Source organism: Agelaius phoeniceus, chromosome 1 (genome assembly GCF_051311805.1).
Source record: "Agelaius phoeniceus isolate bAgePho1 chromosome 1, bAgePho1.hap1, whole genome shotgun sequence".
NCBI lineage: Eukaryota > Metazoa > Chordata > Aves > Passeriformes > Icteridae > Agelaius > Agelaius phoeniceus.
The window spans coordinates 140,933,694-141,005,782 of NC_135265.1; positions in this window are offsets into that span (position 1 = coordinate 140,933,694).

Sequence of the window (72,089 nt, forward strand, 5' to 3'; positions counted from 1 at the left end):
CAGAAGCAATCAAAATTGTCTGCATTTACCTTCCAAATATAAAGCCATCTTCACTAGACTGATGTAAAATGATCAGTGTGAATCAGTATGGAGTAATTGTTGACAAAACCTCTATTTTAAAGACTGTGTTTTAAAATGTCAAGATCTATGAGTCTTATTCACTTGGCACAACATTTCACTCCTAAAGTAGACCATGAACAGGATTTTCAGCACTGTTGAAAAATCTGGTCAATTGTAAGCTCCTGGCTTAGGAATTTCTAATTGGAAATGTAGTTCATATGTCATCAGCTGGAATTTGGCATCCTTCAGGTGAGACTACAAATATGTGCTAATCATGTTTGACAATGTCTTTGGGAATTGCAATGCAACTTCTAGAGCCTGGATTAAGGCCCAGTTTTACAAGTTTTGGCCATTATATTTTCCCCTTTTCTTTAAAGAGTTATGATGAACACTCACTTCTGTGTAAACACCTCTAAATTTTTTACAGTAAAAACGAACCCAGTATTTATTGGAATTATTACAATTCAAAGCATGAGAGCTCATTGGACTGAAAGTGAATCAACAAAGGGAAAAAGAATCTTCAAAACAACCTTACAGAAAGCAAATTGGATTGCTCAGTTAACATTTTGTATTGTATGTAGGAATAAAGGAGACATGACAAGGTAAAAATGTTCAACTGGAGTAAAGGAAAAGCTGATATGACCTTGACTCATTTTTCAAAAAATCTAATTTTAAGAAAAGTTGAATATTGATTTAAAGATTTTGGGGAGTTATCTTAACATCTCTAGTATTCCTTTAAGTCGTGTTACCTGCAGGAAGGATTTTTATGTTTTTCACTGAAACAATCACAATAAAATTAATTCAATTATGAAAATATGATTTTGATATCAATCATTAGAATAACCAGAGTTCATTGAGACATTTTAAAATTTATTACTGTATTTTGTACTTTTCTTAAATGGTCCTTTTTGGAAATTTGGTTGTATTTTAATTGAAAATCTTTAAACATGCTTGTAGAGAAATTCCCCTAAAAAAGTAACAGAAAAGTCACTTGAAATGTATTTTCATTCACACTTGTTTTCTGGTGATGAAGTTGCTCAACATTCATTGAAGGAAATACAGAGGACATATAAAATTATTTTTCTTCCACACTGCACATATTAATGGTTAAGATTTTGAGTCTGAAACATCAAGAAAGACTGGCCCAACTTGTTCACAAGTGCTTCTCTATACAAAAGCCAACTACAGTAAAACACAGAACTATATTATACTCCATGCCTCTAAGAAAAAAGAGTAAATTTTTTCCAGCTGTCTTTGAAAGTGATTTTTCACTGGCTTGATGTTCAAACTAGTAGGGATATGATAATTTCTGTTTTTATTTTTTAAAATACAGCTGAAGAAGTAAAACAGAAAAAAATTATTTTTTTAAACAGCACCTCTCATGGTCTTGGTTTTTCTTTTCCAGTTATTTCCCATTGAACTTGGACATGGGCAGAAGTTATCAGAGGCTGGAGACCATTCATCCCACTGAATTTAGATGTGGTTATGCTGTTTCAGAATGTTTCAGAATCTGAAACAGAGGGTGAGGGCTATATTGTGCAAGTTGGCCATCAGATATTCCATGAACATTTATCTTACAGATTAACAGATGCAACTTCAAGTTCTTTGTATTTCAAGAATGGTAGCTCTTAATCCTCCTCTATTTGTCAACTTCTATCAAAAGGAATCCATGCTATCTGTTCCAAGTCAGAGGTAAAACCACCCCAACCTGCAGCTCCTGCCATCACTGATGTGGTCTGATGCTGGTATGGAACCAGTTTGGTATGTCTGCTGCTAATCCAGCAGGGCCTGCCCACCAGGTCTGCACACTACAATGAAACTTCATAATGCTAAATTTAAAGCTTTTGCAAATGGCTGCAAAGGAATTTGTTATATCCTCTGGCTTTGTCTTTTTTTTCAGCCTACATTAAGGAAGATGAATTTTATTCATCTAACTGTTCCAGAACTACATTTGGTGATTTGTGTTTTTACAGTTGCTTAATCCCTCTTTCAGCAGCAAAATCTTCTGGTCCTTCCTTTCTGTTTAGAGCTTGTCCATTGTCTGCTCCCACTGCAAACAAAGGGAGTTTTTTCCTTGACTAAAACAGTAGTTGTTTTGTGTCCAAAAATAGATTATTTCTTGCAGAAGATTTTTAAGCAGTTTAGCCCATCAGTCTCTCAGTCAACTTCATGTTTTTGCATTAGGTGTAAATTAACTTTTACATAATAATAAATATATGATTTTTAGCTGTTTATTTTTATTTCAAGATATAATGCTTTTTTTTTTCAAATTTATATATAAAATATTTCCCAAAAATGCAAACTGTTCTGAGGAGGTAAATTCTTCAGTCAGTCAAATTTCATTATTCTATTTTTTTCCACTAATGGAAATGGTTCATACTAGGGGATGGTGATATCTCAGCAAGTATGTAAATCTCACAGTACCTTGACCTATTTGCAAAATTGAAAAGTCTGAACAAAATTTGACTAAACATTTGTGGGAACTGACCTTCTCAAGTGCTTCATGTTTATTTTTGTGATGGCAGCTGTAATTATTCCTGAGATACAGCCACCAAAATATTGCCATTTGCTCTGTGTACAAGAATCAGCCTTCCTGCACTGCAGCTCCTATCACAGTGTGCTAAGCATAATGCCAAAGTTTTACCTGAACCTATATTTGCTTTCAGCTAGGGTTAAGAATACCCATTAACTGTGTCCTCATAAATGATTCCTACCTATTATTGCCGAAATATAGTGTGGCACAGTAAAAGGAAAAGTCATCAGCATGAATATACAGATGGAGTAGCTAAAATGCAGAGAGAACATGTTCAGGATTCTAAATACATATTTAAAATAAATTCTTCACTGACTTGCTGCAATTTCAGCATGACTGCTCTGAATATAAAACAAAGCAGAATTTAGGTGTTGAGTTTAGCCATCAGTCTCTTGGTAACAGTAGTCAAAAGGCCTAATTAGGGCTTCACAGAGAGGGTGATGGGGGTGTAACATGGTGAAATTTCTGAATTTCACAATAAAGCTTGTCTTTTACAGTCCCTAACTTTAATACACAGCTTGAAACTTGGTTCTGTAGTCTTCTTCATACACTATATTTCAATTTTCTGTAGTCTTTTACTGTAGGTCTCTACCAAAGATCATATTTTTAAGCATTTTTAAGGTTTATGCTTGCAGTTTTGATTTTCTTGGCTGGTTTGAATATGTTGCAGTACAGAAGGTTATGAAAAAAATGTATGGATAATGTACATACACACACATAGTTATTGCATAACATTGATAACATTTGTGAAAGAAACAACAGTAAAAGCCAATCTTTTTCTCACTCCTAAAGAAAAAAAAATCAAGAAGAAAAACCTTCATTAGCAAAACTGATATTAAAGTTCTATGTCTATTTTCTTCTATCTAGTACATGATTCATTCCATCTGTCCCCTTTCTTACCTCTCCCTGTTTACAATTTTAGCATCCATTTCAGAAATTTTCCATCCAACTATTGTATTTACTAAGCTAAATAAATGCTAGAAGAATGGCAGCAATACAATACTTATGTGGACTTTCTAGGACAGGATGAGTGCAGTATCAATCACATTGTCAATGCTCTATGATGCATTGGAAGTGTCCAAGAAGGACCTGCACAGCTATAACACAGCCCTCTCTTGCACAGCTTTACCCACTAGCTGCTCACACTGTTACCTTTGAAAAGCAGGTGACTCACTCTGGGTGGATTTTTTCTTCTAGTCTGCAATAGATCTCATTGCAATCAATAATTTTAGAGCTTAGATGAGGCTGACAAAGCACAAAGCATCTTGTGGATCACTGCTAGATTTGTATTTACATACCAGTTATTTGAAACTTGCTCAAAGCTTATCCTTAAAATACTTGCTACTTTGGTTCTCAAAAACTTTAAAATTCTATTTTAAAATATTTGAATTACTTTTCTGTATTTGTCACAGGAAGAAATCAATCTGAAAGCACTGCTCAAACAAAGAAGACCTGGACTACATCTGTTCTGTATTTATATATATCAACCCTAATTGATTAGATTACTGCTATAATTAGATTACTACACAGAGAAGCATGAATGGGTTTTGCTGTGCAATTGTCGTCAGATTTACATTCTTCTCAATCAATTGGGACAGAAGCTAAAGGAAAATAGTCACAAATGTAACAATAACGATTTGGCATTATATAATGGGAAAGTAAGAGAAATCAGCTTGAAAATACCAAATTTATAAGTAAATTGGCAGCTAATGCCCACAATCTGCTTTAAAGCAAAACAAAACAAAACAAAAACAAAACCAGAACAAAACAAAACAAAGAACAACCAACCAAACATACCACCCCAAACTCAGACTGTGGCCCTGTGTGGGGAGACATATTCATCTGATATATGATACTGTACTGAAGTCTAAACTTGAGATGAAACCTTCACACATAAAAGCCTAAACAATCAAGGATGGGGACACAGCAAGTAATTAAAGCAATTCTTCTGCTTGGTCCATGGGACTTGTCACAAATGAGCAGGAGAGGCTTGGCACTTACTTTACATGAACGTCAAGTGTGTGAGTAAAATATCATGATGAGACTCACAAAGATTAAGAGAGACAAGCACAAAGTTCTGCACCCACCGAGGAGTTACTCAATGCACAAGCACATGCTGGAGCCAGGCAGCTGGAAAGTTCAGAAAGGCCCTGGTGCTCTTGATGGGCAGCAAGTTGAACTTGTGATAAAGAAGGCCAACAGCACCCTGTGGTCACTCAGCAGCAAAGTGCAAGGGAGGATGATTCTTCCTCTCACTGCTGGTGAGACCCCATCAGAGTTCTGTGTCCAGTTCTGGCCTCTCCAGTAGAAAAGATGTGGACAACCTGGAACAAGGCCTACAAGAAATCATAAAGATGATTGAGGAACTGGAACACCTTTCATAACAAAAGCAACAGAAGGATCAACATGCTTAGTCCAAAGAGGAGAAGGTTCAGGGAGAATCTCATCAATGTATGAAAATCTCTGATAAGGGGAAGCCAAAATCAGAAGCCAGACTTCTCTCAGTTAGAGAAGAAGGGGCAACTGGGAGAAATAAAAATACAGAAATTTCTTTTTTTTTTTTTTTTTTAATTGTGAGACATTTACACCCTAGAACATGCTCTCTAGGCAAGTTGTAGAAGGTTTATCCTTGAGATATTCAGAACCTAACTCAACACAACCCCAAGCAATACATCACAACTGAGCCGGCTCTGAGCAGTGGGGCTGGTCTCTGTGATCTCCAGAGAATCCTTCCAGCTTCAAAGATTTTGTGATTCCATGACAAGAAATAAAAAAATATATTTGTCTCCAATAAGAACTGGTATTCACTCATTTTGCCCATCCTGCTTATAGGTTGTACATTACAGTGTGGTGTGGTCTGGCCCTTGCACAAAATTCTCAATGACAGTATTCAAAAAATAATATTTGAAGAATTTTTATTTTAGAAAATGTTTCTTTTTTTATATAACCGTTTGGTTTTCTTAAGCTATTTCCTTAAGAATTCTCTGAGTTAAGACATGCCTGGAGGAATCTGACATTTAATAATTCTTACAAAATTGCATGGCAGATTGTATTGCTTATGAAATTCAATTACTCATAAATAAAATAAGCTTCTAATTCCTATCCAATTTACACCACTGTCTAGTACAGGACTTCAAAATTATGTTTTCTTTACAGAAATACTAACAGAGTGCCTCTAAACAACAAACCTATGAAGGCTGAGTTTATTTGTAGAGGCAGCTCTTGTGCATTGTACCAATTTTGCAAAAGCATTGACAATAGCATAAGAAATGCTAGCCTATTAATCACAAGGCTTCTATGTGGATTGAGTCAATTTATACAAACTCACTGCTTTGTTTTCCAATAATGATAAAGTTAATCATATAATGTTTTGTTTCAACATAGGAATTGAAGCAAAAGCTACAAAAATGTTTAGCAAATACTCTCTCTTCCAAATGTTGGTACACATTTTTATCTGTACCCTACTAAGTGACCATTGGCTGTAAGTCTTGTATACAAATCCTCAAGCGAGGAATAACCCATGTTATTATTGACAGGTTAACCATGCAACACCAATGACATTCCCCAAAGAAGAAAAAATTAATTTGAATATGCTCAAAATTGGAGATCCAGAAACAAAATGATAGAGACAAAAAGAAAGACTAAAAGCAAGGTTTCAAACCCTTCTCAAACTTAGTCTTAATTTCTGTGATTACCTTATTGTTCTTATCCCACTTATCACAGTCTTTTCATCTACTCCCACTGACAAGCCAAACAGTTCCTGTTAATATCAGGAACAGGTTTGTCTGCTTTCTCAATTGTCTGAGTACATCATAGCAAGTGTTGTGCTCTTTATTCTCACTTTATTTCTATTCATATTGATCTTCTTAGCAAATCTTATATGTGGGTATATGGTCCTAGGAATTTCTATAATTATTTCTCAGTAGATTCTGAGAAACTCAGCATGAAAAATCTTCTAAACCCTATTACAGATACATACTATGGTCATTTGTTCTGTTTGGGATGTTTTATTACTATTTTACTTGAATTATTCACACATATTTTGACATTTTAGAAATCCATCTTTACTATAAGTCACAGAAATCAGTCATGTTTTCAGCAGCTATGTCTCAGTTCATGGTGATATCTTTGTTAGTCATTAAATCTATACCTATTTCTTTTATCTTAGATAGAATTAGATTGCTATAGTTATTATAATTCAAATTTGTTTATGTATAATTTCCATCATTTTTGTAATGAATGAAAGAAAAGCTTACAAGAAAACTAAGAGCTCAACTCATTGCTATTACACATACAAAAGAAAATTGATGTTGGAAAACTTAAAAAAAAAACCCAAATGAATAAAATAGAAACTTATATTTATCAATAAACCTGTGAATATAGTTACAAGACTTTATCTACCTGCTGTGATTTGCAGTAGGGTTTTCCTTTGAAAGATATATTTTGCTTCTGAGCTGTGTAAAAGAAAGGAAAAAAAAGAAAATATGTTCACCTTTGAAACTGTCATGGAAAATATTATTTTACAAGTCATGGGATGTAAAGGAGTCATGCAAAATATTTTGTATATAAATGCATGCTATTAAAATTTTCTTTCAAATATTAAGAAAGCTGGAATTTACTGTATTTGTCCACTGACTTTTACAATTTTCTACTTCTATTATGGGTAGTATTTTCATAATAGCCATTTTACTTCTCCCTGCACATGAAATTGGGTGATATTCCCCTCATTATTGAACTCAACTGGATACTTTCTATCTTCCCCAATTCTTACTTTCAACAGAATGTGTCAGAACATCATTTCCTTCCCTGGTTAAAAACTGGGCTGACAAAACAGTATTCACAGTATCTTACACAAAAAAAAAGACCCCAAATCTCTTCAAAGAATAAGGTTGGAAAAAACTGAGTATTCAGAATGACTTTGAAGCTAAATGTGAGTTCACATGCTCAGCCTATATAGAGGACCAAATATTGTGGGAGATTCATTTAAGAATTTGAAGCTAAGAAAGAAATCTCTAATATTTTGGGTTTAATTAGGAGCAGGTTTTGCCTCTAATTTTTTATTAAGTGCAAATTAGAAATATTTCTATTCTGAAATGTTGTTGTTTCAGAATGCAAAATATTCTTATGCTGCAGTACTGAGCAGAGAAAATATTGTTAACATCAATAACAGAAGAAAACCTTTTTCAGTGATTAAAAATCAGATGTTCCTAAGGCACTAAACCTGTATGAAAAATAGTAATTAATATTTGCTTTGAGGTTCTCCCAACTGTATTGTTTTTTTCATTACTTTTTCCACATTCTCTATCATTTTTTTTTATTTAAAAGAAAAATAAATAGAATAAGCATATGCTTATTAATTTTATCCTTTATTTCCTTGGCTTATATACATTATGTGATAAGATATATCAATATGTTAATAGAAAAAAAGAAGCATTCAGAAAAATAATTTTTTAGTGAAAACTTTCCATGTATTAAGAAAATTTTATTTTTGCCATTAAAAAAATTAGCCTGTTTTGTTTTAATTATTTTTACCATTAAAAAATAGTCTTTTTTTAATTTTAATTCTGTTAGAATAGCAGTTGGAATACAAGTGATAATACAAAAATAACCTTCTAAGAGAAAGACATGCCAGCTTGTTGAAAAACAGAGAAATTGGGGAATTCTTCATTTTTTAAATGGGGCTAATTTCTATAACTGGAAAGCATTTCCTCAGAAGCATCTTTAAGTAACTTTCCTGTATTCTGGACAGCAGTCATGTGAATGAGCACTGAACATACATGACCAGCATCACATCACAGTATGTAAACAGAAGTATGATCAGCATCTGATAAAACTAAAATCTGTTGGAAAAATATATTGAAAAAATGCAAATGTATTGATTCTCATAAAGCACAAGATGAAAGTAGTTATATTTTGAGAAATTTCATTACAGTTATCAATAAATTTTATTTATAGTAAATCAAATGTACAAAATTTCCCTTAAGAAAATATATGCAGAAACCAAGGCAGAATGATATTTTTACCAAAAAAATGGTAAAATAAAACTCCTTAACAGCAATGTAGCATTAGGAAGGAGGCATTCTTTATCCATCCAGATCCACAATTAAATGCTTTTTATTTGAGCTTGGCAAGCTTTGATATTGGTACACACTAAGGCTTTTTATACCTCTGTGTTGTTTCTGTATATGTGATATTGAATATTAAGACCGTGTGTTTTATAGCAACTCTGATAAATATCTTCCTTTCTACTCTCCTAGTGAGACCTTCAAACCACCTCACAGCTTTCTAAGGGACTGAAACAGAAAAAAAAAATGTTTTCAGAAACATAGAAAGATCACACGTTTGCCCTCCAAAACTGGGGAACTTTGTACACAGCCTCCTCAGGGAAACAGTCTCATTAAGTTAATGTCACTTTTAGTGAATTAGAAACAATTCAGAAAACAAACACAAACTGTTTAAAACATCACTCTTAACTTGAGACAAAGCAGTTATTAGAGCTTTAATAAGCATGGATTTGAAACAAATTTCCCCTTTGTTTTTTAGCTGAAATTTATTTCAATTTACATATTCTTAATCAAGATAAACTGCTAACTCATATGTTTGAGATATGACAGGTGTCTGGAAGATACTGCATTTCGGACCATCATTTCAACAAACTACTTGTAGTATCCACACCCAGATTGATGGACTTGACATTTCCTCCCTCTTGAAACATAAAAATCCCCAAGTAAATCTTTTTAAATTAGTTGGATATAAGACAACTTGAAAGAAGTGATTAGGGACAGAGGAACAATAATTTGAAAATGCAGAAGATACAGAAACTTGGTAAGAATCCAGGATTCCTTAGGGTTTATCTGACTATATTTCTGAAGTTAGTTTATCATTAATTTTCCTGGGAAAACACTTGTCTGGCTTTTTTTTTTTAACCAAAGAGAAATGTCAATCCAAACTGGCTGTGCACAAGTGTCACTCAAGCACTGAAGCAGATAAAAGAGGTTATGTGAAACCTCATTCCTTCCCCAAACACAAGGGTTCCTTTCTTTCATCTGAATAGTCTTGAAATATTTTCATTCCCACCTTATTTGATGATACTTTTGTTTGACTTCAGCTGTGCAAGCCCCAGAAATACAGACTTAAGTTTTAGATTTCAAAGTTTTGCTGTAAATTTATTTTGCATCTTTCTTCTTTCCTATCCAAAACCAGACATTTTTTCTGTGTGGGTGATGGTGTTGTGGAAATAGGAGAATTAGGAGGATACTTTGAAAGTTTGTGCCTTGCAAACTTGCATATTTTATGTAAGCAACGATAGGTTTCTGAGGATTGGCACAAGTACTGTGGATGCCTAGGGCACATTGTCATCTGACAATGGGAAGCTGACACAGGGACCACAAGAAAAACAGCTCAAATATTATCATTGAAGTCATTATGATTTTTAAAAGCAGGTGAAGAGAAAAAATGTGGGTGCCCTGAATGTGTAAGAAATGTCAGACAACTAGAGATTTTGAGAAGACGATGCATAAACAGAGCCCTGGGACAAACAGTAATCTAGTTCAAAGCTGAGCCTGTAGTGTTTTCCTGCCTTAAAAGCTAAGCCTGTATATTGACAAATATGTTAAAACCATTATGAATTTCTTTCATATGGATAAAAAAAACATATCAATGTCACAACTGTCAGTGGCAATTTCAAAAAGTTTACCTTCAAGTCTCATACTCTTGACTTTTTGATAGATTAGGAATTTACCTACCAGTAATTTAAGCTTGACTGCACTCTCTCTGTCACTGTCTATTATTCTCTACTGTCCAAGGAATATTTTGACAGAGGTCAGAGTACCACTCTCAGTTTGTGTATGTGTTTTTGTCCCTTCCTAAATATCTTTTTACAATTCCTTCTTAAAAGTATTTTCTTCTCATTTGCTTTGCTTTATTTTTCATCTAGGCCATGTTTATGATTATATTATTTCACAGTAAAATTTGAATTTATGCATTTCCAAGGGGGAAAAAAAAATGTTTACTGCCATCAAAGTGAGAAAGTAGAAAAGTAGAATGAGACACTAAGCAATCGTCTCCTTAAATGTTTTGCCTAAGAAGAATTTGCTGTTCTATTTTTTTTGTAGGGCACAGACATTGAATAATCCTGAGCACAAACTACTGAGAAGAGATTTTCAAAAATGGGATGCTCAGTGTTGAATTCAAAATTATTCTCCAAAAAAGTTGAAAGTGTCCCTATTTTAAAAATTTAGAATTACTTTTTTTTCCAAAGGATTCCATTAAAAAAAACCTTTTTATTCAACATCAGAAACAGCACCAAGACAGACAGAGTTCAGAAAAGTTTAAACAATTCTCTCAGGCACATCACGTGACTCTTGGGGATGATGCTGTGAAGAGCCAGGAGTTGGACTTGATGATCCTTGAGGGTCCCTTTCAACTCAGACTATTCCGTGGTGCTGTAACTCTGTGTAAACAGAAATTAAAAAAAATATTCTTATGAAATATTCTCTCTGTCCATAAAATAAAATTTTCCTTAGATACCTTTTCTTAAAAATATTCAGTGTTTGTTTCTCACTGTACTCTTGAATGATTTGCATTTAATAAATCCATTTTTTATTAACAACATGAAGTATAATTTAAAAAGCCAAAGGAGGGAGTCCTGAAATGTGGTTTAATAGAATGAAACTGAAAACACTGCCATTAAAAGTTTAAATTATATACTACTTGTATTAAGAGTTTAGAAGAATTCATACTCAAAAATCATAGAAAAAGAGGCCTCTGATAACCTTTATGATGAAAGTGTAGACATCAAGCTCAGTGGTGCAGTTTACGTGCCTGGAGAACAGGATGCCATCCAGAGGGCCCTGGACAAACTCAAGAAGTGGGCCCTTGTAAACTTTGTGAGGTTCAACAAAGACAAGTACTGCCCTGAAAATCATTGAGCCAGTTTTCAGTCCACCTTACTGTGTGCTCATGGAGCTTAGAAGTAACTCCCAAGAAGGGAGATAAAGCACTATTGATATTAGAAGCATATGCTTTTGTCGGCAACAATATTAACTCCCTTTATCTAGAAAAAAATATTTGTACCCATTTATCTGGCAGTATTGTGAGCATCAACAGTGTATTTTCTCACTGACAAAAGTTTACTGGCTTCCAGGAATTCTCATCTAGAATGGTCTTGTCAGTATTCAGGTAAATGTGTTTATAAATTACACAATTATCTTGAAAATGAATTATGAATTCAATAATCATGAAAATATGGCTCACAAACCACTTTATAATCACTCTAGTTTGAGGGGGTTTTATAATCTACAAAAATTCAAACAGGTCACAAACAAGAAAATTGTCAAGACTTATTCCTACATACACCAAAGGTAGCTTATTCTGATCCTTCTCAAATCTGATAATATCAAAGGTGGTGAAATAAGATCTTCATTGATAACTTTTTCTTAATGCTCAACAAAAGCAATTTCTTTCCTTCTCCAGCTTGCAATCTCTCTTTCCACTTAAGAAAGCAAAAAACATGAAAATGCTAATGTAGAGCACTTTGCTAATTCAGAAATTTTCATTGCTACTTACAATGAATTTAATTCTAACACTTTTCATTAAAGTATAAACATATGGTGGATTCTATGCAACACTGAGGGCAGTGGGAATTTAGCTGAGCTTTATTCATTCGAAAGGACACAAAAAAGTCTTCATGGCCTCCCCAACTCTAAGTGCAATCTATATCTTCATGCAGCTTTAATTTGTAATGGAACCTGTATTTTCACCATTTCTCTGGCACTCCATTCAAGAGAAATGGAGGCTAGTAGCATAAAGGAGGTAAGTGCATCAAGACTGTGGCCAATAGCAATGAGTCATTGAATTATTTGAAACCAGACTTTTGCCTGTTAATTACTGATTTTTAATTTTGCTAGAGGCTTCTCTGAGAACTCATGGAACATAATGACTTAAAATACAGCATCAATCAATGGCTACATTTAGGAATAATGAGAAAATAGAGAAAGAACATAATAACATAGTACTTTTTATAATTAATTTGACTTAGTGGAAATTTATTTTAGAAAATAAACACCAAAGAAACACAGTAAGTGAGACCCACTAACCCTATCAGCTTCTGAAGCAAGCTCCACTCTGGAAACCTAAATAACACCCTGGAAAGCATGCCCCAGTTTGCATAACACATTTAAGTATGTGTGGTGCTTTAGTATATTTTAGGAATTCTTTAGTCATCTTTTAGTATCAAAGTTCTTTTTATGCTATTCAGCCAATGACAATCACTGTATAACTTTTTAGAAAATGTACTGTTCACTGACAAAAATATGATAACAGGACACAGGCTTTTTTTTATGGCTTTATAAACTGAATTATGCCATAGACAAAAGGATGCGAGTAATTTTTTTTGCTACTCTTCATAACTAGTACTTTCAGATTTTCATATAGCAAATAGCTAGACTCTCGTTTATATCTATTAGTTCAATTTTATATTGGTTACTTTCTGAATCCAAACCAGGTATTCTCAAAGTAAATTTGGGTTCTCTCTAGGAGCGTAGTGCAACACATATGGTGATTGCATTCTATAATGTTATTTTCTGATAATAGTTTAAAATTAATATTAATTAAAATAATTATGCTCAGAGTAAGTCTCAGAGTAAGTAAGCTATCTGATTAATATGTATTCACATTTTTTAAAAATCATCATCTCACTATATTGTAACAAAATTTCTTAATGCATTTGTGTCAATATATATCTCACTGAAGAAGTAATTTGAATTCATATGGGTCTTGAAATATACCAAAGAAGAAAATTAGTGTTATGCTTGCTCTTAGTTCTGAAAACCTGTACCTCCTAATCATTCAATGGATGTCTGAATAAATTTTTTAGGTGTTTTGTTTCACCATTTATTCTAGCAGATATTCTGAGTGAAATGTTCTTTGCACGTTTGGTTTCAACTAATGCTGCATTATATATTTATCAAGAACCATGATGGAGGTTTGAGGAATACAGTGCTATATTCAAGATCATACAGACATTTTCCACATCTTAATAGTTACATAAGAATTTAAGAACTAAACTAAAACCAAATTAAGTTTCTGATACAGGTGTATTCAAGTTGACTGTACTCTAGCCAATTAGAAATAACGATTCTTGAATAATAAGAGCATCATACCAGACCGCTGTTATCTTCTGCCCTGACAATAAGGGGTCTCTTCTAGACACACCACATTCTCCTCCTCCAGTTCCTGACTGGAATTGGTGACCTTATTTCCCCATGGGACAAAAACCATTATGAAATTATCTAAAATGGAGGATTATCCTCAAGGATATCTCTAGGCATTGTCAAAGTAAAATGGCAATTGTACATCTACAATTGTCTACACAGGAGAGACAGAAATTTTAGAAGACATGGGAAAGTTACTTTTGTTGCTGTTGAAGGAAGATTGTAAGATGTATAGTTATAATTCTGCTCTCCATTAAATTATTTCATCCTATTTTAAGGTGTTATATTTTTTATCTTCTATATTTCCCTTAATATAAAATTTTCTCTCTGAATCTGTGCTGAAATATGGGATCTGAGATGTAATTAAGTGTTGTAACTGTATATATTTCTCCTTTTATGGAAGAAAATTTATATGAGAATTGGCTGTCCATGGCAAGGTTTTGGTAGCAGGGATGGCTGCTTTGAGAAGGGGTCAGGGGTTACACAGTGCCAGATAAAGGCCCAGGACACAGCTGATCTTACCTGCCAAGCTATCAGCACCTCTGTGTCAACAGAGTTTTTCTAGAAAGATCAAATACATCAGTGAAGAGAGGGAAAAGTGTAAGAAATGGCAGAGGAAACACCAAGGTCCAAGGAGCAAAAAGATGCTGCAGGCACCAAAGTTGAGAGCTCCCCCTGTGGCCCGTGGAAGAGCCCATGCCAGAGTACAGGAGAAGTGTGAAAAGGAGGTGAGAGAGAGTAACCACTGAGTACTGACTATAACCTCTCCATACCATCTGTATCCCTTAGGAGAAAGTAGGGAGAGTAATGGAGTGAAGTTGAGCTTGGGGGGAGGGTGGAGAAAAGATTTTTTTGATTTCATATCTTTTTTGTCAGTACATTGATAGAATAGAATAGAATAGAATAGAATAGAATCTTTTCAGTTGGAAATGATGTAAAACTATTATCTGACCACATCATCCTTGACTATTTCAGAGCTGTCCAAAAATTAAAGCATGCTATTAGGGGCATTGTCCAAATGCAACTTAAACACTGACATGTTTGGGGCCTGTTCCAGTGTTTGCCCATCTGAATCTTCCCTGAATAACCAATAAATAAATTAATTTAGCTAAAGTCAATTCTGCAAGCAACTTCACTGTATTTATCTCAATTGGCTTTCATGTTCTTATTCTCTTCATTTGTGCCATCTGCCTCACTAAAGAGTGTGAGTAACTGAGCAGCTGAGTGGGAGTTACGGTAAAATAGATGAGAAGTTCTCAAAATACAATATTGTAAATTACTGTAATTTCATTGCTATGGCAGTGACAGCTTCAACTGTCAAATAGAATTCCAGACTGTTAGAGTTTTTCTATCAAAAATATTCTTTGTGCATTCTCAAGCAGTAAAAATATTCACTATATCTTCTAGTATTTAGACTTCATAATGATTTTTAAAGGTTTAGGAGACAATTTTGAACCAAAATTAACTATAGATTAGCTGAATGCCACCACTCAACTTTTCCTCGCTTCAGAAGCATAAGACAAAAATGTTTAAAATGGTATCTCCTATTTTTTCTTTTCAACACAATTTTCTGTTCAAAACAACTTTCATAGGTATTTGTCCCCAAATTACAGTGTTGTTTTCATTATTCTGCACCACCATTTGGTTCTGTGAACAGTTAAAAGACTGGTTCTGTGAACTGATGAATGGTTAAAAGACTGGTAAGAGACAAGTCACCAATGGTGTGTACCCACAAGTCAATACTGATCTACTGTTTAACACATTTATTAGTGAGGGGCAGAGTGTACCCTTAGCAGTTTGCTGGGAGGAGTGGCTGGTACTCCAGAGGGTCATGCTGCCATGTAGAGGGACTCTGAGAGGATGGAAAATGAGCCAACAAGAACTTCATGAAATTTAAAAGGTGAAGTGCAAAATAATACCTGGGAGATAACAAACCTACATGACAATATACACGGGGGCCACACAAGTGGAAAGGAGCTTCTCAGAAAAGGGCCTGGGAGACCAAATTCATTGTGATCTGAAGGAAGTGTGCAAAGTGCAGCCAGACCCTTTTCAGTGGTGTTCAGTGACAGGACTAGAATCAGTGGGCAAAAACAGAAACACAGGATATTTCTTCTGAACCACATGAAACGTGTAACTGTAAGCATGATGGGGCACTGGAACTGGTTGTCCAGAGACACTGTGCCATATTCAAAAGCCATCTGAACCTTGTCCCTGGCAGTCATCTCCAGATGGCCCTGCTTGAGCAGGGAGAATTGTTGGACCAAATGAGTGGCAGTGATCTATTCCAGCCTCAACTGTTCTATGATTCTGTGTTTCTAAATTTCTATTTATGCAGGCAAGACAAGACTACATAAATGTTTGCATTAATTTATTGCTGTAACAGGTACATCTAAAAAATCCCTTAAAATAGTGTGATGCTATTTGTCCTTATGGGTGAAATTTTTCCTCAAATTCCTTAAGAATATTCCTTTAGGAAACAAAGATTTAAATTGGAAGATGAAAAATTCTGAGGTACATTGATGTTTTTTTAGTCATGTTTTGTGTTTCAGAGAAGGATTTTTCTTCTTTCTTTAAGTTATTACTATAACTTTGGTCTCTCACCTGTCTGAGCCACATGCTCTTGTCATTCACTGGAAAGTCCTTGATTTTACTTTTTTTTTACACATGCATTTACTGGTACTTTACTCTCACAGTATGGTACATTTTCTTCTGTTTTCTTCTCTATTATATGGGGTAATATAAATTGAAAGCAGAATTTCAGTCTGCAAATTAATGCATTATCTGTGCTTCACGACAGAACATCAATGATTAAACCTTGATAGAATGCTCTTGGCTATAAATGTCCTTAACCGAAACTTTAAATTATCAGTCATAATGCAAATTAGATGCTAGATAACATGGATGCAGTGTTCACTCATTCATTATACTCAAAAGATAATTCAGACTCAATAAAAAATAAAATTTTGCTAATAGTTAGATATATCTGCAAATGAATGAATTACTGCTTCGTCACTTGACAGAGTCTTGAGCTATACAGGAAAATGTAAAATGAAGGTAAAACAAAGCTCAAACAGAAGAAATCCATCTTAGTTTCTAAGTGACCCTGATGTAATAAGGATTAACCTTTCTCATGCAAATGAACTTGTTATTGACTAGTGGAGTAGCATGTATAGTGGTTAAAATGGAAAATACTCATGTTAGTGCATATATATATGTACCAAGATTCTTGCTATTTTTTGGCTATTTTGCTTTACTGAAATATAGACAGGGCATTTACAGCTCTTTCCTACATTTTATTTCCTAAGCTGGCACATTGTCCATCACTTTTACTGTCTGTATTAATTCTTGGATCATTGAAAAAGCAATATCCAAATATAAATGCTAGAGGTTCCAGTGAAGAGAGAAATGGTTCTATTTATCTTTTCTTTTTTTTTTTTTGTTTCCTTTTTCTTTCCTTCTATCTTCTTCTTTTTTTCCTTATTGTCTTTATTTTTCGTTTTCCTTTTTTTTTTGCTATATTTTCTTTTCTCAAGCGCATGGGCTCTTAATCTGAGTTACACCTTGTATTTTATAAATAAAAAATTTCATTCACTGACTGCTTTGAAAATCAGTATTTTTTATCTTTTAGCACTATTAGATGAGAGGAGTCTTTCAGTTCACTCTGTGTTTCTCCATCGCACAATGGTGTGTCTTGAATGACAGGTTGTCTGGTTCCTTTCTTCATCTATTCTCCAAGGTTTTGTTTTCTTTTTTGAACAATTGTGGAGGTAAGGAGTTGATGAATCACAAATCTGATAATTTAGCCACAATCACACATTTATTCTTACCTATTTCTTACCTAAAAAGTTTTCAGGAGTCTTTTCTGTGGGGGACATATAATGCAATCTGATTTTTCTCATGCAATCCATTCTACCCTGTCAAATAACTGATGGATGTTTTCATGATGCTGAATAAAGGTTGTGCTTCATAAGTACATAATTTACTCATTCAAACTATTGGTCCAAATTCTTACTAGCTGTGAATTACCTTGAATAAAATCTCCCTGTTTGCACTATCTTTAAGTTCATTGACTAGTTCACTGACTTCATAAAAAAGACAAAATAATTTTAACTGAAACCTAGTTTAAGTCTTCTTAGAAAACCTTAGAAAATTCCATAGTTTTGCAATTTCAGTACTTTCACTGAAAGGTTAGAGAAAGGTCTCTGAAACTTTCAGTGACATGTTTCTTGCCATAAAGTGGAGTAAAATATGTGCATTTTTTATTGCAGTGCTTGAAACTTCACAGCCTGACAAAAAAATCTGGTTAATTTATTACTGAGGAGATTCAGCTTAGAAACAGAGTGTGGTAGTGCAGTGTACCTACTCTGTGTTTGCTTTTGCAATAAAATGCAAAATTACTCCTGTGGTATTTTATCCTTTGCTATTCTTCATTGCTACTTTTTCCTAGGTCATTTCTTCAGCTTTCATTTATAACCACAGCAAAAATAATAAAACCAGTATCTTGTATTAGGTAACATTCAGGGTGTTCTGGTAATATAAAGAATTCTTGCAGCATGTCAGATATTACCCTGAATGTCTGATGCATGTGTTTATGTGTGATTGCACAAAACACATCAATGATTGAAAGACAGCTATCATGTCTAGGTTTCTGTTTCTGCCTTCATAAATCCTTTTATGCTTCAAAATTTTTTGTTCCCTTTAATTTTTTTTTTTTTGTTTCCATTTCCTCACAGCATGAGTAAGACAGCTTAACTTTTTTCCTCTTGGATTATCTATTTTGCTATAATCACTTTGCCAGAAAAGTCAATATAGGTAAGACCAATATGACCCTTCCGCAATCGAAATCCTGAGTATAGGTCTTAAAATGACTCAGACATTTCAAATTGCATCAGGCTGAAGCTTGATAAATGAGCAATTAGTATAAAGTACTTAAGGAAAAAAAAATACAACAAAAGAAAACAAAAAAACCCACAACAACAAAATCAAAACATCTAAAATTTATAAGCTAAATAAAAATATGAAAGAAAAAATATCTAATTAGCAATCTTCAATTTACCCATACTTTTGACAAGCTATAGAAGTATTTCAAACAGTGATTTTTAAGCATCCTATTTTTTAAGTACACGTTGCTATACTTTACAAAGATATATGTGAAATTCATAAATCTTTAAAATTCTGAAAAGCTTTCAGTCATGTTTGCTTGCATGACAATTGTGTTTTCTTTCTTCTAGTTTTACGTCCATTTGATTGTTCTAACAGCACAATTTATGACTTGAAAGGCAATGATAGATTTAAAAAATCACTCTTCTACTTAACAGAGTTCAGAAAGCGCTATTGAATTCCTTAGGAGCCTCATAAATTCAAATTCTTTTTCATGAATTCTATGAATAATGGTTTGAATTCTTTTAAACTCACTGTGTATAAAACAAACATGGATTGCAACAACTTAGAATTATTTCACTGTTATTGTTATTATGATTACCTTGTTAGGTATATAGTATTTATGAAATGCTTCTTTTCTGGATCATCAGAGGCGGCCAAAGTCTTAAGTCTTAGATAACACTGAGAGATCCAAGATCTGTATATTCTTCCAATAAATTCATTGCATATGCCCAAAACAGTTTCCAACAATTTATGCAAGTTTACTCTTTTTTTTCTGTTTCAGTGTAGAGCAGTAGATGTCTGTTGCCGCCTGTAGTTTTATAACATCCCCTTAAGCAGCTGCTAGTATTTCCTAGAGGTCTATTGAATTCTGCTGTGCCTTTGGCAGCTGGGAAATACTTTTCAGAAGGAAGATCATAGACTTCTTGAAATCCTGAATATGGCCATGAAAATAGAAACTACAACCAGAATAATAGAAAGGTACTAATTGCTAATATATAGATGGTAATAATTTCTTAAACAATACAAAAGATTACATTGAAATTTCAAATTAAAAAAAAAACCTCAACTGACTACAAAATATTTATTTATGTGTTTGTTTATTCATTTGTGTTTTTAATACATAGTGGAAGTGATTTCCTATATAGAACATTAAATGGTAAATTTTACCTATGCCAAGACTCTTCATAGGATCCTCCATATATTCAGCTTTCTCGACCTCCCCTAAGACCTTTTCTTTTTGCCTCCCTAAGAAATTTCCTCTTTTCCTTAAGTTTTCAACTTTGTTGTTAGTTGTATTCAGCCAACCTCAAATAGCCAATATATCTCTATAATATAAGATTACATAATTTTTTTACTGTGAGTGGATTTCAAAGAAAATAATGCACAAAAGAAAAGTAGAACTCATAATTATCTATTGTGCTGGATGTATGAGTGTGTATTAAATCAGGTTAAGCTGCAAGAAGTCTCTTCTTTCTGGGAAGAATGGAAACAAATTGATGACTAAGCTCAAGTATCTCTGTGAAATTTAATTTGCTCACATTGCTCTTAATCTTATTTTTTCTTACAAAAATTATTTGGAACATTCATAAGCTAACCTTCTCAAGGTAAATTACATACAAAGAATTACCTTCAAAACATTAAAAGCCGTGGCTGTTAATTTTCTGTCTAAGAGACACTTCAAAATCAAAAAGTCACAGCATTTATAAAAAGATTTTATTAAATGGCTGTATTTTCTTTTTAATGCCCAAATTTCAACCATTTTGTGTGTTCCATGACAATACTAAACTTTGACCTCAATGAATTAATGTAATTAATGTAAATATAAGACATTTCAAGTGATCATTGAAGGTAATAGGGATTTGGGACATCCTTAAACATACTAAAAGCATTAATTATATCCCTTTATTCTTCATGGCTATTTCCATGTATGTTTAGTGGGAAAATACTCCTTAAATACTAAGAGACATTGCAATAAAAACCAGGGTCCCAAACTCCAGAGTTTTTGGTATGAGTTACCAGTGTGATAGATTTATTGCCATATCCAGATCTCTGGGCTCATAGATGTGCTCTAACTGGTTTTCCAGTATGGATTGATTTGCAGGATCAGAGCTGTATCCATTATTCATAAATGAAGTATGGTGGAAAGCATGTGACGATAATTGAGTAATATAGATTCACAATCCTAGGTTTGGTTGTTAATTTTCCTTTATACTGACTTTCAAGAATATTTTGTTATCATCTCAGAGGAAGAATTTATATGTTCATGGTAAGAAAAAGTTTGCTTATAGTTCTCTGAGCAACTTGATGGCACACATTCTTTTGTTACCAGCCATATGTTCTGTCCAGGGAAAAAAATATGTGCTGTCCAGATTCGAAGAACTGCACTGAACAACTTATGAAATCAAACTTCCATATGTAGAACTTGAAGGAAGACAAGTAGCAGACATTGCAGAATGGGAAAAAAACCATTCTGTCCTTTGAGGTGTTCAGATTAACTGAAAGCCATGAGACAAGTGTTGTTATTAAAAACCAACAGCAATATATTGTATTTATTTTAATTGTTGAATTTAAAATTCATGTTTCAGGTTTGTCTAAGATTTTTTTGCAAAAGTTTCATGGTTTACTCAAAAGTTTATTCATGATATTGAATAAACAAACAAAATAAATTTTATCTTCAGCTATACCTAAATCAAATGTGGTTAAAACTAACCCCTTTTTCATAAAAAAAAAAACAATCTTAGAAAATAAATAGAGTCAGTGATATCCAAAAGTGATATTCAGGAAGGCTAATGATAAAGCCCAATAGATTAATGATCCTTATGTTAACAATACCACATCAATTATTGACACTAAATTAAAAAAATGAAGTTAGAACAATATAAAATCCACGAACGTTACAGGAATCTTGGTATAGTTTCCATAGATGCAAATATTTGTTACCATCTACATTATGTAGATGGTAATATTTTAATTATGTAGACCTGTGTACTGCATTAGAAATATTTGTCCATCTATCTAGTACAATTATCTCTTCCATTGCTCAAGAATTTTTATTTTGTATTGTTCCCTTGGTACTATTCTATAAGAGCTAAAACTTTGCTATTATTTAATTTATTTAATTTATTAAAATTATTAATTTTACTTTATTATTTCTTCCCTTGAATTACATGTTTATTTTTTCACATTTTGTGTGTGTTTGTGTATGCATACATTGATGACATATGACATACACATTGATGTGCATATGACACCAGGATTTGTCATACATGGTCTCTGACATCTCTGTTCAATTGTTTATAATAATCTCTTTTTAGAGGTTCGGGGCTGGTCCTCAGGGAAATATGATTTGATGTTTTAGTGCAAAATGCCCATCAAGAGATGCCGCCAAGATTCATCTTTTTCCCCCAACATTTTATTTATGAATCTGCATGTAGGAAGTCTGAGAGCAATGCCTTCCATCAGATAGAACCCCAATTTGTCCTTTTGATTTTCTAATTAAGTTCTCTATTCATTTTACTGTGATATGAAGATACTGTACCTGATTTCTGACAGTACCCTGATTAAACATGGTCCATCAGCAATGTCTTTTTAAGTAACTACTGCAGTCATTCATATATGCTTCATTAACTTCAGTATGTAAGTATTTGAAATTTCAGGATGAAAAGAAACCAGGCTAATCATTTAGGTATAGTGCATTTTGCCTTAGCTCTTCTCTGTGCATGGTTTAATAACTAAATCAAAGGAAATGGAAGCAGAAGTAGTAGTCTTCTGGGTCACTTCCTATTATTTATTCTGTGATCTTGAGAAAACCATTTCTTATCATATGTGAGTACATTTTTAAGGTCAAGTAATGAGAAAGATGTGGCCTCAGAAATAGGACCATGAGTTTTAAAACTAAATAAGAGGGAAAATGAAGACAATAATTAAGAAGAATAATCAACAAGACTTCGGAATAAACACAAGTAAATTGAGTATGATCAAATCAAAACCAAAGAAAAAATACATGGAAGCTACTGAAGTGAAATAAAGTAAAAATCGAAGATAAAATCTACAAGAAACCATAGCTGTAATGTTAAATTTATTTTAAAATAGAGAAGAAATAAGAAAAACTTTAGGTCTGATAATACAGGGTGTCCAGGCTGGATGACATATGGCAACTGATAAGAAAGAGATAATAGCAATAAATAGGAAGCAAAGAAATTGTCATTATTTACTATTGTTCCACGTACAAATGAGGTAGACCAATATATTCATATGACATGTGAATGTATTCACATATATTCACATATATTCTATATATATTTAATTGGTAAATATATAATAAAAAAGTACAATAAAGCAACAATTCAATACTGCTTGAAAGAAACACAATATTCAGTTATGAATTTTCAGGGGAAATAATGTGCTTATTTTTCAAAGTCAAAAAAGATTGTCAGTGATTTCTCTGTCTTTTACATAAGTAGACAGAGTAGACACAAATTGCAGGTGTTTAGTCTTGGCCTTAGTAGTTGATTTTTGTTGTAGGAAAGTGTGTGCTTTTAAGAAATGTTACTGAGTTGGTGTTTTTTGGGTTTTTTTTGGCTTTTAACCAAAAATATTCCAAAGTATATTCTCTTTATACCAGACCAGATAATAGGAAAATATATAACTCCTCACTGCCTTTTAAAACTTGGACTCTTTGTTTATTTGGCCACTCACTGCGATATCATGTAATTTCTGAATCATTCAGGCTGAAAAGGATCTCAGGAGGTCTGTAATCCATCCTCCTGCCCAAACAGGCTCAGCTGTAAGAGCAGAGCAGGGTGCTCAGGGAACTCTTGAAAACATTCAGCAAAAGGTACAGTTGCACTAGGCAGCCTCTTTCAATACTTCTACTTTGTGGAGTAGAAGTTTTTCTTGTAATTCAGACCGCTTCCATTTCAATTTATGACCACTGTCCTTCATTCTCCTATTCCTGCTTCTTGGGAAATAACCTGGCTCTGTTTTCTCACTAACTTCTTCATAGGAACTGGCAGGGCTATAGTAGATACCCCAAACACATCCCTTCAGCCTGAACAAGCCCAGCTTCCCCAGCTGTTACTCTGAGGGTAAGTTCTGTAGCCCCATCCAGACTTGTGTCCTTTTACTAAGCCCATTAGATTTTATCTAATTATTTCTTTGTACTGGAAGTGAAAACTGGATGCAGTTTCCCTTTTGTGGTCTGTATCTGAGATTAATCATCTGAGTATGTTTTCTGGCCTGAAAACAACAATTCCCACGAAAATCTCTGCATTGCATAGCGGCTAGTACAGAAGCAGATGTAATAAATATCTGCTATGAACTTAATCTTATTCAAATCCGTGTAAAATACTGCATTCTGCAATTGATACATTTCTCTAAGAACAAAAACCTTAGAGACAACTTTTGCTTCAAGAAAGCCATGTGCCCAAAAAAACCAACATTGTATAGGAAAGGACATGTTTTATCTCTAATCAGTAACCTCTAATCAGTAAGCACATTGCATCCAGTGTGCTTACCTGAAAGATAGAAGCTCAGAGTTACAGAATAGAAAGTATTTCATGCTTTTTTATGCACTGAATTTTAAACCTGTTATGAGGGTCATTTATTTATAATAAGGAACCCCATGGAAAATAAAAAGGGTAACATGACTATTTTGAACTGGTATTGACATTTAAATTCTCCCTATTGTTAAGAATAATATTTGAAAGAAAGATATAAATGTCAAAAAAAATTGCCCGGTGTCTACCTGCAATATTATAAATTGTCTTAGTATGCCTAGTTAGACCTTTCTACTGTATTGCTATTCCAAGATGTTAAAGTTTTTATTTATGGCATTTTTATTTTAGCTTAATTTGTTATTTTGCAAAAAAAGAAATTAACAGAAAGTTTATAATGTGGAAGAATCTGAAAACTAAGAAAGTAGAAAGAACTCTTACTTGGAGACTGGCCAATTTTCCACCTTGAAATTTCCCAATAGAAATGTGTCATAAGATTATGTGAACAAAGCATTAAGAAACACAGTCACACTAGATTTGTGATTTGTGGACTTTTATGTTTGTTTCTTTTTTTTTTTTAAGCTGGATCAATTCCTTGTTATGATTTAGTGTATAACAATGGTTGCTGGCACAAATGAGATACTGAACATCAAAGAGAAGGGAGGTCAGCATTGCCACCAGCACTTTTTCCTTCTACCAGGTGGGATTCAAAGTTCCCTGATGGTGGTTGTGACAGTCAGAGATCATCTGCCTTGGAGCAAATAGGCTGAATTGTCATAGATCAGTGTTTAAATGAGTCCACAGGGTGGAACTGGGAACCCTGGCTGACTGGGTGGGCCAAAAGGGACATTGAAAAGAGTCTTAAAAATTTGCTGTAGGTCAGTGATCACACCAATTTGCTGTTTCTCCTGAGTTGGGATAATGGATTTTTTAAAATTTCATTGTTTCCATGGAAGCTGAAAGAAAATCTCTGTTCATGCTTTCTTTCTTTTCTCTTTCCCTTGCATTCCTCCTTCAGTTCACACACCTTCAGAAGTCTTTCCCCACACTAACTCATTTTATCTTTCTTCTTTAAAGTAAAATTTTTGGACTTTTTAGGAAAATGTCTATATTTTCCACCCATCTTTAGCATTTGAGTATACCTATATGTTAATACATATTCCTTACAAGAAATCAATGGGCTTAGATCATGCAGATCATTTCATATGTCACAATGACCAGCACTCAGGTTGAGGACTTTCAGTACATACTAAAATACTTTTCATCTGAAACTCCCAGCACGGTGGTCCATAACATAGAGTTAATCTAAATTGTTACTTCAGTATATAGCTGTTGATACAAAGCTTCTGGATATAACTCTAATTTTGACAATTTTCAAACTATTTGCTGTTACAGTTATGTTTTCCTTAGCCTATTGTTTACAATGTATTAAAAAAAACAGCCTTTCAGGATATTTTACCCAGTAAAATTCATCAATTTATTCTAAAAAGACCCAAATGGAACATAAATTACATCCCCATTAACAAAACATGGTTTTATGTCATAAAGCTGGAGGATGTACTTGAAGTGTGGGTTATCTGAAGCAGGTATTTGTATTGTATTAGTAAATTAAAGTTCATTTTGTCTGAGTAGAAGCTGAGGAGAACTGAAAGAGCCAAACACATAAAGCAAGGATTTACTGCCTTACATCTGCTTTATACTGTGAGATATACCTTCCTTGGCTACTTTTCTATCACAAAAGTTAAGAGACTGAGGTGATGGGCTATGAATCAGAATCACCTTGATGATTTCACTCCTGATGAATAAGCTCTCCTGAGAGCTCTGAAGAGTACAACAGAATAGAGTCTAATGGCCAAGGCTAAGGTCACTGTGGGCAAATTTGTCTGTGAGCATCACAGACTGCTCAGGATGTTGTGGCATGCTCAGGTTCTGGCCAGCATAATTGAGAACTGCTGTAGACCCTGCCTGGATGGTTTTTGTCTAGACAAGGCTGCATGACTCTAATGGGAAGCAGCAGTTCAGGAATAGATGTGAGCACAAGTATTGCTGCAGTTGAGGGTCTCAGGACAAGCCTCCAATAGAGAAGTCCAAATTTAAAAATAATAAATAAAAATCACATAATTCAAATAATTTTCCCATTTAGATCCAGCCTAAATATCAGCAGGTTGTCTCAGTCAAGACAGAAGGGCTTCAGACGTGTCTGGGTGAGTGACGCCTCCATATAATTGTGCAAGATAGTGACTTTAGATCACCAAATTTCATCAAAATTGGTTGGAAGAGTAGTACTTTTGAAGAATGGGATCTAAATTACCTCCTGGATCTAGATCTCAGACAGCTCTAAGGGGACATTAATCATTAAAACCCTCCAAGACAACTTCCAAATGGTCAGACAATACAAATTCTTTTGATGCAAATGTAGGCAAAAAATATGCATATGTGCCATTGAATGTCCTATCATTTACTGATAATGAAAAGTTTTTAGTGGCTTAAATTTGTTTTATTTACTTCAAGTTTACTATTTTTTTATTTATGAAATATGGTAGCTGAAAAATGTTAAAACAATTTCAGTACAAAAAGAAAAAGGTGCAAAGACCATGACATACAAATCAGGTTTTATTAGCTACATATTTAGAAAGAGAAAAAAAAAATAGAAGACATTCCAGGTTTTATTACCATGGGTTCTCACACTCCAGTCTTTCATATGATGTGTTTTATAGACATGAGATATGCAAGCGAATACATAAATACCACACATCCATATTTCAAAGATGTATTTTAAGATCACAGATGTTTCTGAAGGCTAATACAAGTTATATTCATTTGACTATCAGTTATGCACGGTATAGATTAGGTATCATGCATTTATTTATATGAATATTTAAAGCAGAATATTTCTATTCTCTCCTCTTGGAAAGATAGCAAGAATTTTTGTTATTAATATATTTACTGAGAAAATATACATAATTGAAGTGCTGATTTACTATGGAAATTGTGACACCTCATAAGCAATAACAAGTAAAAGGAATTTTTTAATCTAGTATTTTATCAAGGATTTATTTGATAGAGGCATCCTGCAAATGGAAGAGGAGCTCTAGATTTTGTTGCCATAGATTAAAGGAATGATGAAGCAAGAGCATTTGAGATAAGGGAAGGGTAGGAAGAAGGCGCTAGGGAATGGGAGTGAAAACAGAGCTGAGCTGTAGTTCTGAATGTAAGAGATAAAGTCTTTTTTTCTGTTTTTCCTGTCTCTGCTTAGTCTTCTTAAATGCAAATTTTGAAGTATTTTTACTTTTTTTTTAATCTTCCTTAACCTTGCACAATACAATGAAACTTCTGAACCAGCTTTTTTACCCCCTTTTTATCCTCTCCCCCATTCTAAAATAAGCATTCATTGGGAACATGGAGGCCTTAGATTTTTGATCTTCAGAATTACATGAATATTGCATTGCTACTGTAATCTTTGGATCACATTTCCAGACCAAAAAGAAAGAAAAAACCTCAAGAAGCCATACAAAATAGAGAGCATACAGATGTGATAGCTCTGTGGGGGTGCAGCATGCCTTGTCTGAAACTACCATCTACCTGACAAAATAAAACAGGGCAGCACAATTTTGGCAGTCAGTTCCAGGGAGGAAGCTAAAACCCTGGAAACAGTAAATGAGGACATCCATGACACCTGGATGCAATTAAATCACCAGAGATTAACCTAAATTAAAATCACCCACAGCATTGAAAGTAGATCCTCGATTAAACTTGACAGAGGGAAAATATTTTTTAAACTGCTGATACTTTAACAGAGTAATCTAATCCAGTTAATGCCTAGAGGGTTGTTTCTGAGCCAATTATAAAGGAAACCAACAAGAAAACAAAAATTCTAATGAATCATAAGTGACAGAACCACTAAAGACTTCTCTCACTGCACATTTTGATCCTCAGCATTTTCTGGAGAACTTATTACTATTTAATGTGAGATAGTTCTCAGCAATCCTCATTTTCCCAAATTCCTTTGCAATCTGAGAATTTTCTTGACTACTTTTTCCTGTTAATGAGACTTTCCCTTTTTTCTTTTTCTTTTCATTTTTCTTTTTTTTTTTCTTTTCTTTTTGTATAGTTTGGACTTCTTTTTTTTGATTTTGCCATTGTTTTTTCTCTTGTCATATTCTAAGAGTGTGAATAACTTCTTTTCTTGATTTATATTGCTATGGTTTATGATCTTAAATTTTGAAAGTTGATCACATCATAACATTGATTGAATCCTGCTGAAATGCATCATGTTCTGATCCTTCACTCTCTTTATATTCACAACATTTATATCTCTATTTCAAATCTTTAATTTTATTTCCCACTATAGTTGTCATATACTTCAAACCATGAAACAAAGAGCTCCATATGTGAACACCAACTGTAAGCATTAAAACTATGTAATATATCATTATTACTTTACTGAAACACAGCATTGCTGTCATGCCAGCACTACAGTGAACACTTGCTTTTTGTTGTTGTCATCGTGGAATTATTGCTGGATATTTCAGACTTATTAGGTGTGTATTTGGCTCTGCTGTTTCTTTCTTTCCCTCTTACCATGTGGTGATCTAGAAGAGAAAGATTATGCAGAAAGTGTCTGGCTGTTTTGCATCAGGCCTTGTAGTGATTGCTGCTCTAAAAAGAAATAACTCTCCCATCCTGGCTCTGGGACAAACTGACTATGAAGGAATCCTGCCACAGTCAGCTCTCATTTTCATAGAAGCAATAAAACACATGCAAGAAGTTACTCCCACACCCAGCTGAGATTCAATTCAGAAGCAGGAGTAAAGATGCTTTGATTTTTTAGTAAAAAAACTAATTTTGTTGTTTTTTTCTGAGAAAAAAAGTCAGGGGTTTAGCAAAGAAAAAAATTCTACTTGAGGGGAAGAAATTATTTGCTCTTCAGAGAAAAGGTCTGTTATTATTTAGTGCATAAAATCTTCTGAATTCAACAATCAGCATAATTATAAATTTTACAGCCTATAAAAGAAAGAGAAAATATTAAAGGATAACCCTTCTTTTCATATTTATTCACCTGTTTCATTTCTTCAACTCTGCACTGTGTTACTTTTCATGGTACCCAATTCAGATGATTCATTCCAGCATTTGTATATAATTATTTTTCTATACTGTTTTGCAGTAAAATACAAACAGAAGTTTAAGTAACAGAAGTGCAGTTCAGAATGTCTTCTGAGATTAAAAAAGGTATGCAGTAAGAAAAACATTAAATAAAAATCTAACTTAAAATACACACTATCAATGTTTTGCTGGAAGAGATATAGAGCATTACTAACAGAAATTCAAATATATTTCAAATTCAAGTTGAACCTAGTGTTTTATATAATAGTATATGCTTGAAAATGTTCTCAGATTTCCTAGAATCATCAAAAGATTTGGGTTGAAAGGGAACGCAAAGATCATCTAGTTCCAAATGCCATGGGCAGGGACACTTTTCACTGGAAAAAGTTAGTTAACTGCATAATCTGAATCTGCAGAGCATACAGTTAAAACTACAGCTCCTGGTTTTCTTTGCTAACCTAATCAGCTTTTGAAGATCAGGGGAGAAAATTTATGTCTGCTTTCATAATTCAAGGCTGAAAGAATATGTATCTCCTAAGTAGCTCACTCCAACTTAAAACTATTGGATTTGGGGAGATTTTCCACAAAAGGGAATCTTAGAAATATGGGTTTGACTGTAGCAGGTCTGCCTAATTGTGCCTCGTAAAAGATGTGTTTCAACAGCAACCCAGTAGGCTTTTCATCTTTTACCATACCTGATTACTTAGCATAGCCTTTACTGCAATCCAGATATTATGAACTGGGGTTAAAAAAGGGGGATGTGCACGTGTGTGTGTGTGTGTGTGTGTGTGTGTGTGTGTGTGATTTAAAATCAGAGGAAGCCCAAAGTAGACTCTTGTTGATATGCTGAGTGGTTTGAAGTGACTAGACATCTCAGAAGGGGTTATCCACTTGGTACTGCTCAAATTACTAGCCATAGGAGAAGACTATTCCCTAGGATTAATGCTCTTAGCAAAATGAATGTAGTCAAATAGCAACCCTGTTATCATATGCAATAATTTTCTTGAACATAACCCTGCTCTTAGTGCTGAATAATTACTCTTTTCATCACCTAGATTCTCTTGAAACTTTCCAATTTTACTTTCTATATTCAACCCTCTAAAAGATAAGATAGAAGCTGTATTTCCATGGCACTTCTGTGTCTCTTTAAAAGCAACATTTTGATAGCTATCTTCTCAGCATTTGGGTTATGAAATTTTAATTTGCAACATGAAACAGAAGAATTTAGTGTCTAAGCAGTTTTGAAACAGATTTTTTGCAAATATTGAGATTAGATTTATGCCTTTCATTAAAAGCCCATCATCAAGACTTAGAGAATATTATTTCTATAAAGGAATCTATTTGCCTATTTTTAATGACTTTGCTAATAATTGTGATAATATATTCTGTAAACAAGCAATGATTTATTTTTTTAAACTTTATTAAAAGCATAAAAGACAAAAATATTGAAGGAGATTATGAAAGTTATTAATAGTTGGTTTTAGGTGTAATAGACAATCATGAATAATTTTGACGATTGTTCACTTTGACTCATGATAAACTGTTGTATCTCTTAGAGGGGAGGGTATCATATTAATAGATTTTTTAAAATGTAATATTAAACTACAGTACAATACTGATGTTCTAAGATATTTAATGGCTCTTCATCCAACATTTAGAAGCACTTCATCTTGATTTTAAAATCCTAATTTGTTTACAATTAATTAAGACATAAACAAGATATATTGTTAAGCTTTGATATGAGATCTTAATTGGATTGTATTTAGCAGTAACAGAACAGGCCAAAAAGGGTCTAGTTTTCTGTCTTTCTGTTTTACTGTGATTTTTTTTCCCCACTGTCTCGGTCCCTCTGCGAGCCTCTCAGGAGCCCTGGGCCAGTCCCGAGTCGGCAGACACCGGGGGGCAGCCCTGACACGGCCACAGCGGGGAGACACTGTCTGTGTGTGCCCCGAGGGTACTGAGGGCACCTGGGCTGGCAGGGAGACACTCACTGTGTGTGCCCTGAGGGTGCTGAGGGCACCTGGGCTGGCGGGGAGACACTCTCTGTGTGTGCCCCGAGGGTGCTGAGGGCACCTGGGCTGGCGGGGAGACACTGTCTGTGTGTGCCCCGAGGGTACTGAGGGCACCTGGGCTGACAGCAGGGAGACACTGTCTGTGTGTGCCCCGAGGGTACTGAGGGCACCTGGGCTGGCAGGGAGACACTGTCTGTGTGTGCCCCGAGGGTGCTGAGGGCACCTGGGCTGGCAGCAGGGAGACACCCTCTGTGTGTGCCCCGAGGGTACTGAGGGCACCTGGGCTGGCGGGGAGACACTCTCTGTGCCCCGAGGGTGCTGAGGGCACCTGGGCTGGCAGGGAGACACTCTCTGTGTGTGCCCCGAGGGTACTGAGGGCACCTGGGCTGGGGGGAGACACTCTCTGTGTGTGCCCCGAGGGTACCGAGGGCACCTGGGCTGGCAGGGAGACACTGTCTGTGTGTGCCCCGAGGGTGCTGAGGGCACCTGGGCTGGCAGGGAGACACTGTCTGTGTGTGCCCCGAGGGTGCTGAGGGCACCTGGGCTGGCAGGGAGACACTGTCTGTGTGTGCCCCGAGGGTGCTGAGGGCACCTGGGCTGGCAGGGAGACACTCTCTGTGTGTGCCCCGAGGGTGCTGAGGGCACCTGGGCTGGGCGCCTGTGCAGCACAAGAGACACCAGAGACATCGGTAGAAGAGAAAGGGCCGACTCTTAGCAGGGGTTAATCCAAGGTTTTATTAGGAGTCCCAAAGGAGCTCCTGCACCTCAGGGGCCTCCTGCCGAGAGCCCCGGGAGATGTGCCAAGGTCACATTTAAAGGGAGGTGGAAACCAAAAGTAGAGAACATTTTACCAACCAATGAGTGACCCTAAGGGATGGATGCTGGGGGACAGACACATAGGACAGCCTATGGGGCAAGGCTTGGGGGGCTGACCCCTGGCCTCTGGCTGATCACTCAACAACCTGGACCGAAACTTCTGGATGGAGGGGATGGGATCTGAGTGATTGACAGAGAGCCAGGGTGGGGGTTTGGGGATGATCTCATCCTGGGAGAGGGATAACACAGGTAAAGGGAGGGGGGTACAGTTTGGGATAAACCGTTTGGGAAAAATATGGGGATACAAAACAAAACTACTTCAAAGTACTACAAAGTATAAAAATGCACTACAACACCCCACTAAAAATAAGGAAGGACAAGGTCACTTGAAAATAGAAAATTTGATGTTACAACTGAATGTAGAATCTATTTAACTAACTTTTCCTGGAAAGAAAAAAAGAAACAAAAGAAGATGTCTGTCCTATCGTGATTTTTGTTCATATTTCCCAAAACTTCTCTTTCACTCTTAGTGACAATCTCTGATTAAGCAAAACCTTTTAATGCTTGGTGGGACTCTCTAATTAAGCAAAACCATATATGGATGCTCATTTGTATATCTGAAGATCTTATCAGTCCTGGCAGAATATTCCAGAACAGAAAATTAATTTCTAAATTACAGCTTCCTTGATGCTTTCTAAAATTGCTCTTTAATAATTTTTCCTTTATTTTACATTATGTGATACCTGGAAATCATTTTCATACCAGCTAGAGGAATGTGGATTGCTGAAGGCACTTTTAATACTAAGGAGTTGGTGAGGAGGCAGATAACTAATGGCTCAGATTCACATCATGATTAACACTTTCACTAATTTGGTGATTGCAGCTATTCCAAGCCAAAGCTGTGGTTTGTAATACAGAAAATTTGGATTTTCCCTACTCATACTCATATTTTGGAGACTTCCTTAAATGTAAAAACAGTTGCAAGGAAACAAAATTGTCTTTTTATAGTTACTTCTACAGCTTGCAAGTCTAATTTATGTGCAGGGAACTGGAAAGTAGGAAGGTTATTTGATTACCATACCTACGTCCATATTTCCCAAGGTGGTGGAAAATATCAGATAGGTCTAGAGATAGGCATTCCTTTCTCATGAGCACTCTGTCTATGACAGCAGGGTTTCCAGATTTTCTCACTATATTGTCCATCCTGCAGTCTCATATTTCAATAAGGTATTTCTACATTGTATGGACTCTGCAACTGAATTCAGCTCAGAATTTTTATTTTTTAGATATTTTCTTTAATTAGTCTCAAAGCTAACTCTTAGAGTTTATGGCTTCTTTGACTCTAATTGTAGGACTGTGAGTCAGAATACCTCTTTTTTATTGGCTGTGCTGTAGAGGGATTAAAATTCACTCTGAATAAATTGGGAAGTTCAGCTGATCATCAGTGAATCTTTCTAAGAAATGGGTTTTTCCCCTTAAACCAAATAATCATTAATTGTTTGGGGAATTACAGAATCAAAGTTCTCAGAGCCAAAACCAACCCAAATCATATTTTAAAACTCATGGAGGCTTTAAAAGTCTCCACCGCTTCTGGTGTCTGCATCCTTTTCTCCTGTTTTTCTTCTTAAACATAGTCTACAGGCTTCTTTTGAAATGCACTGCAGGGAAGCTCAGTGTTAAAAGTTAATGTCCACTGGCTGAGGCTTCCTACTGTTTCAGCAAAGACAACTCTCTAAAATATATTGCCTATTCAATTCTAGAGTTTCTGGTTAGACAGGCTCTGTTTTCTTCTCTTTTTGCCCAAAGCAAGACTTAAATCCATTCTGCTCACATCAAATATAATTTGGAAATCTGGAGAGAAAAACTGATTATATGCAGTAAATAAATATACTAAAATTATTTTCCTATTTCCTATATTCTACATTTCTACATTTCCTGCATTTATTCACAAGATTTAGATAAAAAATATATACATTTCTATATATGGAAATATCTTTCATGGTGCTTTTTTAAATTGATTTTTTTATACTTAAGCACAAAAGCATATATTAAAAAAAACCAAACAAGTAGTTACATAAGGTCATAGAATAATAGCCTGTGTTGGAAGGGACTGTAAAGATCATCATTGAGGAAAGGACACATTTCACTAGACCAGATTACTCAGACACAACCCGAATCCCACACAAACTGTTCAATGCCTTCTACTCAAACTGGCAAAGATAAGACCTTTTTTAATGTGGAGCTCCCTTCTGACTTAACATGAACAACTCCCTTCTGGCTGGTCCCTATGATTACACTTTTGCTGCTAAATGAAGTATGAGGAGGCATTTTCCCAAACACAAAGGCCAATGCATCCAGAGAACTGAACATATAATTTTATAAGATCTCTCGGCCTTCAAAACCAGCCAAGAATGTTACTGTCCTAAACTGTGACTGAGAAGCATTTAGGGAAGCACTAGTTTACACAGTCCCAAAGTTCTAAATGTCAAGGACTATTTTGATCATTGATCAGTAAAGAAAAAGTAATTGCTGTGCCCAATAATTAAGCATGGCTCTGTTTAATTCATTAACCCAGACACAGTTCAGGGTGACTGCTGCCACCTGTGTTACACCAATGGGTGTAACAATTCAAATTATGACTGAGCAACTGAACCCAGTGCAGGCACCACTTACTAAAGTAAGAACACCTTAGCAACTTTGAAGCCTGACTCTAGCCTGGATCAGCAACCTTAGTAACAAACTGCTGTAGCAATTCATCATATAGGCTGTCTTGAGTCTGATTTACAAAGGAAAGCCTCAGCAGGGATGCTGGTACTTGGCACTAGATAAAACAGACTGAAGGTGAGTTTCCCTAAAGCAAAACTTCAGTGTGTGAAACTATCCCTGCCTAACCATTGTTCTCTTCATACTGGTAAATGATAGTATCCAGTTCATTAACAGATTTGAGGGTTCACCTGAGCTCTCAGTGATGATGAAGTATTTAATAAATTAGAAAAATTGCAGGGTTTTTCTACTATTCTCATTTTTTTTCACTGTGATATTATAAGCCTTTCAAAGTTAGAATCTTGCGTCCAGATATACAGAAAGTATTTAGAGGTGACACTTCAGTATTTTATATATTTGTATCTCTTGTATAAAGAAGCCAGATGTTATTACCCTGCATATATGAAGGTGTTAAGAGGGTTATTACAGTGTTATAAGGAATTAAAAAAAAATTGTATTTTATGATTCTTAAGGTCATGCTGGCATTACTTATATTTATTGAGGAATGTCCCCAGTGGCTGAGGCTGACAGTCACCGAATGGCCTGAATTGATGCTCACAGAGCATGGGCTGAACCAGGGGCTGGCTGCATGCAGCCTAACAGGAATGAACCTTGGAATGGTCTGACTCCTAAGCTGTTCCCAGGAAGCTCCTCTCAGAAACGTAAAGCAGTTGAATATTTCTCAAGTTGCAACAACACAAAGGAAGAGAATAAGTTGTATGTATATACCAGTGTACATCTTTACCTGCTGCTACTACTATTAATCACATAGCAACAGCACATCAGTCTAAAACCAAGTAATTTGGCAAGAATCTGAACATGATATACAGTATCATTATGGCTAAATACAGAACTCTTTCAGTAACTGAGATATTACACTTCATGCATACATTACAAAGCATTTTAACATCCGTAAACTGAAAAAAATATCAGCTTTTTGGGAGTATACTTTTGGGTGCAAAATAATTAGCTATTACAATTTTCTAGTAATAAAATGTTAGTCTGTTGCACCTACATTATCTAAAACAAACAAAAAATTTCTGAAGGAAACAAATTTTAGAAAGGCTAAAATTGATGCATTTGCTGATATCTGCAAACATTTACTTTGTATCAATATATATCCAGTTTTTAAGAATTCTATTTAAAATATAAGCTCTGTTAAATTGAATATAAGGATCCTAAAATGTATTTTAAAACATATAGTTTGATTATTCTGAAATACAAAAACTAAAACTTATATTGTAAAATAGTCCAGGTTCATAATGTCAAGGGTTTTAAAGTGCAAGTATTACATTTATGTAGATCTTCAAAAAGAAAATCTGATTCATCCAACTGAGCCTATGTGCTCAGCTAAAATTCTTATGTTAATGGACTCATCTTCACAGCCAATACAGAAAAATAAGCTTTTTCTAGAAGTCATTGTAGATTTTCTGCTCTTCCGATGTGCTGAACAACAATTCACATAGGTGAAGTTACCAGTTAGATCCAAACTTCAAGAGAAACACTCCAAATTTGTCTTCCTTTATTCTGTCAGAAGAATCTTTCTTTGAGAGGAGATTGTCTCCAAGGAAGGCCAGGTCCTTTCCACCTCCTGTCTGCAGCAGTATCTTCTGCAATGTGACTCAGTGGAAGTTGATTCTTTTTCTTCCCACCTTTCCTGTTTCTCACAGCTCTGCTGAATTCTAATTTTTTACCTGTGATTGCTACTGAAAAAGAGTAACTGGGTACAAACTAGCAGAGCAGAGGCATTTCTCAGGAACACCTTAATAGTTCTGATCAACATTATCCTTACAACATGATATCTTGACCCTTTGTACAGTTGTCAGTTTGGGAGCACTTACATCCTCTGTGAAGAAAAGAGTACTTTGAAAAGTTTATCATGGGAGTTTTATTCATCTGTGCGTCTCATTCTGTTCACTTCCTATTGACCCCCAGATCTTCTTATATATAATATCTCAAAAATTCTATAAGAGAGAAATAAACACTAGATATACTGATCTGATTTCTCTTTAGCATTGACAAAGACTACCAGTTGCACAGTAAATAGCTCTCTTTAGTTAAGCATAGACCCCATTTGTTTTTCCAAGATTGTAATACCTACGAATTTAGGAATTTCCAGAAGACAATACTCCTTGGAACCTTGCGAGATCTCAAGTTGAACCCTAAATTTTGAGTTACGTTTTTAAGCCAATGATTTTGTAAGTGTGTAGAATATTGGGTCTAAAATATTAAGCAAAGGAAAAGAGATTATTTTGTTTAAAAAAAATACTTCGTCCAAGAACATATGATAGGAAAAGGACATAGGAGAAGAATGGCAAAAATTAGGAAGTGCATTTTCAGAATTTGAAAGTTGAGATCAGTGAGGAAAAGGACACCTCACTACTACATTTGCTTTACAAGTAGCTGGTGTCTCAAAACAAATAATACAACAGACTGAAGAACTGGTGTAACCCCTTCAGCTTTCCTAACAAACATGAGACTCAGGCAGTTTAATATTCCTTCAAATCCCCTGAAGTTTGGAGAGTTATTTCCAATATAGGAGCAATATAAGACTATTCATAATAATTCTCCTTACCTTCATAATGATGAAAAATAACCGTTCTGGTATTTAACACCTTCCCTATGAAAATTTTCAAGAAGCAATCACTCAATTCAAAAACTAGAGCAGACAATAAATCAAACTGTTACTGGCAATCTTGGTGCAGAGCTGGGAAAATGGAAAACACATCACCTTAGTAGTTCCACGAGGTCAAAGTCAAAGCACATTCAGAATATTTACAGAAAATGTATCTGAGTACACATTTCCAAAGCCAGACATTATATAAAGCATTGCTTTCCAGGCCAACATGTTTCCCCAAAAAATTTATACTTCAAAATAAGCTACCCTCAACTTTGCACAAGGAGTTCTATATGCATAGTCTTTTTCCAAGTCAAGAGATATGCCTGAAAAAATTCAAAAAATGAAAAAACTCCAGAAAATGAAGTTACATACAAGTTCTTTGAGTAGAATTACAAAATGGTCTGTTAATGATTCTAGTTATTGCAAATAGTTATAAAATTTCTGAATAAGTCAGTTTTCCCTAATGAGCATAAAGCTAATTGGCAGTGAAAATGATTCCATACTTTTGGTAATAAATGAGTTTTCAAAACTACTAGGAGTTGTAAAGGTAAGTAAATGCAAATAGGTGAAGTTAGACTTCTTAGAATGCAAAGTTCAGTCCTTTTCACCTTGTCCCAGAGAAGATTTAATAGAAATAGATAATGCTTTATATCAAAGCAGTGAATCTGATCAGGATTCAGTTCTTTCATATTTTACCTAAATAGGTTTGAAATGTGAAATGAGAGTTCCTAATTTTTCTTCCATAACATGTGCAGAGAGCAACACACAGAATGAACAGAAAATGGATACATGTTTTAATTTCTAAGAATAGCTATTCACGGTATGCCATAAAAGTAACAGAATGTTCTGCAACAGAATATTAACAATGTGAAGAGACTAACCAAATAATTTATTATCAGAAAGGACACTGGCTTCCCAGGATTAGGAAAAAACAAATGAACTAAAAATTGTGTAGTGAGGCCTTTCAGTGTGCCTTCTGAATATTCATCTGTCTCTAAACATTTAATATTGGCAACATTAAGGGACTGGAACAGTTTGAAAAACTATGGCAATTTGAATATTTTTAGGGCAGAATACATTTTCTTCAGTATCTGTCAATTTCTTTAGTACTCATACATGTTCCTCCAAATACATTTTCCTAATATTTTTTACCAAAGTAGGAATGTTAACTGTACTGTATTTAGAAGACAGATTCTTTTCCTCAAGAAATATGTAATAGCAACAAAATCAGAAAAGACAGGTCTGAAAATAGAGCTAAAAGATGCAGTTTCCTTAGCAACAAAAATTCTCAGATCTCCTCAAAATTCCAAAAACTTGCAAAAACTGGATAAAGCACCTTTTGTGTGCACATTCTCCCTTCCCATTTATTCTGAAGCCTTGCTTTGTAATTATAGGTGTTCATACAAATTAAATACTCTCTGAAATGAGGTACTTCAGCTCCTAACAATTTGCCTTACTTATATTTTTGAGGTGGCTTATAAAAGTGTACAGAATAAATATTTTTACACATTGTCTGGGAAAAATTAGGGAAAATAAAGAAGATGTCATTTTACATACATATATTATATGTTACATATATTTTACACACATATTTAATACATATACATATATATATGAAATACAGCAAAAGAAAACCCCACAGAAACAAATAAACAAACTAAAAACAAAACCCCAAACCCAAAGAAATTGAAAAAGAAATGAAGACCCATTATCAGAGGATGATACAGGGGATGGAATAGCAGTAAGGGGCTAAGTCATGGCAGTTTTTGTGGGAAAGGATTTAATGTAGCTCACAAGAATCAATGCACTGAAATGAGAGAATTAGCACAGAGAAAAATAGGAAATAACTATACTAATAAATCACAGGTAAAGGAAGTAGGATTTTAAAAATATAAAAGGTAAATGTGTTTAGTATAAAGGTTGATAAGAAAATTCAAGAAAGTATTGATTTTCTGTTGTGGTTTCCTGTATGTTTTCTGCAGAATTTGGCCACAAGCCTGTGCTGAGCCACAGTCCTCATATCAGCTTTGAGGGAAGACAAAATGAATCTGTACAAGTGTTCTTCTGGCATTATCCAGTGGTATCCTTAGCTCCAGTGCAGTGGACAAGAGATACAATGTGAGACCAGGTTTCTTCCAGAAGCAAGCTCTCTGACACACAGGCGAGGAAGTTTTCCAGGCAGCTGCCTGTGTACAACCTGGGTGGTGCCACCACAAGCATCCCCAGGATTAGATGAGGAGCCAAACCTGAGGTCACTGAGCTCAATCAGTGGGACCAAAATTCCAGTTCTTAGGTTGGTTGTCAAAGTAAGGGGGGGAGGGGGTGTGTGTGCAAATAGTCTTTAGTTTAGTGTTAGATTATTCAATTTCCAACTGTTATGTATGATAAATACCAAGTGATTGGATTAAATTTTTCTGACTCAGTTTAAGATAGAAAATCCCTACTAATACCAGAGATATGATTGATAAAGGTGTGGAATGCCTCGTGCTTTCAAACTCTAGAATGTCTAATGTTTTCCTGCTGTAGTCAAAAATCAGTTGGGAATATTGCAACAGTTGACTTGGATATGAGATTTATTTCCTTTCTTTTTATCATTTATCAAAATCTAAATGCTTTAGGCAGCCAGCTGGATGTTTCTTTTTTTTTTTTTTTTCTCTGAATTCTTCTTTAAAATACCATTAATATTCATGGAAATATTTAATTAGAGACTTTTTTTTTTTTTCTGTATGTGTGTTTTTCAGCTCAGCAATTAGTAACCCTGTGTCACATTTCCCCTTTAGTCACTGCATGGAGCCTAATTCATGAAAATGCATGCTGAGGAATGAAAAACAAATTGGCATATTTTCTAGGAATTCTAATTCTGCCTGTTACCCATATAATCCTTTTTTTATTTCCAGAATGATTTTTTTAGTTTATATGCAGGGTGAAGCAAATATTTAGGTGGAAATTCTATTGTTTATTGTTTGCTACTTCCTCTCCTATTTCCCTTGTTGACACCATATTTTGCAGAAATATGTTTTCAGCAAACAGTCAGAATTCCATTACATTGTTATTTCACAGTTAAAAATATATTTTTCTAACTTATTCATTTGAGCACATCAACTTGGATTGTTATTAGAACATTCAATCAAAATTCCTTAAAATCAAACAAAATTTGGTTCTTTGCAGTCACCACTAAATTGGTGACTCTTGATGTTGCAAGGGACAAAGGATGTGTCTGCACTTAAATAAAACAATTTAGATTAAATCTGCACTGTTGCAACCTCTGTGACTATTGTGGAAAATGGTTTAACTGCTTCTGTCATTTTTTCAGTGGCACTATGAAGCACAGTTCAGTGCAGTTTATCCTGTTCTGTACAAACTAAAAAACCTCTGAGACAGGAGATATTGGCTTAATCCTTGACTACATGGTATATTTCTTAGATTATTTTAGGTGGCTTACTTAAGATCAGCTCAACAAAATTTCGGGTTATAATTTATAATCCTGAGACCAAATTGCTATTGCTTTTTATGAGAAACCAAGAATCTAAAGGGAACTTTTCAACAGCATACTTCACTGTTGAAAAGATTTATCATCAGTTAATTGAATTTTTATCATGGACTTTTTTCCAAGTCTAAGACAGAGTTTTTGGTCAGAGGAAACACTGGAGGCAAAACCAGACCAATTTTTAATCATAACAGTTTCTCATATATTTGAGCAAAATACTGGTCTTTCTCCTATGCTGTCCTCTTGCCACGTGAATACTTAGAGGTATCAAAATCTGAAAAAGTTTTCTGAAACTATATTCCTCATTACCAGATAACAGCATATTATTTTCCCTCATTTTGCCTCTTCTGTTTATTTGGACTAAGCAGTTGAGGAGCTTAAAATGGGGCCTTTCGCCACTTGGTATTTTAACTTATTCTCATAGAAACAATTGTCTCTTCTATCACCTGCTGTTTCCATTTGATATGTCTCAGCTTTGTCCTGTTTAAAGTAAAAGACATTTTAAGCTACATGATATTTGATGGAACTGTGTGGCTTTATGGAACAAAGACACAATCTGATAAATTCATCAGATGCTTTCTCCAAGTCAGAGTCATATATTTGTCTTGTTATTTCTAGTAGGAAAAATTCTCCTACCTCATTTTGTAAGACCTTGACAAGCTTTTAAATCCAAGCAAATCTACTGAGAAAAAATGATGTTTTGCTGCATTTTTTGCATGAGTTTTACTTTACTGCAGGTAGCTGTTACTTGTTTTTTGTTTCTTTTTCCTAATTACTCCTGTGCCTAGACAGCAGTTTCCTTTATCCCAAAGCAGGTAAATAGAAAATTAAATTAAAAGTCATTAGCCTTAATTATAGATAGGATTTGCTTTAAGTTTTTAAATATTGGAATGGGTGAAGCCTTTGCTCATTAATGACTCCTTTTAGACCTAATTGCTTCACCGTTCTCTGGCTTTTGATTTCAATACAACTTCTGACATAAACTACTGTTCAGTGTGAGGAAAAAAAATTACATTTATAGACAACTTTTAATATTTTTGTCATTACTTTTATTATTGTCCTTTTCACATTGAGACAATAAAATATATGTGAAAAGCCCCTAAAACATACCTAACTCTATAGTAGCATACAATAAATGCACTCTGTGCTGTACCTAACTGAAATTTGTGTCATGGGCATCTTAGTCATGAGTATCTTTGATATTAACAATGAAAAATTTTCTAAGAGAAAAGAAGCCTAATTGTCGATACTGCTTTTTGCTTGGATAGAGTCAATTGTTTTCACAGTACCTTGCATTGGACTGTTTTGGATTTGTGATGGAAACAGATTATAACACCAAATTTTTATATTTTTTTTGTATTTCTGAGCAGTGCTTACAAAGTGGCAAGACTTTTTCTGCCTCACATCCTGCCCCAGTGAGGCGGCTGGGGATGCGCATCTAGGACAGCCAATATTGGTGATATTCCATACCATACAGTGCTGTACTTATGAATTCCTCATTTTATTTTGATTGTGTGAACAGATTTTTCCTTACTTATTTAGTTAGTTCAATACATGAGTTTTCTCACTTTTTCTCTCCCAATTCTCTCCCCCATCCCATCAATGGGAGTGAAAGAGTGGCTGTGTGGATCTGCATTGATGGCTGCGATGAAACCATGATATTGTCTGAATTGCCTAAACTTGAAATCACAGACTCACACAATGGCTGACATTGGAAGTGACCTATGAAGTGATCCTGTCCAGGCCCTTGCTAAAGTGGGGCCATCAAGAGCCAGTCACAGAGAACCATCCCAGACTGCTTTTGGTTTTTCCTTCCCCAAGGAGGGAACTTCACAACCCCTCCAAGCAATCTGTGCTGATGTGTTATTCACTCTCACAGTAAAAAGTGTTTCCTGATATTAAGGGAGAATATCCTATGTTTCAGTTTGTGCCCATTGCCTTGTTTTCTGTCACCAAAACCACTCCTAAGAGCCTGGATATGCCTTCTTTGTACACTCTCTGCAGATTTCTATAAACATAGCTAAGTACTCTCCTGAGCCTTCGGTACTTGAAGCTGAACAGTCCCAGCTATCTCAGCCCTCCTTATCTGAGAGATGCTCCAATCCCCTCATTATCCTTGTTGGACTCTCTTCCATTTGTTAATGTCTCTATTATAGGCCATGAAACTTATTTTTGTGTTTGAAGGAAACATCTAAGACTGGCTTTTTTTCCTCATTTCCATAATATTAACTAAAGGTCCCCCTTTAATCAAAATCCAAATATTTTTTTTTATGTAGGCACAGATTCTAAAGCGTGACTTGGAAGTTTCAATGCTATAACATAAATCTTCTTTTCAGATGTCTTTCAAAATCAGATACAATACTTGCTACTCTCAGCAATTGCAGAAATCTCTGAAACTTCATAGTAGAAAAGAAAGGAAAGAACTGCTTGTTCTTTTACACTTTTACACTTACTTTACTTACTTAATGAATAGAAAAAAAGGGAAATAACTGCAGCAATTGGATTTTCCCTTATATTGGAAAACAGGAAATAAACATTGACAGAATTAATAAGAAACACCAATTTATAAAAGTAAGATTCCTTTCTGAGTCTTTGAACTCAAGTGTCTGAATTTTCAGACAACTCCCAAAGTCTCTATATTTTTCTTTGTTTATTTCACTTTCTCTTTGAAACAAGTGAGGAGAAAGAGAAATCTATAAGTAAGAAAGAAGAAAGATAAACTTCAAAAGATTTCCACTTCACAACATGTGAGTAAAAAGTACCTGAGGAAGAATCTGAAGGGGGTTTTGTGATGGTGGGTTTCTGTATGTGTTGTTGCTTTTCTTGTTGAAATTCTAAAAGACATACTTCTGTGTTTAAAATATGAAGATGCATGAGGTAAAAGTTATATGATGCATAATGCCAATTAATATAGCTATATATACATATATGACCATATGAGAAGGAAAGTTTTATTTATGACATTTTAAAATGTTTATATTTCTGATGTTTGAAAAAACAAATAGGAAAAATGCTTACATTTTCCTGTCTTTGTCTATGAAATATATGGTATTTCTATTTAGAAATTGTTTACTAAAGCCCAAAATCTATAAAACTTTATTTAAAACATCTAACCTTTTATTATATTGTTAAAATTTAATGCAATTTATGACAAACATCTTCCATTTGGTTTTATAGTCTGGACAAATAGGAACAAAGAAAAATTTTTCCATAGTTTCTCTTTTCTGTGGTGGACTGATCATCAAGTCTAATCTTCTCCCTTAATTTAAAAACATTTTCTTCTACAAAATAATACCAGGTATCAATCAGCTACTATGCCCCTGAGAAAATTCTGGAACTCAATTAGTTTAGGAAAACATATACATCCAGCTATATTATGTATACTGTTAATGGTTATTCTTGAGTAAATACCGGAGGGAACAGATTTTATGTTTAATTTCCAGCACTTTTACATAGTAAATGAAAACTTTACCACTCTAAGTAGCAGATCCGGTAATTTTCAGAGTTTCATTCTAAAACACGCTGTGACTAGCAATAATATTCCACATAAAAAGCTTTATGAAATGTTTTTTTCTGAACTTCTGAAACATTACAAATTTTTAAGCAAACTTTGGCAATGGACAGTCACACTTTTGAACTAAACTGTTCAGGGAATGAGGGGGAGGCAATGCTTGCCAATGGCTTGTAAGACCCGAGTATGCACACTATATATATATATATATATATATTGGTGCTAAAGAGAAAGGGTCAAGTGGTTCTAAAGCCCTCTGTGATATCCCCTTAAATCCCACAAACTGTCTAGAGAGTCATACTCTAACTTTTTTCCCCTTAAGATTTCCCTGCTGGACATCATTTCAATGATGTTCAATGTATTTTTTCACTGTGTAACTGGAAATATGAGTATCTCTACAGAGGAGGAAAATAACCTCTCTTAAACAAAGATCTCATTGCCTGGAAGGAGAGAAGGAGAGAAAACAATTTATTTCAAAAGTATTACTCTCCTGAGAAGGCTGCAATTTAACTGAAAAACCTAAATTTCTCACATATTTTGTAGTCAAAAAAAACCCCATAAAGTGTGAGATCCAAAGCTTTCATTATTTGTAAAAGTCTTTTTAAAGAAAGAAACCAAAATGAAGAGTTCTTTCATTTTTTTTCTGATCTAATCTACAGGTTAGTTATAGAATCCATTAAGAGAGAAAGATTTACACTGTCTGCTTAAAAAGACATTTATTTTTCACTGACTCAAGTATTTGGCAAAATGAAATGGGAAAAAAGCTTACTTAATTTCCAAGGAGAAGGAGAAAATAGGACAAACTAGGACAGTCAAGAATTTGTCTAGTTATCTCTTCAGGGAATCCAGGCCCTCAGAGTATACGTAACAAGCTCTGAGCAGACAGAATAAAAGAACAGGTTTAATTAAGAATATCAACCAATTTTTCCCTCACAACAATAATTTTGAGCCATCAGATTTGTATATAAGGGAACAATGGGAAACAAGTGACTTCCATCCTTTATTCCCGTTTCAGATAGAAATACATTCCTTTAGCATGTGAAGAGCTGGAGGAAGTTATTTATTTTCCAGCCAAAGACAGTCCTGCCAATTATTATGTGATTAGTTTCATTAATTGTTAAAAGATAATATGAAGATCAAGGGAAGTATTTTAATTTCCTAAGATAAATGAGGGAATAGAAATATAGCTTTGGTATCTGAAAACATACCACTCTCTAGTTTATGAAAGCATACTTGCATTTTGTTTGGGGATTTTTGTTTTAGTTGATTGTGTTGTTGTGTGTGTGAGTTTGCTTAAGATACAAGAGTCTTTGAGGAAGATATGATTACATAAGGCATCTAAAAACATAATTTTTTGTCTGTTTCATAGGATCATTTCAAACAAAAATCTTCTGTTTTTCAAAGTTTTGCATATTAAATGAAAAAGTCTGCTTGCTAGAATGTTTGCTCTCAAATCAGCTGTTGATAATATTCACAATGATATAAAATTTAAGAAACAAACATTTTGATGACAGAGTTACTATATTTTTGTTTCATATTAGCTATCTTAGACTGGTAATTAAAAAGAAATTAAAAAAAATAAAGCCAGAAAGTACATTAGTTGTATGCAAAAGAAACTACACACATGCAAAAAGGGTACAAAAACAACTGATTCTTCTCACTTGTCATGACAGAAATGTTATGAAAAATGAAAATATAAAAACTATTATACTATTTTATATTGCCTCATAAGAAACATGATTCATTGATTGATTAAAAGAAAATAAGCACTACACAGTAAGTTTGGGACCCTAAAATATTACAGTTTTTAATATGTAGCCAATATTTTAAATGTAGACATAGGAAATTACCCTATTCTGGCTACTTTACACTCTCAATTCACTTATTCTCTCCCATGGAGATGTTAGATTATATATTGCTCTTTGCTCTTTTCGACACCAAATTATGGACCTATCTCCCATAGTTTAACCAATCTTCAAGAACTACTGATACCATCTCTGTCCACAATCTTCTGTATTAACAAATTACAGAAGGTTTCATTTGCTTACAAATAATTTCTATCTTTCATTCTTTAACTGACCACAAATTAGCATAAACAAATGCCTTCTTTGTCCTCATATTGCAAGATTTAATGAATAACAGTTCTGCACTCATCACCTTGGACTGGTTGACCAAGATGGAATTTTCTTCATGGCAGCACATACAGCATTATGTTTTGGATTGGTGACCAAAACAGTCACAGACACACACCAATGTTTTTACTATTGCTGGACAGTGCTTACACAGCATCAAGGCCTGCTCTGTTTCTCTTGCTGCCCCATGAGCAAGAAGACTGAAAGTGAAAAAGAAGCTGGTACAGCTGATCCCAACTGATCAAAGGAATACTCCATATCATATGTACTGTACTTGGCAATAAAAGCTGGGGGAGAGAAAGAAGAAGGGAAGGACTCTCAGAATTATGGTATTTGTCTTATTACAGTGTTGGTAAACAAGTGGCTGTGCCAGGCCAAGCTGCTGACTGAAGTTCACCCACAATACACCCTCGCAATACTGTATACATAATTTTTTTCAATGTTTCTTTCTAAAGTATAAAAAAAATACTTCAGTGAAGAGTTAAGATGTTTCAGGCATTGCAATAGCCTGCCCAGGGAAGTGGTGGAATCATCATCTCTGGAAGTGTTTGACAGGCATGGGGATAAGGCACTTTGGGATGTGTCTTAGTGGTAACACAGCAGTGCTGGGCTAGCAGTTGGACTCAATGATCTAGAAGGTCATTTACAACCTTAATCATTTATGATTCTTTAAACATTATTTCTCATGTACTACTGTTTCATCCATTCATTATATATATACATTTAATTATATATTATTCTGCATTTTTGAATAATATATATCCTGCCTTTTTATTATACATAGTTATGTGCATCCAAAATGTTTAAAGCTCATAAATAATAAGCAGATTAGAAATTATATCCTTTAAATTAGAGAAGACTAATATGGGAACAAGTTTCTTCTAAATCTTGGAAATTTGATTGTGCCCACCTCCTTACATCACCACAGTGGCATTATATCAGCAAGCCACTTTGCAGAAATTCAGCACTTATAAATACTCTGGTGATTAAAGCCTGAAATAATGGAGTACTTATTATGGTACATCTGAGCATGCTGGAAAATGTCACTTTGCCCTGTTAAACTTAGCAGACACTCTGACTTATTTTTCATGGTGGCTGCAAGATTGTGAGAACACATGATTTCACATCTTATTCTCCATTAATTGCTAAAAATTAAGATTAAGCCCTTTCACCTTCATCTCAGCTAAAAAACTAATAAAAAGCCTCTCTTCAGTTTCAGTGAGGTTCTTCCAACAGTTTATCCTCTCATCTCTTCACTTCTCAGTTGTAACTGAGTATATATTTATGCTTAACAGCAATTATGAAATTTGAGAAAACCATAACAGGAGTATTTAGAATACTGACAAACCAAGCCTCTTTAAAACTGAACTTTACACAAATCTTTTGTTAGCAAAGCACTTTGAATGGTCAATTCTTGCAAAATATTGATCTTGCACGCTGTGTGTACAGAACAGTTGGCCTCTAAAACTTAAGTTAACTGTGAGTATACATTATAAAGATGCATTATAGAGTTGATGCTATATATTTAGAACTGGTGACTGCCATTCTTGGTAGTTATTAGCCATTAAAGCTACAATAATCAAGCCTAGGAGCTGGAGAAGTTGAAACTGAAGTGGGAGATCTCCTTTCCTCCTGACACTCTTTACCATATTATTCAGTTTTTATAGGAATTCTGGTAGGATGCCTATTCGCTTTGTCTTGTGCTTCATTCTTTTGATTTTGAACAGTTTTTGTTACTTGGATGTCTACTAAATACAGGAGACAGATGTCCATCTTTTCTTTACTCCTTTGGAACCCATATTGCTCACTTTGGCTATGACTTCACAAAGTCATAATCCTTATTGCTAGCAATCTCATAACACCAGTACTCCAGTATTGCTATTTGTTTGGTAAAGTGCTTCTGTAAACTTAGATGTTCAGTGCTTCTGTAAACTTATATTTCTTTTCAAGGCAATCAAATATCAATGTAACCCTGCATAATTCATTTATATGTCCCATGGGTCTCTGTCTTGCCTACACTTCACTCTGATCTCTGTTATTGGTATATTTCAGCAATGCTGATTTTTATGCTTGAAATATACAAATCCCTTGTTGACTGACAGAAAGACAAAGAATAAATTGTAGAGTTTAAGAATGTATACATTTTCCCAGCCAGCATTTGAGACTGTATTACATGCTATTCCAAGGCTATCTTGTTAAGTAAATCTTATTATGGTCACTTTTCAGCTGCTAAGATAAAGCAGTCAGGAAATGCATTAGTCTTACTTCATAGGCACTAAACATTATGACCAGACATTAGATATCTTTCTTTATGTGACATTTTGTCTTCATGTTTTGTTTTTCTGCTCTAAAAACACTTCCTGTTGCTGCATGAAATATTTGTATATAAGCACAGTAGCACCATGACACGTCCCTGGTCCCAATAAACTAGAATGAGTCCACAGACCATTCTCTGGTCAGCATGATTTTGTCATATTTTGTTCCCCTCCAAGTATTTATTCTTCAAATTGCATAGGTCTAGGTTACTCAGTGACTCAATTCATGGAAGCCATTTCACCTTTCTTACCATCTTTATAACCATTAATTCTTATTAAAAGACTGTCATCATGACTACTTAGGTATTTAAAATATTTTGTGTCAGAATGTATTCAAGCTTCAGGAATGATGGAGCACTTGTAAAATCTATTATGTAAGGTAGTAAGAGATTTACACGTTTATATCGTTCTCTGAATGAATATCAGAGAAAGAAGCTGGGACAAGATAAAACCCAGGGCTATTAGAGAGAAACAACAGGACAAGGTGTGTTGGTTTTGCAAGGGCTAGAGTTAATTTTCTTCACAGTAGCTTGTATGTGGCCATTTTCTGGATTTATGCTGGAAACAGTGTTGTTAATATAGATCATATAATATTGTTGAGCAATACTTGTGCAGCATCAAGGGGTTTTCTGCTTCTTGTGTCATCCCACCAGTGAGGAGGCTGGGGGTGCACAAGTAGTTGGGAAGGGACACAGCTGAACCAGCTGACTCCAACTGCCTCAAGAGATATTCCCTACCATATGTCATCATGTTCAGCATGCAAAACTGAAGGAAGAAGAAGGAAGGGGGACACAATTGGAGTGATGGCATTCATCTTCCCAAGTCAGGATTACTCATAATGGAGCCCTGCTCTCCTGGGGATGCCTGAACACCTGCCTTCTTGTGGGAAACTGTGAATTAATTCCTTGTTTCACTTTGTTTTCCCTGTTAAACTGTCTTTGCCTCAACCCACTAGTTTCCTCTTACTCTTCTGAGTCTTTTCCCTATGCCAATGGTGTGGGAACAAGCAAGTTGATTGGGACAGAATTTCCAGATGAGGCTAAACCATAACACGAGGATATAGCTGAACACCAAGCAAAGCATGAAAGGAAGCAGCAGAGACAGAATGCAAATATTCAGGAGCACGTCTAGATCTGGACAGTTCAAATAAAAAAGGCTCAGAAGCTGATCCTAGATCAGATGAATAAATGTGTTATTAAAGCAATACCTAGAATCAGGTTTAAAGGCTATCAGGAGCCCCAAGTCCTTGAAAGGAGTTTTTGACAATGCTTCTGCTTTGTATAATAATAATGAATAATAATAATGCATTATTATTCTGCTGTATTCTATGAATATTATTATTATTATTATGCTGTATTCCATGAATACAGCATAAACTCTGTATTCATGGCAAGACTAGTAACCATCCCTGCACAAGGAAGAAAAGACTCCCAGATCCTTCTTCTAAACAAAGCAAGAAATTTGCATTTTTTGAAGACAAAATAGGGTGATTCCTTTACTAAATCTGTGAATGGAGCCAATTTCTATTGCAATATTTTCCTAATCAAATGTCAAGAAAAGGTTCATTTCCATCATTGTTACTCTTCCTAAAGAATTCTAACACAATATTTATGCCAAGTATTTACTAAATACAAAATGTTACATATCTATTTATAAAACCATTATACTTGCTACAAACTATTACAGAAATTTTAGAAATACAATTCTTATGACAGATGGGATAACTGTATGAAACAAAAAAGATGATTCTGAGTTAGAAATACAGGATTACACCAAACCAAATTAATTCCTGGTGGAAAGAAGGTGACTGAGAAGAAAGCCCTGAGAAAGAACTTGAGAATATCCAAGTACTTCTGACTAGGCCCAAAACAAAAAGATTTTTTATTCAAAAACTCCATAAAGAAAAGATATTTTTATTTTTATTCTTTCATATAATCTAGAGAACATGTTTCTATTTTTTGTTAAATTCTGTTAATTTATTCTTCACTCATCTACTGATGGGTAACTTGCCAATGTCTTGATTGGATCCTGAACACATACTGGTCCCATTTGATTCAACATCAAATTCTCAGTCCCAAATCTTAAACCATATTAAGTAATAGTGACATGACAGCTAGAATAATATCAGTTTAGTCTTACAGTCTGTGCAGGGGGAAAGGTTGGCCTCTCTTTTGGAGCTATTCATCACAGAATTCACCCAAAAGGGAGTTCAGTATCAAGTCAGAGTCATTCAAATTAATGTTAAAAATGCAATTACAGGACTAGCTCTATGGTATATGTCTAATACTAATAAAGAGAGGAAACTTTGGGAAGGTTATTCAGACTATGAGCTTAAATGAAGTGGTGTGGTTTCATTGCTACAGGTGAAGCCTCATTAAATTCAACAAAGGAAGTGAAAAATCCTGCACCTGCACAGTAAACTAAGTGCCAACAAGCAGGAAAAGAGCGTGTCAGGAATAGCCTGAACATGAGCCAGACCAGCAATGTGCCTTTGACACAAAGGTCAGCAGCCTCCTGGGCCACAGTAGAAGTGTCACTAGCAGGCCAAGGCCGATGATTCTTCCTCTCTACTCAGCACGAGTCAGACACATCTGGAATGCTGTGTCCAGTGCTGAGCTCCCCAGTAAAAGCAAGACATGCTCAAGCAAGTCCAGTGCAGAGACAGAAAGATGACAAAGGGACTGAAGTAATTTAGGTTCAAGGAAAGGCTGGGCTGGGACTGCTTAGCCTGGAAAAGACTCAGGTATAATTTTTAACATACTAATGATTTTATCAGTATGTATAAATAGCTGATGAGAGGGAATGAAGAAGAATGAACCAGAATTTTCTCAGCAGTGCCCAGTGACAGGACAAAAGGCAATTGAAACTGATTGAAACAGAAGAAATTTTATTAAGAGGTAAGGCCCAAATTTGTACTGTGTGGATGGTCAAATCCTGAAACACCCTGCCTGATGAAGTTGTGGACTCCCCACCTTTTTTATTGTTATTGAAAACCTGACTCAAGAAAGACCTGAATTCATCCTGTTTGAGCGGGAAAGTTGGATTTTCAGAGATGCCTCCCAACTTCAAAGATTCTGTGATTTTATGAAAAGTCATTGGAAAGTTTTGAAATTGCTGTTCTTTTGTATTTTATGCACTTCTATTATTTTTCATGAAATTTAGAATGCTCATAGTAGGCCTGCAGTGGCAATTCATTTAACCTGCCAAGCCAATGCATTCCAAATTCAGGAACATTAAAAGCTGCATTGCAAAGTAATAAGGGCTTATTCTGCCTGACCTCCCTCAAGATGTCTAACACAGAACTAGATCATAAATATGCACAGCATAGCAGATGTCAAGCCTTATGAATACATATAAATATTCATCAACTTATGGAATTTTCAGCTATCCGCTCAGAGTTTTTACGTTTGAATAACACCGAGTTGGGCAGAAGTGTTCATCTGTCCAACAGTAGGAAGGCTGTGCAGAAGAATCTGGAGGCTGAATCTATGGGCCAAGGCCAATTGTATGAAGCTCAACAAGGCAAAGTGCCGGGTCATGCATTTGGGTTCCAACAATTCCATGCATTACTACAGGCTAGGGAATGAGGGCCTGGAAAGCTGCCTGGTGGGAAAGGACCTGAGGATGTTGGTCAACAGCAGCTGAATAGGAGCCATCAATGTGCCCAGGTGGCCAAGAGCACCTGTGGCATTCTGGCCTGTATCAAAAATAGCGTGGCCAGCAGGACGAGGGAAGCGATTGTCCCTCTGTACTGGGCACTGGTGAGGCTGGACCTTAAATCCTCAGCTTTGAGTCCCTCTCTACAAAAAGGGCATAGAAGTGCTGGAGTGTGTCACAAGAAGGGAAAAAAAGGTGCAGAAGTGACTGGAGCAGAAGCCTTATGAGGGGTGTCTGAAGTTAAAATCCAGGCTAAACTGAGGTTGTTTAGCCTGGAGTAGAGGAGGTTCAGGGGAGACCCCACAGGATACCCCAACCCTGAAAGCATTCAAGGTGAGGCTAGATAGAATTCTGAGCAACCTGGTTTAGTGAAATGTCCCTATCCATGGTAGGGGGTTGGAACTAGATGATGTTTCATGTCCCTTCTCACCCAGGCCGTTCTATGATTCTATGATATCACTCTCCATAGCGTCCTAAAAGGACGTTGTAGTCAGGTGGGTGGTGATCCCTTCTCCCAGATAACAAACAATAGGACCAAAGGAAATGGCCTCAAGTTTTGCCAGGGGAGGTTTAGATTAGATATCAGGTAGAATTTCTTCACAGTAAGGGTTGTCAAGCATTAGAACAGGTACCTAATGAAGTGGTTGTGTCACCATCCCTGAATTATTTCAAAGATGTGTAGATATGGCACCTAGAGACTTGGTTTAGTGGAGGTCTTGGCAGTGTTAGGTTAATGGTTGGAACTGGATATTTGCTTCATGTTTGAAAGAGAAGTTTAAAACTTTAAAGCTAGTCTAAGCCAAGAGCCAGCATTGCTAAAATCTGTTCCTGCATCAATTACAATGGTGAATACAGAACTGAATCCAAGAAAAACAGAGTCATAGCCCATATTTACGAAGTAGATAACTTTCTGACTGCTTTAGAGTCTGAGAATTTATCTAACTATTGTAGAGGACCTCAGATTTGTGCCCTATACTTAAAGCTATCTGGCTTTAAGTGTAGGGCACAGACTGGGTGTGCATGGCAGTTTTGGTAGTGGGGCTGTAATAGGGGTGTTTTCTCTGAGAAAGTGCTGGAAGCTTCTTCTGTGTCTGACTGAGGCAATGCCAGCTGGCATCCACGCACATGATCACTTACTTAGTCCAGGGAAAAAAGGTTATTGCACTCAAGCAATTACAGCAGAGAAGAGAAGAGTGAGAATGTCTGAGAGAAATAGCTCTGCAGACACCAAGGTCAGTGATGAAGGAGGGGATAAGGTGTCCCAGCTGCCAGAGCAGAGGTTCCTCTGCAGTCTGCATTGAAGACCATGGTGAGGCAGCTGTGCCTTTGCAGCCCATGGAGGTCCATGGTGGAGAAGAGATCCATCTGCAGCCCCTGGAGCACCCCAGACACAGGTGGATGCCCAAAGGATGTTGTGACCTCATGTACAGCCCTCTCTAGAACAGGCTCATGGCAGGTCCTAGGAACTCATGGGGAGAAGAGCTCACACTGGAGCCAGTTTGTTGGCAGGACTTGCGATCCTGTGAGGTACCCATGCTGAAGCAGCCTATTCCTGCAAGACCCTGTGGAAAGGGATCCATGCTGGAGCAGTTTGTGAAGAACTGCAGCCTGTGGGAAGGAAGTTGTAAAAGTTCATGAAGAACTGTCTCCCATGCAAGGGACCCCATGTTGGAGCAGAGAAGTGTGAATCCTTCCTCATCACAGAGAGCAGAGTCCTCTCTGTGATGAAGAAGGAGCACCAGAGATAATGTGTAACAAAATGACAATAAAGGAGGGCTGGGGGGAATTTGGTTCTCAGATTTCCTTTTACTTGTCATTCTACTCTGATTTGATTGGTAATAAATTAATTTAATTTTCCCAAATCAAGTCTGTTTTGGCCATGATTCTAATTGCTGAGTAATCTCCCTGACCTTATCTCATTCCACATGACTTTTGATGTGTTTTTATTGCTCTGTCCAGCTGAGGAGAGAGATAGAGTGAAAACTACATCTGTACACTTAGAAGCCATGACACACCTCCCAAACTACATTTTTTTCAGGATCCATGGTATATATGGAAAATTTTCTAATCAGCCTGTCCAGAGTCTGATGTCTTGGGAAATTAAAGGCCAATTTTTTTTTTTCTTATTCAGGCAGCTGGCTGGCTGTGTCTCAGTCTTTTTGTGCATTAACAGATGCACATTAAGTATTGTGTGAAGTATTAGGTAACCCTAATATATTTCATGGTCTCTGGCCTGCAGAGCTATCTGCAGAAACCAACAGGAGACATGATTACACATTAATCAGTAAGAAACTCTCTTTCTCGGTCCTCTGTAAATTTTAAGGGATTTTCTGTCACAGTAGTGCCATTTAATATAACTTGTGCTGTGAGTTCTCAGGCTCCCGAGGGAGAGACCTCATAGCCAATGTGCACTTTGTTAGGGTAGGGCTGAATTCCACCCCTGTCCAGACATCAGACTGAGTCTCAGAACATTCAGATATGCATCACTATTGCATCAATATAAATAAATTTTATCTCTCAATTGATTTAGCTAATCTTTTCCAAATATTTTATTTTAGACATTTCCTCACAATTCTGCGCACAAAGTAATAAATATCTCTATGAGAAATGTCCCAAAGAAATTGAAGGAGTACTTATGTATGTAGTATTGAAAAATCTCTTCCACTTATAGACAAGAGCTAATAGATGAGGCTCTACAGGGAAGAATTTTTACTTAAACTTAGCCTGCAACCTGAAGTAATCCTCTAATAATAAACTTAGTGCTTTCTCAGAATGAGAAAGCTTCTAGATCACAATTACTTTAGGAGCTGTCCAGCGTACTTAATCTCATTCTTCCAAAGGGTTTGGAAATATGCCTATTCTTCAAAAAAGAAATATTCTTAGAGAAAAAAAAAAATTATCTATTTATTCATCCTGAAGCAATGAAATGTCTGAGCACAAAGAAATGTATCATTGCTGCTGTATGACCGGCATGTTAAAGGAATTTTGGAGGGGAATATGTCAGAGCATATAATATTTTTAAGTGATATATGTCAGCTGCAGAATATATTTAAAGGTTCAGTGGCACCAACAGAACCAAATCTAATCCTGCAGGACAGAGAAGGGACACAGATTTTTACCTGTAGGCGACATCATGATGACAATTTTAGATTAGACTTAAAAATGACCCATTTAGCAGAAAATTTTTGCATAAGGAAATTCTTGGCGTGCATAAACCAAAGCATAACTAAGACACACATGAGATCTGTTTCATTTGGGATCTGAAAACTATTCCCACCACTGAAAAATTAATCAAGACTTTTTTTTTTTCTCTGAAATACTTGCTATGTACTGATACTCACTTGTGTGCTATTAGTACAGTGAGCAGAGTTAGTGTTCATCTGGTATATATTTGTCTCACAGGCCTCTGCCTCACCTTGTAAATGGAGTTCTTATTACATGGTTAGCTACTTTCACTTAACCTAGTGGGTCTGATTCTTTTAAGAGGTGCTTGGCACAAGACAAAACAAATTCTTGATCATATTCAGACTGGAATATATGATTACAGACCATTTCTGTAAAATGACTAAATGTCTTCCTGATTTTATTATGAAAAAGAAACTCTAAAGAATTAAAAATACACTGTATAATCAGTATTTTCAGATGATTTCCAAATTGTTTCAAATGCACATATGTATTTTGTAGACAAATTTTAAATGTAGAAAAAAAATTGAAAATAGAAAAAGTGCTTCATACATGAGAAAGTACTGAGGTTGTTTTATTTTACTTATAATTTTCTAATCTTTCATACACTGCATATGTGTGTACATGTATAAGACATTTTATTTTATATTAATAGTGAAATTTTTTGAGTAAGCAGAATGTGAGTTTCTGGAGGATCTTTAAGAAGTCCAGAGAATAATAAAAGCAATTCCCCCAAGAATATAAATAAGGAAAATCTCTATTTGTTTCAATTGTTCATCTGCAGCTCAAGGCCAAAAAAAAGTATTTTATTCAGATCATTAGAGTTACATGGTAAGTCTGGTACCCCATGAACCATGCATTTAATAATGAGTATTTGACCTCCAAGGATGAAAAAAAACCCTTGCCATCTTTGGGCAGAGATTTGTCTATTGGAAATATCATGAAGCAAAGAAAAACGACTCCTTAGTCTCTTGTGCATCTTCTTGAAGACTCACTCTTTAAGTTAAAAAACACCATTTGGTGTACGTACTAGCAATACCTATAATGACATACAGATTGAATTAAGATTAGATTTAAGATTATAATTAAGTACTGGCATTTAAAAATATTTGTGTAGATGTTGATTGTGTTGTTTTAGCTTTGAATATAGATGTTATGAAACTTATATTGGTAAAACATTCCCCTTGTGACTCTGTTATAGAGTTTCTCTGATAAAAAAACAATTGATTTTTCTGCCTTTGTTGAATTTTTATTAACATATTCTCTTATTCTTGGCAGCATAGGCAGCATGGGAAAAGAAAATATGAAAGAATTTTTTCTGAAGTCATACTCCAATATTGAATTTTAAAATTATCTGCTCTGTATTTGTCTGACTGTTAATACACTGATTCATTGCTATCCATTACCACTATCTACACAGCACAATTTCAAGAAACATGAAGGCTTTTAATGTAAACATACTCATATTTTAAAAAATGCTACACATTATGGTATTTATGCACTGGAACAAAAGCTTGTCTACTATCAGTGGTTAGTGACATCACATATGCCCCAATATTTTTTATACCACATAAACATTAGAGAGAAAATGGTTTACTATGCATTACAAAAATCCTTAAGGCATTTTCAGCAACTGTTCTGCTTACAAAATTCATCAAATAAAATTTCACTGCCATGAGACATATCAGTTAGCTCAAATGTAGTGAAATGCTGGAGGAGCAAGGTTGTTGAGATATAGGAGCCACTTAAAATCACAGAATAAAAAATTTAAAAAAAAAGCCCAAAAAAACCAAACCAAACAAAGCAAATCAAAACAATCAATCAATCAAACAAACAAAGCCCCTACAAAATAAAAATAACAAACAAACAAAAACAAAAAAAAAAAAAAACAAAAAACAAAACAAACAAAAAAAAAAAAAAAAAACAAAAAAAAACAAAAAAAAAACCCAAAAAAAAACCAAACTCAGGTGTTGTAAGAGATTAATTCAAACGGCTCAAAAGAAGGACCATTGTAAAGGTAGATTCCATTCCCAAGTTAAAACTGCTTGGGGTTGTATTCACTCCCATTTTGAATATCTGCAAGAGGCTCTCTGGGTAACCTGTTCTAGTGTTTAAACACACTCATTGTAAGTACATTTTCCTAATATCTAATCAAAATCTCTTTTGCTGCACTTTGTCCCACTTACATTTAATTTTTCTTCTATTCTCCTGTTGCTGAAAACTGCAGAAAAATCCTTCCTCAGTTTTTCCTTCCAAAAACTGAGGAAACAATTTTTTCATTATCTTTCTGAATATCACATATTTCAAGCCTCTAATCATCTTTGCAGCCCTCTACTAAACTTACTTTGTTGGTTTTTTTTCATTTGTTTTTTCTGCTGGGAAATAAAAACTTGATGCAGGAGTCTGAATTTACTTTCAGAATTGTCAAAGGCAGGATACCTGCTGTCTCCACTACTGTTAATACAGTCAATTGTGCACTGGACTTCCAAGGTGAAAGCTCTCCTTGACAGCTCATACTCACTCTGTTGTCCACAGGAAGTCCAGCTCCTTTTCTGCAGAGACAGTTCTCAGCCATTCAGTCCCCAGGTGCATGAGATTATTCATATATTTGCCTCTGCTGGACTTCATACAGCTTCTTTCAGCTGAATCCTGCCCAGGTACTTGGTGTCAGTCCTGCTCTCTTCTCACAGGCTTTGTTGTCAACAACAACACTTTCTAAAGGTGCATCTTTACACACCATACAAACCATTACTGAAGATATTGAATAGCACTGGCCCTGGTCTTAATCTCTGAGGGCACCACTGTTAATAGTGTCCAGGTTGATTTTACACAGCTGACCACAGCCCAGCCAGGCCAGCCCTCCTGCCACTTTTCCAATTGGCTACAAGAAATATATGTGAAAAACTTGACTAGTCAGGATAAACAGCTTCCACTGTTGTTCACAGCACCAGTTACTAGAGAAAGTCAGGTCTTTAAGTGTAATTTGCCCTTGGTAAATCTATTCTGACTCTTCCCATCAGTCTTTGGTTTCATCCAGTGGTCATGAAGAACGCACCTCACTCAAAAGAGAGAAGCAACAATTTTCTTTATTGAGGGAAAAAAAATATAGTTCAATAAATTGGATTAAATTTAAGACAGCTTAACAGCAGTTACCAAGATTCCATAAGTTTGATAGCAAGGTTTGCCTTTTTAATTACAGCATCAAAGAATGATACAAAGGAAAATCAAGTTAGGTTTGAGTTAGAAAGTTTTGCACAAAGACCCTTCTATTGAATCACAAGGTTGAGAGTGGATCCCCCTGCCTTCTAAATTTACAGAGCAAGGTCCACCCTTAGTCTCAAACTCAGAGGATGGTTTATGATGAATGGAACTATCTATACAAGGTTTATGATAATATTGAGTAGCTACATGGATTAGCAATGTTTTATTAATTCTCCATGGTATCAGTCACTCACCAAGGATCTGTCACAACCAAGGGATCTCTCTGCCTTGCCGTCCTGGTTTAGGGGCAAATTTGGGAGAGAATTTCCAAAAGGGGCCCCTCCAGAAAGCAAACCCACATGGCCCCTCCTCCCAACCGGTTTGGGAAGAATTCCTCAGAGAGAAATGGAAAGAACCTGTTCATTTAACAGGCACAGCACCCCCCAGCACACAAAATGAACAATACTGGATAACACCACTCTTTCACTGCTCTGAAAAAGATGACAAATTCAGAAAGTCTCTCTCGGGGGTGGTCACTCTGTTATCAGTCCCTCCGGCGCTGGGGCAGCTGCTGCAGCCACAGGGTGCAAACTCTCGGTGTTCCCAGGTCCCAGTCTGGAGCAGGTTCAAGTTGGTTCAAAAAAGGAAAGGATAAACAGTCCAGGAAGGAATTTGGACTGTTTAGCTAAACTAGCTAATGAGCAGAGGCAAGAGCAAGCAGAAGAAAAGCAGAAGCAAGAGCGAGACAGCAAAATGAAAAGCAAAAGCTAAAAAGCAAAAGCAGCACTATGTACTGCCCCATTTCTGTATCTTGCCAGCCATGGGGGAGCATCTGATAAGAAAACCCTAAACAAAACTTTCACTCTTCAGAGCCAGTCTTAAAGGCACAGAACATAATATCCAGCATAAACAGCACACATGAATGGGGATACAAGCATCATAACATCACCCTAGGACAGTTGCGCTAGGAAGAATCTCATAGCCTCTAGTAAGGGATCTCTAACTGTGGGAGACATCCCTGCTCAAGGACAAATTTACCTGGTGTGGAGCACAAATGCAAATCAGGAAGAGCTCACATGAATAAATATTACCATCAGGAAGGCTTCATCCTGATGGCAATATTTATAGAATTAAGGAGTTGGATGTTAGACAACAGTATAGACAGATAGCTGTCGTTATTTTAGCTTTTTTAGCTTATTCTGTATTTCAGTTATCTTGCATTTTTGGGATTTGAAACCAACTTTCAAAATATTTTTCTGTGGCATCTTTACTTCCTTGTATGTGAGCCAGGTTCTCTACAGGCCACAGATTTATTCCAGGGCATGAGTTCTTTTGCTCATTATTCAATCCAAGCCAAAGTAAGGCTATGGATCAGGTATCTCCATCACGAGCCTCTAGTGACCCTATTTTAAAGTCCTTCTCAATAGGCTAAGAAGCCTTTTAGCAGATGCAATATTTCTCTGCCCATCAGGTGTACCCTATCTCTCCCCAGTAATCCTAATTCTTCAGAGAGAGCTATAGTCAGAAAAGCCAAAGTGTGGTTTGAAATATCAAGTAACCAACCAGGCACTGACTCACTGGATCCATCAGCTCATTTGCAAGCCCCCCCCTTTGATGGAATTGAGATGTTCCTTGAGCTGCCATGTTGCATGCTTTACAGCCTATAAACTCCCTTGAGAGTATCACTGATGTCAATGTAGATGAGCAATAAGACATAAGACAGAATTCAGATGGACCTCAGCAATTTCTCTCATTGCCCCAGATTAAACTCCTGACAAGCCATAAACTTCACAATACAGAAAACCTGTTGGGGAGACAAATGCTGATCCCTGCAGAGCAATGTCTCCTGCTACTATCATTCGCTACTTTCATTTGGTTCTGGTACATGGATCAAGCTGAGCTGGTCCAAATATCCTCTCTGAAAATTCCTCTTCCCTATAAAAAATCATAGCTCTATATCTGTTTTAAAAGTGCACATCAAGAAGTGAAGAGAGGAATATCTTCCTTTCTGCCAGAAATCACAAAATTCTAAATTTATGAGAGTGAATCCTCCAGTTGTTTAGCGTAGCTTTAAGATGTCCATCCTTCTGCCCAGTGTGACATCCTCACTGGGAGAAGCACTAGGCACAGCCCATAACCTGAGACCAGGGCAGTTGCTGCAACCAGGCCAGGGATTGTCTATTGTGACACAGGACTGTTGTAGTCATGCCCTGTTAGTCCCCTCCAGACTCAGGTACCACCACCACTCTGTTCCCTTTCTCACAAGCTATTAAGGGCTTAGTCTCTCTTTGGCAGCCCTGTTTGCTGAACTCAGTATATCTGACTAATTCAAAAACTACTTTAAAATTTTATGTTGGATGCTTCATTTTTGGCCTTCATGTGTGCTTGTGGTGGGTTGACCTTGGCTGGCTGCCAGTTGCTCACTAAGCTGCACTCAGTCCCCCTCTACCAAAAAGACAGAGGGAAAAAACATGACAAAAGGCTTGTGGGTAGAAATAAGGACAGAGAGATTATTTCCAAGTACAACCACAGGCAACTCAACATCAGCTTAGGAAAATTAATTTAATTTATTGACATTTAGTTGTAAAAAATAAGAAAGTGAGAAATAAAAAAATAATGCTACAAGGTTTTCCCATAAACTCTCCCTTCCTCTCAACTTCCCTCTCAAATCTTCAACCTCCACCCCACCTAGGCAGTGTATGGGGAGAGAGAATAGAGACACTTTGTCTGCGCTGCTCCTTTCTTTTTACATTCTTCCTCCACCCCAGTGTCGGGTAGTTCCCATTGGATGCAGATACAAATCTCCAAAATGGGCTTTTCCCATGCCTACAGATCTTCAGGAACTGCTCCAGTGTGGGTCCTTTTCAAAAGGTACAATTCTTCAGGAACTGATTGCTCCAGCATGGGCCTCCCATGGGAGAGGTTTCCTGACAAAAATCTCATGCTTATGGCTTACTTTCCATGGGCAACAGTTCCTACCAGAGCCTTCTCCAGGGTGAGCTCTCCATGGGGTCACAGGCAACATATGCCTGCTGTTGTGTGGGGTCCCTCATGACCTTCAGGGTGGGTATCTGTTCCTCCTCATTTCTGCATGTGCTGCAGGGCAATCTCTGCTCTGGCATCTGGAGCACCTTACCCCCTGCCCCTCCACCTTCCTCACTGATGGTTGTGCCTGCAGGGCTGTGTGCGCTGTCAGACATTCTTACTCCTCTCTCACAGATGTTGCAGTATTTTTTAAAACTTTCTTAAATATGTTATCATGGAGGCACTACCAACACCGTTGATTTCTTCACCTTTGGACAGCAATGGGCTTTGTCCAGCATGGGAGCAGCTTCTGTCATCTCTTACAGAAACCACCTCTGCAGCCCCTCTACTACCAAACCCCTGCCAGGTAAATCCAACACAGTGTAAAGTACTCTGGTATCTCTCAGATACCACATATGGTGTGGATTCTGTGCACACTGCCTTAGTGTACCAGGGAGAAACACCAGCACTGAGATGTTCTCTAAAATTACAAACTTTGCAAACACAGAAAGAAAGTTCTGTAACACTAAAACTTCCAGATGTAGGGCAGATAAGAAACAAGATGCATAAACTAGCAAAAACTTGAAAGCTCAGTATTAATATCTTTAAAGTAGATTGTCATTCAGTACCAGCAGTTTACAACTTCACACACATATATATATTCATTTTGACATAAAACTATGTCAAAATGAATTTTTTATTTCTTATTTTCCATATGGACAGGAAAAACCCACTCTGCCTAAGTCACTGTTATCAAGCATAATAATACAGTTCCTCTCCAAAACAATTGGAGAAGATGCAAGGCTTGGAAGAATAACTCTTGCTGTGTATTCATAAAAGTTAATGAAGGGTAGGGAGGGAAAATTCACAGTTATGACATTTGCCTTCCCAAATAACTGTTACATATTACAGAGCCCTGATTTTGTTGAGATGGCTTAATATGTGCTTACTAATAGGAAGTTGTGAAGGAATTCTATTTTGATTTTCTTGTACACAGAACTTTTTTGTAATTTACTAAACTATTTTTACCTCAAACCACAAGTTTTCTCACTTCTGCTCTTCTAATGCTCTTCTAATGCTCTTCACTTCTCTGTGAAGCTCAGTGGCCTGCCAGGGTTGACCCACAACTTTTTAATTGGCTGCATTAAGCTTTGAAAATTTGAAATGCTCATATCTTGCACAGACTAGAGCAGAGACTGCCTTTTCTGCAGGTTCTCAGTGGGATAAGATACTAACAGCTATCAACACTGCACACAAAGAAAATGTTGTATTCATTAATACAAATTCTGCATTCAAAGAGGACAAAATCCCATATAAATGTAATTATCACAGTGATTCCTATTATGAATGAACAACTCAAATTATTAGGCAACAAAATGCATTTTTTCTTATAAGTATAATTTCATGGAACAACAATTTGTTGCATATTAGGAACCCTTGGAAAACCTTGCAGAGCAGTTTCTTTCTCATCTCTCCCTACTATTTTATGTTCTGTTTCAAAATGCTACAAGGGGTATATTCCCAATTTTATGGCATTAGCTTCTGAAGTAGAGTAATGCACATGGAGGTAACAGAGTAAAAATGTGCCCAGACCATGAGACTTAAACAAGAAAGGAAATTATACTTTCTTAGACTTCCAAAGTGTTTGAATCATCATTTTGATTTGTTCTATTCCTTATGCAGCAATATTTAGCTCAACTACAGCATATTATATCCTCTATTTTGCTACCTGAGGTAGTCTGATAATAAGTGCATTAAAATCTAACATTGTATAGGAACAAGGAATTAATAATTTACATCAAATTTAGATAATTTATAGCTTTAAAAAAATATATAAACTATATGGAGTTTAATAACAAGGAAAACAATAAATTCAAGTAATGTAAAATTTTTTCATGTAGAAATTTGAGTTAGTTACTGATTTAGTAATTAGGTTATGTATAGACAACGCTGTCATTTTAAAAAAAGAGAGACAATAAAAGTACAGAAACTTCATATTACAAAAAGCTAAATAATTATTATTTAGTAGTGAAGGTTTAAGTTTTATTTCAGCAATTAAATTGCATTTTTTAATTAACTCTTTATTTTAAAATGCACACCAGAAATCAATGTAGGATTACTGAAATTTTCAGATATTATTCAGATTACAGATTCTTCAGCTCTACTTTGCTGTGGTACATATGGGGTTCCTCTAGAATCAAGCAAAGCACATCCTCTGAATAATTTTCAACAGAAGGATAGTGGGGTACAGTCCCTATCTCTCAAAAATGCCTACTATACAGCACTAGCAGATTATTTGCACCAGAGCTTGCTAACCTACATTTCTTTCTGTGCCTTTTTTTTTTTAATAAAGGCTTCTTTATTAAAAAAGAATTTCACTACAACACTGTTATGGTATGATTCATATTCTTGTTGCATCACATACTTGTGAAAAAAGAATGTGTTAAATAGGTTTTGAAACATGAATTTTTTTCAGTTGCCATTTAATTACTTCTCAGATCAGTATGCATATTTTCATTTTACAAACTTAATTTACTCTGACTCTCAATGATGGATTTCTAGATAAATGAATATATCTAATCTGTAATGATGAATTTCATGCCAGTATCAAAAGCATTTGGAGAAAGAAATGCAAATAGATATTTTTCACTGAAGTAAGAAAGAACCAGAAGAGAGTTTTAGATTATCTTGTTATCAAAGATCATTGATTATTAGGTTCAATCTTATTCAGGTTTAAGCATGAACTTTGGGAACTTCTGAGTTTTAGGAAATCACTTATCCTTATGGAAGAGGCCACTCTGCTAATATAAGAAGAAAAGGAAGTTGAGAATCCAGATAGGTCCCAGCTGAAGCTGGCAAATGATGTCCCAATTTTCAAGAAGGACAAAAATGAGGACCACAAAACCTATAAGCCTGTTAGTATTATTTCAGTGCCTGGAAAATTTATGGAGGAGATAATTCTGGGAGGTATTGAAAAACACCTTAAAGACAATGCAGTCAATGGTCAGCACAGCTTCATGAGAAAGAAGTCCTCCTTATCAAACCTGATTTCCTTTTATGACAAAGTAACCACTAAGTTGATCTAGGAAAATCAGTTAATGCAATAATTTTGGATTTCAGTAATGCTTTTGATACTGTTTCTCACCGCATCTTTCTGGACAAAATGTCCAGCACACAGCTGGATAAATCTATCATGCCATGGGTGAGCAATTGGCTCATGAGTCAGGCACAAAGGGTTATAGTGCGTGGGAAAACTTCAGACTGTCCTGTTATTTGTGGGGCGTTCCACAGGACTCCATCCTCAGACCAGTTCCTTTCAACATCTTCATTAATGACCTGGATGCAGAACTCAAAAGAATCCTAAATTTGTTGATGACAGCAAAAGCAGAAGAGCTGTTGACTGACTTAAGGGCCAAGAGGCCCTGCAGAGAGACCTCGACAAATCAGAGGCCTGGGCAATCACCAGCCACATAAATTTTTACAAGGAAAAGTGCCAGATTCTGCACCTGGAATAGGGCAATCCCAGTTGTGTCTGAAAACTGGGGAATGAGATGCTGGAAAGCTGCACTGTGGAAAGTAATCTGGGGGTCCTGGTCAATGGCAAGCTGAATGTGAGCCAGCAGTGCCCTGGCAGCCAGGAGGGCCAAGTGTGTCCTGGGGGCACCAGGCCCAGCATCAGCAGCTGGGCAAGGGAGGGGATTGTCCTGCTCTGCTCTGCTCTGGGGCAGCCCCACCTCGAGTGCAGGAGAGTTTTGGGTGCCACAGTATGAGCAAAGTATTAAACTATAAGAGAGCATCTAAAGGAGAGCAACAAAGATGGTGAAGGGCCATGAGGGGAAGCTCTATGAGGAGCAGCTGAGGTCATTTGGTCTGTTCAGCCTGGAGATGTTTGAAGGATGAAGATGGAAGGGTACTCTTCTTTGTCTGGTGACCAGTGAGGACCCTAGGGAACGGCCTGGAATTGCGTCTAGGAGGTCTAGGCTGGATATTAGAAAGAGGTTCTTCACCCATGCAAAACAGCATGAAAATGTGGGGTTTTTTTGAATAGAATGGAACATATTTTGATCAGGATTTGGTTGTAAAAGAGAAATTAAAAAATCCATACCTTCTGAAAATACATTATTTCTCAAATAATTAGTTTTTGTCAGACAAGAAAATTCAAAATTAAATACTGATGTTTCTGCATAAAAGGTTTTTTTTTTCCAAGTTAAATATCGGTCAAGCAGTGCTGAGAGTTTAACACCTTGAAGAAATTTACTGATCTGCTTAGGCTCTTCTCTGAGGGAAGTCTTTCAGATTTTGAATAGTTTATGACTTCACAATGGGACATGATGCAAAACTTCTCAATTTGTGACTTCTCTCAGGGATCCAAATGGGTCAAGTGTTGGCCTTGCCTTTTATTTTGGAGAGAAAATTTTCTAGAAAAAATAGATATATATAATTTTATATCTTAAGGAAAACATACCATCTAACTTATACCATCAACAATGAAATCATAAAATGACAAGCAAGTCTAATGAATGGATATAAGTTCTTGTTTTAATCTCTTGATTCACAGAAAAATATCCTAATTTTGATTATGCTGTGATTCTGTTGTGGACATTATATTTGAAATAAGATAGTTCCTTAAAAATAAAGTGTTTCAAAACAAAAAATGTGATCTCTACAAATGAAAAAGAATCTTTAATTTTGTAAAAAAACCTGACAAATGTTACTTTGAATGATGTAAAAGGTTACAGAAGAAAAAGAGAGTAAGATCAGAGTAGAAATTAATCTTCTGAGCTCTCAGAAACTATAACTTCTATATAAAATATTTTTTCTCTTTGATCTAAAAGAAAAAACCAGGAAATCGTGAAGGGCAGGTCAGCTCTGTTAAAGACAGAAAGGGAAATAAATTTGATCAAATGGGCATTTCTGTTGAACAGGAAGTTTCTCTCTGAGAAATTTAGCCCAAAATGTCCATGAGAAATTGATATGTAGCTGGAAGTATTTAAATTTGATGAGCCCTACAAAAAATGTAGTTGACATGAGGAAAGAAAATGCAAGTATGGAGATGAATGGTAATAAAGACCCCTTGCAAAAAGAATAAATAATCAAAAAATCTTCCTTTTAAGATGATGATCGGCAAACAATAATTCACATAAATGCAAATACTACAATATAAGGTTAGATTATGTTATAATGAAATATTTCATAATATGGTTTAAAAATATGACTTTTTTTTTTTTTAATGCCTGCAAGGATAGTTAAAATGAAAACAGGGGAAAAGAAGACTTTAAAGAATTGAGGATTGCTTGAGGAAGCTCAAGTTAAAAAGGAGTTCAATATAATGACCATAATTTGAAATATTTTGCTTAAATTGATTGCTTATTCTAAAGAGAAATCTTATGACTATCTTTTATATTGAAATTTAGCAGGATTTTTAATAAAAATAACTAATAAAGAGAGTTCCTTTGATCAATTCAAATCAGTGATCAAATTAAACTGCAAATTAAATCAGAAATAAATCTTAAAATAGAAAAAAAGCATATGTTACATCCATTTACTATGTAAATATTAGTACATAATAAACTTAAAATGAAATGAATCAAACTTCTTCTGACTTGTTCCTTATCAATAAAAGACAGGTACAAATTCAAAATTAGACAGAAAATACTGAATAATCTAGCAGAAAAATCCGGTTTTTTCCTCAGCTGACTCCTGTTATGATCAAATTTATTGAGAGAAACCTCTGCCTGAAATAAGGTGCAAATGAGGTCATGCGTCAAAGCCAATAATATGAATTTTATTTAACAGTAAATGTGAGATAGAGAGAGAGATAGAAATAAATTGGAAAGAGTCAGAGAGAGGGAGGGGAGAGAGAGAGGAAGGAGAGAGAGAGAGAGGGGACTAAGCAGAAGATAGTTCCTACACATAGACCCAGAAGCATCCCCTTGGTCCTCCTTCACTCTGAGCTCCTCAGTGCTGGGGGTCCGAGTCCATCTGCTGGGGCAACCACCTTCATATAGCCCCTATTCCAGATATCCATGGGGGGGTCACAGATGCAGCTCCCATAACTTTGGGTCATCTTTGTTTGACTGGTGATACATGTATTAGCAGTTGTTTCTTTTCCCACAGTGGGAATTTTCGTCCAGATACGCTAACCAGGATGCACTAACCTGAGCTTACATCCACCAGGTCTCAAATAAGCTCCTTCCTGGCATAAATTTCGCTTGTCTATGCTTATTTTAAGTTGCTGCCATGGTATCTTATCTTATGGCAAGTTCCTTCTGTGACCTTCACAGTCCTTTCAGAGAGGCAGCTGTTTTTTTTGTTTTATAGCTCCACACAGAAATTTATGCCAATCTACACTAAAATCTACACTATAGGCAGTCAAAAAAAAAAAGTGATTAAAGGAAATAGGACACCTACAGAAGATAATACACCTGTGACAAAAGAGCTTTTGAATTTTTTTAAACTTGCCTATTAATTAATAAAGCAAGAATTTACATGCAGTATATGCAGAGTTCAGTCATACAATGAAGTTTAATTTAGAAGAAAGATCTCAGAAATTAATATCACACTTTAATTTCTTGATAGGGAATTTCTAATAAAAGGAATTTTTATGAAAAATAGTAAGTTACTGCTTTTGTTTTGCAAGGATGGAGTGATGAGGAACAAGGAGAATTTATCTTAGGCACAGCCCTATTTAATATGCTCACTTATGTTCTGGAAGATTTACACGACACCGCATGAATATGATTCATAGATGATGGTATAATAAAAGGTGGAACACTTACAAGAAAGATAAATTAACAGTTCCAGAGAGATTAGACATATGACCACAGATTTCTTATGTAAGTAGAACCAAGTACAAAGTATCAAAGTAATGCAATTCATACCTCACAAAATTAAAGAAACTATGAATTATTTAAGAAAATATTCAATAATGTAGAAGGGATATTCTGGCAGTAATTTTAAGGATTTAAGAAAAAAAGACATTAACAAAAAGACATTGACAATGAGATCTACATTCCGTGGTGACATGATAGAAATTCCATCACTTGAAACATTTCAGAATAGCCTAGGAAGAATAGTAATGAATGTACAATAAAGTAAAATTAGTAATTTTGAGGTAAAATTACTTTTTTAAAGCTCAAATGGAAATGACTGTGTATTACTGATATGAAAACCAATCAACTGAATAGGTACTTCCTTTTCACTTTCATCTACATCTGTTATACCACTAGTCAGTATAATGCTTACTTTGGTAGACAGATATTCTATTGGTATATATAGCATAAAAATAAAGGCTTTTATCCAGTCAGTAATTCACTGAAATCTTTTCTTTCTTCTTTCAATTAACTATAGAACATTGGCTACTTTTAAACAAGATGGCTCAAAATTTTCAATCTGTCATTTATCTACAGATATGCAAGATGTCAAAGTCTCAATATAGCATCATAAAAATGTGAACTTTGTTTCTTATCAGAAATCCATTATTGCATAACATCTTGAAAGCTTGGAGTTTAGTTAAACACACAGAATCACAGCTTGTCAGAATCACCAGTTACCACCTGGGATATAAAGAAGAAAAAAAAAGAAAAGAAAATGTAAAATATGTAAATTTTACTTCTACTCAGAAGTTCTTTTCTGATGATACATTGATAGTTTTAACTTTGGATTTTAAAATTTGCTTAGCACTTTCAACTGAACCTAAAAGTTCTTATTAAATGCATTGAGTTTTTGTGGCCATGAGAAGTTTCTGTTGGGCTGAATAATTAATATGTTGTTTATTTTAGGATTGTAAATACATCAGGAAAGTTTTTCTTCATATCAGAAAATCAATCAATTTGCCAAACTTAAATCATAATAGAATTAAAGTTAAAAAGTTTTAGAAACCATTTTTTGAAAGGACAGAAACATATCACAACAATATTAGCACAAGAAGGTGAAGGGAAAATGAAAAATCAAAACCCAATGACCACCCTCAGTTACTGTGATGCAACATGAAAACAGCATCAAAAATCTCACCAAAAGGTTGCCAAACATGCCTTTATTGTAATTGAACAATTGGAAAAAAGAGTACGTCCCCTGACGTGCAATCTCTGAGTGCGAAATAATATTCATTTACTCTTGTAAAGTGGAAACATGACATTATGTTAAAAAGTAATTCATTATTAAAAATATTTTACATATAGCAAGTATTATATGATTTAAAATTTTAGTGAGGTAAGTGCTAAATCGGATTGTCAAGTGAGCACTTTATACTGCATAAACTCAGGACACTGGCTTGCTGTAATACTGCTAGTCATTTGTTCAATATGTAGAAAATATAGAATCACACTGAAGAACAGATTTTTTATCAGGTAGAGTACATTATACTGTGGTTTTGTCCTGAAAAATATTTGGAAAAGTTTGTACATGCTTTTGATATCAAAATCATAAAATATTGAGAACTAGTAAGAGTTCAGTTAAACAAAGAATTATTATTATTTTTTATTATTTCATAATGAAACAAAAACTCTCACAAAATCCTTGACTTGCCTGAGATATTTTATTACTGAAAGTCAGCCAATATAAACAGGTTGCTCAGCACGTTGTGGCTCTTTTTTTTAACAGTCACATCCAAAGGAATGTGCAGAAGATAATATATGGTTTAAAATTCTGATTTTGATGTATAGTCACTACCCCTGCTGTCTGCATGTAGGAGACCAGAGGAATGGTTGACAGGCTCGAGACAGCCAGGTGGGAAATGGGTGAGGGAACAGGTGGGATGGAGCAGCTTCTCTGCTCTGTTGTGTAGTGACACATGACACAGGCCCACACTCTACTGGGGGCAACCAACTGCATAGGACCACTGTAAGCCCCAAAATGGTGCCAGGAACATTCTGGCATTGTGTGAAGTACAGGCATGAGATTTTGGAAATTAGCATAGGCCAGCCTGGGGAGCCTGGGACTGGTAAAAGGTCAGCAAAATGTGTGCAGCATGATGCACTCTACTACCCTGGATTTGAAAGCTGCTGAGACCACACTGGTTCCTAGGGTGGTGGTTTTCTACTCTCTCTTTTCCTTTCTCTTTCTCTTCTTCAGCATTCTTCTTCTTTAAACATATTGTAATCCTGACTAAAAAGTCTCATCAAAGCAATGCCAAGTGTATTATTATATCTGGATATTCTAAAGCTTTCAAGCAGAAGTTGTTTCTCCTGCTTTGTTTCTCCCATGCACTTTTCAGAGTACATCCAGCTACCTTTCCCTAAACCTGTCAAGTGGGATGTCGCATTACAGTGAATAATCATTAAGTTCTATATCTTTTGGCAAACACAGTGGTCAGAGAGAAAAAGGTATTCAAAAGAGATCCATAGCTAGAAATAAAGAGGAGTTACAGGGCCCCTGAACCAAAGAAACTTATTGCCTCTCTTTGATATCCTTCCCACTCTGCCCAGAACCCAATTCCAGCACCATGGAATCCCCTAAGTCCGGTCTCAGAGATGTCACAGCAGGGCCAGCCTCCATCTCCCTGCACCCCTGCCATGCCTGGCCACGAGACCTGGTGATCATCATGCTCTTGGGATCTTAGCTATGATATCAATTCAGCAGAAAGTCATCTCCTCTGCACTCACCAGAATAGATGGCAACCCAGACAGAGCTCACACCAAGGTATGCAGCCACCCAGCAGCAGGTCTCTCTGCAAATATGCAGCAGGTCTCTGTGGGACATAGCCTTTAACTAGAAATGGATGGCAGGAGTGAGAACAGCTGTGTGAGTTGTGATGGAGTGGATGATCTGATCAGCCTGGTGGCAGAGCTACAGGAGAAGTAGAAATGTTAAGGAGCAGCAGGGAGTCTAAGAAAAAAATTGACTGGTGAAACCATTTTCTGCCTCCCCTGAGACAGAAACAGGAATAACAAGCAGAAAAAGAGGCCAAGAGGGTCCTACATCATCTCCCCAAGAAGCTGGAGGCTGTAGCTTATGGGATAGGAATGAAAGGAAGCAACAGGCAAACCCTAAGTCAAACTCTAAGTCAAAGTATCAATAAAAATGATGTTGAAATGTATAAATGTATCCATGAAAAAAAATAGCCCTACTCATTTAAAG